The 61485-nt window shown below is 37.8% G+C and overlaps 1 protein-coding gene and 1 long non-coding RNA gene across 5 annotated transcripts; one reads left to right on the top strand and one right to left on the bottom strand.

Annotated features, from left to right (window-relative positions):
* Positions 1–4077: 4077 nt before the first annotated feature.
* LVRN (laeverin) lies at positions 4078–45661 on the bottom strand. 4 transcript variants are annotated; one of them, XR_015742233.1, is made up of 21 exons: positions 44518–45564; positions 36636–36778; positions 34513–34688; positions 31708–31834; positions 28514–28668; positions 26137–26250; positions 25159–25296; positions 24510–24575; positions 24363–24428; positions 21097–21257; positions 19417–19493; positions 18517–18656; positions 17468–17523; positions 14742–14895; positions 13730–13824; positions 11697–11804; positions 11089–11259; positions 8257–8397; positions 7591–7645; positions 4463–4662; positions 4078–4351 (listed from the first exon to the last, which is right to left on the bottom strand). XR_015742233.1 is itself a non-coding variant. In XM_026720231.2 (20 exons), the coding sequence occupies exons 1-20, from the start codon at positions 45147–45149 to the stop codon at positions 4516–4518; spliced, it is 2922 nt and encodes a 973-aa protein (XP_026576016.1). In that variant the 5' UTR covers positions 45150–45661; the 3' UTR covers positions 4078–4515. The 4 variants fall into 4 exon arrangements, 2 of the variants coding, with proteins under 2 accessions (XP_026576016.1, XP_026576023.1); XR_015742234.1 differs by having other exon boundaries at positions 19417–19490; positions 44518–45494; XM_026720231.2 differs by having other exon boundaries at positions 4078–4662; positions 44518–45661.
* Positions 16814–26866, top strand: LOC148127344 (uncharacterized). The gene is made up of 3 exons (XR_015742235.1): positions 16814–16909; positions 24384–24459; positions 26807–26866. It is a non-coding gene; the product is annotated as an uncharacterized LOC148127344 (long non-coding RNA).
* Positions 45662–61485: the final 15824 nt, after the last annotated feature.

A 61485-nucleotide genomic window follows, 5' to 3' on the forward strand; every position in this document is an offset into this window, starting at 1 on the left:
AATAACAATATCTTTTCTGATCTCTAGCTTGTGATACTTTCCCTGGATTAGGTGAGCAGTAGCTAAACTATTTGAGGCCACAATGGCAAATAAGTAAATGTGGACTGCTCATATTAACAGAGCCAGCCAGACTCTTTCAGGCCAATCCGTTTCCATTTTTATCCCTTCCATTTAGTTTTTCACTGTGAATATGAAGGATGTCCTGCCGTTAGTCCCACTAGAACAGTAACAACAAAATTTTGAGAGAGAAAAATGCTGTGGCTTATGCAATTGGAAGGTATTATTGTCTTTATTTAAACAAATAACATATATATATATATATATATACATACATACATACATACATACATACATACATACATACATACAGGTCTTGGCATGTTTGGGTCTTTTCCCATGTAAGATTGAGAGTATCTTGGTGACGTTTCGATGAGGTCCCACTCACCATCTTCAGGCTGGTGCTTTCGGCTTCATGCTTGTGCGAGCAAAGCGTGATCGGAGCTGCCGTCTCTCTATAAATACTGGTGGGGAGGTGTGGTGTGCTGGCTCTGTGGTAAGTGGGTTGGTTGGCTGTGTTGTTATTTCTTGATTGGTTGATGGAGTAGGTATTTGCAGATTGGTTGGCTTTTTCGTGAGAACATGTGTGGGTGAGGTATTGGCTATGTGTTCATGGCATGTGTCAGTTTGCTTGGTTTGGGGGTCAGGGTGTATGGCAGTTGGTGATGCAGCAGTGGTCTGGTTTCTGGATGGTGGTTGCTTTTCTTCTATGGGATGGGTTTGTGTTTGAATCTGGTGAGGGAGATTGGTGGTGGTGTGTGTTGTTTTGGGTCCAGTGTTGGTTTTCATGGCTGGGACTCGTTTGTTGATAAGGGCTCGTTTCCAGATGTCTGGTAGGCAGGAGATATTGTCCCGTTTATTCATGTTATGGGGGTGTTTCTCTATTTTGATGGTTTCCATAGCCAGACCTCAAACTCAGAGCCAAACCAAAGCCCGGAATGTTGCATCAAAACCACCTGCTCAGGATATCACCACAGAACTCAGGAGGTTACACCACAAAACCTCAGGATGTTACAACACAGCCAATGACCCAGGAGATTAAAGCACAAGATCCAGGATGTCACAACAATAGACTCAGAAGGTCATCACACTGCCCATTACCCAGGTCATTACAACACAGGAGGCTGATAGACACACAGCCAATACCTCAGCCACACATGTTCTTATGAAAAAGCCAACCAATCTGCAAACATCGATTCCATCAGCCAATCAAGAAATAACAACACAGCTAACTAGCCCGCTTACAACAGAGCCAACACACCACACCTCCCCACCAGTATTTATAGGGAGATGGCAGCTCTGAACACGCTTTGCTCGCACAAGCACGAAGCCGAAAGCACCAGCCTGAAGATGGCAAGTGGGACCTAGTCAAAACATCACCAAAATACTCTCAATCTTACACGGGAAAAAACCCGAACATGCCAAGATCTGCATACCTGTATCCATGAAAATCTACAAAAACAAACATACATACATACATACATACATACATACATACATACATACATTTGTTTTCTTAACATACATACATATATACATACATACATACATACATACATACATATATATATAAAATATTATATATATAAAATATTATATATATATATATGTTGTGATTGGAAGGATCGGTCCTGTAAGAAACTTTGAATCTGATGACTGTTAGATCGTGGATTGACGTCAGAACCAGGGAACGTTAATCTGAAGGGCAAGCCAGTTAATTAGCACGTTGCCTTAATGGGTATAAAAGGACACAGCTGAGCTGGTGCCTTTTGCCAGAAACAAAATGTCTATTTGAGTGAGGACGTTACTGCAAGGAGATCTCTGTTTGTTTGAATTTTGAAGGGGAATTCTAACCGTTTCTGCCAGTCGTTATCTTGTTATTTTCCTTCAGTTTGATTTGATTGTGAAACGGCTGCTTTGTGTTTGTTCGTTTGAATCTCCAAGAGGAGACATAACATTATTGTTTCTGGCCTAAACAAACCATCTTTCAAGCAAGATGGATTTAAATCAACTGCAGCGTTTGGTAGAGCAGCAGCAACAGCAAATAAACCAGCTCCTGCAAAGCAATGTGACGCTTCAGAATCAGGTAACACAATTGCTGAATTATGTTTCCAGCTTACCAAGCCCTGCTGCTGTTCCCTCTGCCCCTCCTGTGAGGAAAAGCCCAGTTTCCATGCCGGAGAAATTTTCTGGGCAAACAGACATGTTTCCGGCATTTCTGGGGCAGTGTCAATTATTTATGTCCTTGAGGCCTGAAAATTTTCCAAATGATCGGGCCAAGACAGGATTCATTCTTAGCCTTTTATCTGGGCAGGCTGCTAATTGGGCTACTCCTTTGTTAGATCAAGATAGCCCGTTGTTGAATGATTTCCAGGGTTTTCTTCAGCAAATGAGAGTGATGTTTGAGAACCCAATTAAGATACAAACTGTGGACAGACGTTTATGGGACATAAATCAGGGGAAACGTTCCCTGCAGGATTACGTTGCAGAATTTCGTTTGTTATGTTTGGAATCCAACTGGAACGAACCGGCTCATATGGCTGCATTCCAGGAAGGCTTGTCTGATGCCATCAAAGATGAGCTGGTCCATGCAGAGAGGGCTTTTACTTTGGATGCATTGATAGTTCAGTGCTTACAAATTGAAGCTCGTTTACAGCAACGTGGACGCAAACGGCTCGGTATGGAACCATCTTCGTTTTCTCGTGCACAACCCACGCCACCGAGAGTTTTCCAACCCATGGTTAAGACAGAGGAGCCGATGGAGTTGGGAGCACTCCGCCCTCGCTTAACAGCGCGGGAACGTTCGAGACGGTTCCAGGAAGGCTTGTGCCTTTATTGCGGGGGTCTGGGACATTTTGTTAATTCCTGCAATCGGAGAGGGAACCGCAGACCCGTACCTGAAACCACTCTTGGCTCGTCAGGAAAAAAGGGTAGACCTGACCTCAAGGAAACCCTAGGTCGGACACATTTCACATCCCCACCTCAAATTGCTGAAGTAAATCCTGGCCCTCCTCGGCATTTACTTTTGGACACTCGAATTTTTCTACAGTCACAGAAGGAGGGAATTCCTGCTGTTGCGTTGGTGGACTCAGGGGCTACAACCAGTGCTAAGCACTATGGGATCCCATTGGTTGCTGTACATCCACCCATTAAGGTGGAAACCGTGGATGGGCGTGAGCTCAAGTCTGGGCCCATTCGTTTCGCCACCCAGCCAGTGCGTATGATCATTGGGGATCATGAGGAGGCGATAAGTTTTTATATCACCTCGAACCTTCATCTCCCTTTGGTGCTCGGAATGTCCTGGTTGCGTTTGCACAATCCGTTGGTGGCTTGGTCGCAGAACGGTATTTCTTTTCCAAGTCTCCAATGTGTAGACCACCTGAGACAATTGGAACGAGCGACGCCTCCATTGGCTGTGGGAGACAGAGTGGGGTTGTCAACGAAACATCGTCAAGTTAATCATCAGACTCGGGGGAAGGGCCCTGCGGTGGGGGATAGTGTTGTGATTGGAAGGATCGGTCCTGTAAGAAACTTTGAATCTGATGACTGTTAGATCGTGGATTGACGTCAGAACCAGGGAACGTTAATCTGAAGGGCAAGCCAGTTAATTAGCACGTTGCCTTAATGGGTATAAAAGGACACAGCTGAGCTGGTGCCTTTTGCCAGAAACAAAATGTCTATTTGAGTGAGGACGTTACTGCAAGGAGATCTCTGTTTGTTTGAATTTTGAAGGGGAATTCTAACCGTTTCTGCCAGTCGTTATCTTGTTATTTTCCTTCAGTTTGATTTGATTGTGAAACGGCTGCTTTGTGTTTGTTCGTTTGAATCTCCAAGAGGAGACATAACATATATATATATATATATATATATATATATATATATATATATATATATATATATATATATATATAATATTATATATATATATATATATAATATTATATATATACATATATAATATAATATAAAACATATACCTTTTATAGCTCATGAAAGAGAAAGACATTTTCAAGTGATATATTCTTATAATGTAATTCTTACATTTTATTGTCATCATTTTCACTTAAAAAATAAAAAGCGATAGTTCTGAAAATGTTTGAGTCTCATTTCCTAAGGCACATCAGAGAACAACAGAGTCTTCTTGCTTCCAGTTCATTTCAAACATAAAAGTTTCTTTTGTTCAATTTCCTTAGTATATAATATTCCTTGAAGTTCCTTTTACATGGCATTTGGAAATGCATTCTTACAGAGGAAGAATTTCACAAAATATGCAAATGTTTTTGTAGACATTGTCCTGGGAGAAAACAATTTATTTAATACCAGTAGTTTGCTTTGCACTGAATGGTATTTTATTGATTGTGCAGAAAAACAATCTTATGGATATCCAAAATAATATCTTTCTAACTTGGGAAATTTTAATTGCTCTGAAGATATCTTTAAAAAAAAATGTCTCGGTGGTCAATTGTCCATATTTTCCTTGAACCACATGATCATTTTAGTCATTGATTTTTTTATTTTTTCATTTTGAGATTTTTCTGTCTGCATTAAGTTTGTAGCGATTATCTTTTCTTCAGGTTCAAGGGTATTATTAAGAAAAGCTTGTATCTAAAATAAAGCAGACAAAGAGTAATAAGGGCAAGTGTTAATCTAAACAGTATATTTTATGATATAATTTAACATAATATAATGTATATCAGATACACATAATCCTTTACAGTGTAGAAGGAATTATGCACAGATAAATGGAAAATCAAGTTACTGCCATTCTTGTCAATGTTTCAAAAGTCCTTCCAGGCCTGGTTACATCACCAAGCTTGGGTCCCAGGAAACCAACAACATCTTAACATAAGTCAGCTATTCATTCTCTCTATGTCTCTGGTTCGTATATCTTTTTAATCCTTTAATTTTTATATTTTATAATCATTGTTTTACATAATTGTTTTTATTTGATTATTGTATTGTTTTTCTATGCTTTGGCTGGAAAAACTCAAAGGAGTGCAAGGTTGGAAGATGTGGAGAGACCTGGCCCATAGAGTCACCAAGAGTCAGATATGACTCAATGGATAACATCATCATCATCATCATCATCATCATCATCCCACTCAAAGCCATTTTTTGTGAGACAAGTGATTATACAAATCAAATAACTTTGGGGACAAAAGTAGAGGTAAAACTTTTCACTGGGAAAAAGAATCTAACAAGTTTGCTTTCCATCTTCTCCTTCCCCAATACTGCTTCTAAATGCCACACAAAATTGCCTCTAAATGCCACACAAAATTTAAGAGAATGAGATTTCACATAGTAAGTTAGAGAGAAATTCAAATGGGGATATCTTATAAAAATAAAATTTGACCACAGAAAGTATTAGGTGGAAGTTCAGGCATCCCAGATTTATACACCACGTGTTGGGCTAGTGGTTAAGGCACCAGGCTAGAAACTGGGTCACTTCCTTAAGTGTGAAAAACCAGCTGGGTGACCTTTAAGACAGTCTTTCTCTCTCAACCCAAACCACCTCACAGGATTGTGATTGTGGGGAAAATAGGAGGTGGGGAGGGTATTATATATATTTGAATTATTTATAAAAATAATAAAGGCAGGATGAAAATCTGATATATATCAACTGTCAGTATAGTAATAGCCTGCAAGCTGAACATATGTTGAGTTTCTTGATGCTATTTAAGAATTGGGAGTAGAATCAAGATCTCAGAAAGTAATTGACCTATTTTATTCTGCCCTGGTCAATTCCATATGAAATATTGAGTCCTGTTCTGGATGCTACAGTCTAAAAAAAAACATCAGCAAATTAGAACAAATTCAGAGGAGGATTCCCAAAATAATAAGGGGGGCTGGAAACAATGATGATCAATTAATATTGTCCTAGTGGACAATCATTTAAATATGAACCAGCAGTGTGCTGCAGCAGCCAAAAAAAGCCAACAAGTTCTAGGCTGCATAAACAGAGGGATGGAATCAAGACCACATGAAGTATTAATACCACTTTATAATGCCTTGGTAAGGCCACACTTAGAATACTTCATCCAGTTTTGGTTGCCATGGTGTAAAAAAGATGTTGAGACTCTAGAAAGAGTGCAGAGAAGAGTAACAAAGATTATTAGGGGGACATATAAAGAACGGTTTCTGGAATTGGGTATGCCTAGTTTGATTTAAAGAAGGGCTGGGGGTGACATGATAGCAGTGTTCTGATATCTCAGGGGCTGTCACAAAGAAGAGGGTGTCAAGCTATTCTCCAAAGCTCCTGAGGGCAAGACAAAAAGCAATGGGTGGAAACTAATCAAGGAAAGAACCAATCTAGAACTAAGAAGAAATTTATTGATAGTTAGAACAATTAATCAGTGGAACAACTTACCTCCAAAAGTTGTAAATGCTCCAACACTGGAAGTTTTTAACAAGAGATTGGATAACCCTTTGTCTGAAGTGGTGTAGGGTTTCCCGCCTAAGCAGGGGGTTGGACTAGAAGTCCTCCAAGGTCCTTTCCAACTGTTATTCTATTTCTATTTCAAATGCTTTAACAAATCCTGAGCTTGGTGTTATATAGTTGACTTCTAAGTTGACTTCTAAGAACTCTTCAATCTCTAAGCTGTTATTGTTGTGTTTTATTTATTGATCATTAGATCTTTATCCTACTTTATATTGTGTCAACAAACATACAGTAATGGTATCTCTTATTTTCCCCACAATAACAACTCTGTAAGGTGGCTTGGGCTGATAGACAGTGTGTAATCCAAAGTCACCCAATTGGTTTTCATGTCTAAGGGAGATCTAGAATTCACTATCTCCTGATTTCTAATCCAGCAGCTTAACCCCTATATCAAATTGCCTTGTATTTTAGGGTAATATGGCCCCAGCATGCCAATCAGTTTAGTTTAGTTTAGTTTATTGTCATTGCACCTCGTACAACTAAATTAAATACCATCTTCAGTGTACATTATGGCTATGAAAATAAACACAAACACACATCCTTAACATTCTATACATTGAATTGAAAATGCCTGGTATTTGCATTAATATTGCACTATACAGTAGAATTCAATAGAGTTAGTGCTCTGGGATAGAAGCTGTTTTTCAGCCTATTTGTCCTTGTTTCTATTATTCTGTACCATCTGCCAGATGGTAATAGTTCAAAAAAAGGCTGCTCAGGATGAGATGGATCTTTGAGAATGTTTTGAACTTTCTTAAGGCAGCGGAAGCTATAAAGCTCTTCCAGAGAGGGGAGAGGGCAACCAATGATCTTCCGGGCAATGACATTAACCCTCTGAAGTGCTTTCCTATCTGCCACTGTGCAATTGGCAAACCATACAGAGGTGCAGTAAGTCTACAGTGCAACGGTAGAAGGTCACCAGCAGTTTTTCATTCAGTTGTTATTTTCTGAGAAGTCTCAGGTAGTATAATCTCTGCTGGGCCCTTTTGATCAAATGCTAAGTGCAGCTTTTGTCATAAAAATAATTGTACTCTTCCATTTCAGGGCAAATACTTTTTGTTACCTCAGTACGCTATGTTCTCTTATCCACTTACCATTTGCATGTGAATGTCAGTAGTGATAGTGATCATGAGAGACTTCATTACGGACCTATAACCAAGAGCATTGTTACTGTTTATAAAGGAAAAGTATTTTGAAAAGATGCTAAGTTTATGCTGTAATATTTTCATCTTTCAATTTTTACTCAAACTTACTCTGAAATAATAAAACTGAACTGTTAAAACAGGTTGATTTAGGGTTATATATTTAAGATGGGCAGCTATATAAATTTTCTAAATAAACATCTAAGGAAAGTTCACACTGCACTTGATCTGATTCTTTCTCAGCTACATGCTTTGGGTAAATCTAGCGAGCCTAAGCACATCTAGATTTCAGCTCATGGAATGCTAATAGGAGAAGAAGAAAATAACACTCTCAGTTTAGAAGAGATTAATAAAAATTACTTCCCAGCTTTTTGTGAGTTTACAGCTCCAGTATAAATGGATATAAGGGATATTTTTTTCTGGATTCATACCAGAGTGTTGCTGCCTAACTATAATGTAGTTCTTTAGATTTTCTAAAATGAATAAATAAATAAGGGAAAAGATTTTCTCTTGCTAAATATTGTTGACTACTTCTTTTGGTCATGCATAATGGAATAAAATATTTCAGGACAAATGTTCTCCTACAACCCCAAAGACATGGAACTTGACTGTCATTACCTAAGGGTCAGATCTGACCAATTTTCTGTTACAAAGGTCCATGCTGTCCAATATCCAATCTCATTCTGGACCACATACAGAACTGCTTGGGCTGTAAAATCTGGTGGATTCGTCTCATCGTTGTGGACATAATGCAAGTATCTGCCCAGAGGTTTATTCACAATAAACATTTGTAAGAAGAAAAATCATTTCTAAAACTCTACTAAAAATACAATTATAATTGGGATCAGTTAAAAATAATGGAAAGAATGTGGGGGGGGGAGATCCACAAATTACCATCGTTATAGGAATTACAGGTCCATTTTGCATTTTTACATTTGGAAACTTCAGAGAAAGCTTGTCTTATGTCTTGAACAACTGAGTGCAAGACCAACCAAAGCTTTGATACATTCACAAAGTCATTAAAAATGTTTTTCCTTTAAAAGCATATGAACCACAGCTACCTCCAATTATGGAATAGTGCTGTAGATAGTTTCTTCTAAAAACACAGACAACTGAGGAGATAGACAAGGATCCATATTTTAGAACTTTTAAAATTATACTTAGTGCAGGGATGTCAAACTCATGTCATTACAGTGGTGTCATATGACTTTTTTCCCCTTTGCTAAACTGGGCATGGGTGTGACCAGCACGTAATGCATCTGGCCCACGGCAGTTTGACAGCCCTGCTCTAGTGTTTCTCAACCTTGGTAATTTTAAGATGTATGGACTTCAATTCCCAGAATCCTCTAGTCAGCATCCTTAAAACTCCCAAAGTTGAAAACTACTACAATAATCATATTTCTATTTTCAGTCAGACAGTAAGATTAAGTTTTGTGTAAGAAAATCAAAGAAATGCACAGGAGTATATAGATAAGACCAGTTCTGAGATTTGTTACATGAATTTGTTCATGTTTGTTACATTTGTTACATTTATCTTGGAGACATGATTTTAAAAATGTTTTGGTTTTGCCAATTTAATCATCTGAGAATAAATTATTGAAGAATGTTCCAAAGTGAGAATTTCCAGGTACAGTTGTGCTCATAAGTTTACATACCCTGGCAGAATTTATGATTTCTTGGCCATTTTTCAGAGAATGTGAATGATAACACAAAAACTTTTCTTTCACTCGTGGTTAGTGGTTGGCTGAAGCCATTTATTATCAGTCAACTGTGTTTACTCTTTTTAATTCTTAGTGACAACAGAAACTACCCAAATGACCCTGATCAAAAGTTTACATACCCAGTTCTTAATACAGTGTATTGCTCCCTTTAACATCAATGACAACTTGAAGTCTTTTGAGGTATGTGTGGATGAGGCTCTTAATCTTCTCAGATGGTAATATAGCTGTGCATTCTTCCTGGCAAAAAGCCTCCAGTTCCTGTAAATTCTTGGGCTGTCTTTCATGAACTGCATGCTTGAGATCTCCCCAGAGTGGCTCAGTTATATTGAGGTCAGGAGACTGAGATGGCCACTCCAGAACCTTCATTTTATTCTGCTGTAGCCAATGACAGGTCGACTTGGCCTTGTGTTTAGGATCATTGTCATGTTGGAATGTCCCATGCACAGCTTCTGGGCTGATGAATGCAAATTTTCCTCCAGTATCTTTTGATAACATACTGCATTCATCTTGCCATCAATTCTGACCAAATTTCCTGTGCCTTTGTAGCTCGCAAATCCCCAAAACATCAGCGATCCACCTCCGTGTTTCACAGTAGGAATGGTGTACTTTTCAACATAGGCCTTGTTGACTCCTCTCCAAATGTAGCATTTATGGTTGTGGCCAAAAAGCTCAGTTTTGGTCTCATCACTCCAAATGACTTTGTGCCAGAAGGTTTGAGGCTTGTCTCTGTGCTGTTTGACGTATTGTAAGCAGGATAGTTTGTGGCATTTATGTAGTAATGGCATCCTAAACAATTTTCCTGGCAGTTGTGGCTGGTCTACCTAACCGTGGCCTGGTTTCAACAGAACCCCTCAATTTCCACTTCTTGATTAGTGCTTGACCACTGCTGATTGGCATTCTCAATTCCTTGGATATCTTTTTATATCCCTTTTCTGTTTTATACTGTTCAACTACCTTTTCTCACAGATCCTTTGACAATTCTTTTGCTTTTCCCATGACTCAGAAGCCAGAAACTTCAGTGCAGCACTAAATGAAAGATGCAAGGGTCTGTCAGTAGTCCAGGAACTCATTGACACTTTATACACACACACTAATTACAAGCAAACAGATCACAGGTGAGGATGGTTACCTTGAATAGCCATTCAAACCTCTTTGTGCCAACCTGTGTGCATGTTATCAGCCAAAATCACCAGGGTATGTAAACTTTTGATCAGGGTCATTTGGGTAGTTTCTGTTGTCATTATGATTTAAAAAGAATAAACACAGCTGATTGATAATAAATGGCTTCAGTCAACCACAAACCATGAGTGAAAGAAAAGTTTTTGTGTTATTCATATTCTCTGAAAAATGACCAAGAAATCATAAATTCTGCCAAGGTATGTAAATCTTTGAACACAACTGTATGTATAAAGTAACTTTATTCAGAAAAGTGATATTACTATCAAAGAAATAAACAAAGGAATTTGAAAATGGAACTCCAACCTTAACATGAAGCATTTTTTGTGGTTTTATGTTTTATCAAGAGAAAGAAATGTTAACATAGACACCATTCAAATATTAAGCAGACATTCATGTTTACAACTATCTTTTTTTATAAATAATTATACAGTCATGAACTTAAGGAATCACTAAGTCCATATCTAGTAACAAGTGAATGAACTACGTAACATTGCTATTGCCTTTGGCTTATGAAATCATGAAATCTTTGTGCAAACATTAATTAAATCACCTTTGTAGTAACCATGGAATGCGAGTGCAACTCAAGGCATATAATATATCGGCTATGTATGCATCTTTGGTATCATTCTTTTGAAAAATTTTCCATAAAAATTCCCATTCTTCCTCATTCCCCATCCAAACACCATAGCAACAAATAGCTGAGCTAAAACAAACAGGAACCCTGCAATTATAAATAAAAACCTATTAATATAAAGAGATAAAACTAATAATTGTAATTAATAGAGTCCTAAGTAGAGAGCATTCTATGTTTTCACAAATACATATTTTCAGTTATTCCAATAATAATCATCTACCATAATCAATTAGACCATTCTTGCACAAATAATGGATATGCATTATAAGTTGCATTTTCTGTCCCTCTGTGGTGAAAATGCTAAAGCATGCAGTCTTGTTTTTCAGCTTCTATCCATATGGTTTATTAGGATTTTATTTAGAATTTATTACTTCTGATCTGTCCCAATGCTTTTTTTTTTGGTTTCTTTTCTCTGTACTTTTAATGCTTATTTTTACAATAATTGTCTAGTATTTACACATCTTTAGAACATTGTGGGAAAGAGCACATTTTATACTAAGGATGAGGGGATAAATTGTATTTACTCATGTTTGGAATTGTTCATCCACTTGTTGAAGAATTCAGAAGCTAGGTCTAAACAGTCGCGAAGCCCAAGCCAGCATGCTGTTGTAACAATTCTCTCTATATCATGTCTCCAAAGAAAAACAAAAGTGAGAAACAAAGAGAAATCTATCAAATACAGTGCATTACATCAAAGAATCAATACTATTTAATGCATATTTCTAGCACCTGGGCTTATTTACAAGGTCATATTTGTAGTCTATCTCCTCTGTCTTGATTGAATAAATAAATTTGGAAAATTGATGAATTAATATTTCTGCCTTTCATCATGAAGTGGAACTTTATAGATTTTTCCTTTTCATTAACTTTTTTTTATATGACAAAAATAAGAGACATTGTCAAAGGAAAGGAAAAATACAGAGAACGTGCTTTTTTAAAAAAGGAAATAAGTGTTTTATCATAATTATCTTTGTGTTTCGTTTCTCTTTTTTTGTAATTTTAAAAACAATACAGAATAAATAAAACATTTCACTTTCTGGTATGATCAATTGTTTTGTTTTGTAGTATGCTTTTATTTCTTCTTTTATTGTAAGCCACCCAGAGTCAGTTTGGACTCAAGTAGCATGTAAATTGAATTAAACAAATGTAATGGTATACGCTATTTATTTACATGACTAATTGTATATTTACATGACTACAAACAAATACAAACAAATATCACAACCACCATAAAAGAGCACTTAATAAGGAAAGAGACTAAAAAGATTCCATCCCTGCAACATAGTAGTACACTATTACACACAGTCAACACATATATACACACAGCTGTAAGATATAAACAGTGGGTGGCCGAGGCCTATATGCTGTTTGCTCTCCCTGAACCTCTCTCCAACCACTACTGGCAAACATAATTTCCTGCCATCTTGACACAAGCAAAATATATGTTTGGTTAAAAAAAAAAGGGATATCTCTAACCCTGCAAAATTAAAAAGAAAAAAACTACACCAAAAACCTGGAAGGGGAGGGTGGGAAAATCTATAAATTACTGATTCCACCAATGTGTACAATTCTGATTTTTTTAAAAAAGTGTCAGACCCTCTGGCCATCAAAAAACTATTAACCCCATTACGCTTGGATAGACAGGTTTTGTTGGAAATGTTATATGGACAATGCTTTCTTAAAATACATGTTTTTACAATATCCTACACTTACTAAATTTGGGGAGAAAGCAATGGATTTTTTCAGAAGACAATATTTTCAGAAGACAATATTCTCTTCAGTTACATACGTATTATGTGGAATTGGACAATTGTATAACGTAAGGGGATTCTCTGTGCCTTACTATGGTCAAAAGTCTGATATTGCAGCATTTGAATGATAAATGTATGGCCCCATTTACTCAGTGGATTGAAGATCTGGTTACACTTGCCCTCTCTGAATAGATTGCCTATAGAAATAGATTTTGTATGGAGAACTTTATTTGTATAATGAAATCTGGAACTCATTTATACAAACACAATAGTTTAAACACAAATGATAGTTTATACTAAGGTTTTAGAAATAAATATACATGTACTTGAATAATGCCTACATTAGATAAAAATATATAGAATTGTAACTGTTATAATAACATGTTATATGTTGGGTTTTTCCTTTTCTTTCATTTTTTTAAAAAAGCACTTTTTACGCATTTTCTTTTTTGAAAATGTATGTATCTGCATTATAATTATTTTTGTGTCTTCCTTTTCTTTTTCTGCTATTATTTTAAAAGCACTAAAATATAAGTAAAAGAAATGTTAATCCCTGATCCAAGCAAGATTTTCCATGAACTAAAAACATTTTTGAAGACAACACTATGTGGCTATTTTCTAAAAAAAATAAGAGGGTGGAGTATAGATATTACAGAGGAAATACTTATCAGTAGAATGAAGTATATAAATTATGTTTATTTGAACATATTAATTGGAAAGGAATTTCACTGATATCAGTGAAACTCATTATTACTTTGTATTTAACAACAATATCTTGGACATTTTAATCATATTTAAGACCTTACTTGCTGAATTGGTTCATGTTCAATACTTCAGGGGTCTCACGAAGAAGATTTGCATAGTGATGAAATATTGGTGTTATTCGTGGTAAAAAATATTGCTTTAAAGAAAAGAAAAAGACACAATTACACTGATCCTTCACCACTGGCAAATCAAATCCTCAAAATATGGAAAGAACACATTTTTAAGGAATTATAGTCAGTCCTGTTAAACTTATTCTTTAGCTATAGGTTTGATATTTCCTATTCTAAAGATACTTTCCTATTCTAATTCACTCAAAGAAAAATAATTAGAATAGAATAGAACAGGACAGAACAGAACAGAACAGAATAGAACAGGTTTATCGTCACGTTGAATGTATACTAATTGGCATATGTTAAAAATGAAATTTCATTGCATACAGCTCTCAAAGGGTCACCACCTCCAATATATTCTCCAAATGTGCCTCCATTTTGCCACAGTTGAACTTAGGAGAATGTACACATGTGTTGGGGGAGTGGCCTACTAGTGAAGATGCTTGTCTCCCATTCAGAAGGTTGAGAGTTCAATCATAGGCAATGGCAGATGTTTCTCTCTTAAGGGCACAAAGAAAAAAATATCTGCTGCAATCTCCTCCTAGGCATGAGGAAGGGTATCCAACCAGTAAATGCTCAGCTCCACTCAATCACCCTGACTAAGGGACTACAGGGTCATTAAAGAAAGAAGGAAGGAAGGAAGGAAGGAAGGAAGGAAGGAAGGAAGGAAGGAAGGAAAGAAAGAAAGAAAGAAAGAAAGAAAGAAAGAAAGAAAGAAAGAAAGAAAGAAAGAAAGAAAGAAAGAAAGAAAGAAAGAAAGAAAGAAAGAGACAAACACACAGAGCTTCTGATTGTATAATTTTTATCAAAATCTGAATGTTAGTTTGTAACATTTTGCAAAATGTCCCAGAACAGAACAGATCACCACTTGTTTCTTTCTTCCCTTAGGGTGTTGAGAATATTTAGAATGGATATAGTCAATTTCAGCATCCATTTCAGTTACCTTTAAAACTGGAAATAATTCGGGATCTCTCAGAAGAAAATTCGTGTGGAAAATGCCCAGTGCATCCAAGGCCATTTCCCACACTGCTAAATCATCTTCTTTTGCAAGGTATTTAGTTAAATACAACGGAGTTTCATATCCAGTGTGATTGGACCTATTTAAAATAAGGCATATTTAACTGTGTGGTTCTCAAATAGTTTTCAATAAATCTCACTAATATTCTTTTAGATGAATCACATATTTAGAATCCTATAGACAACCCTTCTATACATGCTAATCATAAATAAGTATTACATGGACTTGTAAAGTTTGTAAAACAGAATCCATACACATATACACAAGAACATATAAAACAAGAACAAAAGCTGTTTGGTAGGAATAATATATCTGGTTCACTTTGGAAGGTATCAACATTTGTACTCCTTTCTGAAATTTTAGTAATTAGCAGAGGTTGTCAGTCCTACCATAGCTTCCTGAAAAAGAGTGTATTTATAATTAGCTTCAACGATATTATGATCAATCAAAGAAATGCCATTTGAGAAAAAAGGCTTTAAAACACACAAACACATACAAAGCTAACTTTCCATGCCATGTTAACTGAAGAAGCTGAAATGAATATTCCTTTTAGACAATATGGTTTCACTGGGGCATGACTTTAAAAGCCATCAAAACTATACCAGAGAACTGTCTTTTAAAAGGAGAAGAATTGTAAAACTAAGAGGCCTGACAACTTGTCCCATTCTATGTGTTTTTTTCAGTGCTTGCTACGTTAGAAAACTTTCAGGATGAATCAGATTATTGATCTGCAAACACTAAAATATATACAAATATTTTGATAAAGAGCTGGGGGGGTAAAGCGGCAGCACTGGGAACAAAGAAAAAAAGTACAAATGAAAAATATAGAGATTGCAGAAATAAAACAACTGCTTAAAGTTTTTAACCTTACTACTGACACAATAACTTTGGGTGAATAAAATCATGTAAGACATTCTGCAAAGCACCTTCCCAATTTACTTGACTGCAGTCAACTTCAGGATGCTATACAGAGCACCACTTCATTTATGTGTTGCATCTGAAATGGTTTAAATTGCCTTCAAAACCATAGTGACACTAGAGGTCTTTGCAGAGGAAAAATGTGTTAGGCAGTTTCCTGGTCCCATTCACAGAATTTAGAGATGTCCAGGTATCATTATCTATCACAATCTTTTCCAAGTTGGGACATTCAGCATAAAAACCATTAGAGGGAAAAAGATGGGAAAAGAACACAATATATTTTATTAGTTCAGGAGTTGTCCACCTGGAAATACGTCTTAACTTCATCTTTAATTTGCTTCTGAGTCAGTAGCCAGATAGAAGAAAACACTGGCAGAATTCAAGATATACTCACAGTTCAAAAGCTTATGAATGGCGAGGACTTGAGTTGGATCAGGAAGCAGGCTGACCAGAGAAGGCAGGTGGTCTGGGGTCAGAGCTGGAGCAGAAAAAGGGCAGGAGCAAGAAACAGGATAGAGGCAGGATAGAACGTACATATTTGGAATGCAGATTCAAAAATGCTGGTAAGAATGATTGGCAGGAGAGGCATGTGCATGGCCAAGGCTGCAGATTTAAATACTTTTAGTAGGAAGTCCTAAATGAGATTTATATCTGAGTATAAATATTTAGAACTGCATTACACAGCATCAACTTCACACAGGCTGAAGAGTAAAGTGACTGAATTATGAGGGATCTATTCCTACAATAAATAACTTAAAATGTATTGTGAACATGTATATTGGGTGTGATCAGTCAAGAGGCCATTCAATGTAAAGATGAAGTTACCCATTGCTCTTTGTCACTCTTTCTGCTGCCCAAGGAACTGTAGCAGTTCTATCCTTTCCCCAAGTGCTTTGTGACCTATTTTCAGCTATAGCTACCCATTTATAGCGAAAAAACTATATAATGTAGCAGAAAGATGGGTAAAGGGATAATAATAAACTTTCCTTGTTCCCAGCAACATTTTAAAGATTTCTTTTTCCTTTCTCCTATGCATTCATAATATTTGTACAAAACTATTTTTTTCTGAATTAGTCCTGTATACATCATCTCGAACTTGTGTTGTTTTCAAACATGTCTGTAGGGCCAGTGTTGTTGCCCAGTCTCCAAAGAATGTCCATCTTTCCTGTGCCCAGGTACAATCTTAATCTTCTATGTATTTATTTATTCATTCATTCATTATTTTTATTGAATTCATATTGCTGCCTATTCGCCCATGGTGACCCAAGGCAGCTTACAGAAGCTCTAAGTAAAGTGGAAAGGAAGAAATTGCATATAATTACAGAAGTCGGCTCACGTTACCACGCACCCCTTCTGTTTGTGGATTCACACTGGTTCAGGGACTAAGTTAAGGGAAAGGGAATGGATTAAGAGATCCTTTCATAGTGCTGAGTTCTCTAGTCACCAAGGCTAGGAAAGGTATTTCAAGAGTGTTATGGATGCTGCAATATGTATTAGAGATCCATTAGTTTAAATCTATGCCTATTTCTTTCTTCAACTCTTGTTGATTAATCCAGTTGATCAAAGGATCCATGGAATATAGTACATTGTGCTACTTGCACTTGAAACTCAAAGATGGTGCAAGAAGAAACTGTAGAGAAAAAAATTATCAGATTTTTTTAAAAGAATGAATTCAGAATGAATTCAGTACTCAATTATAGATGTGAAGAAAACAACAATAGTACATAACTTACCATTTCAAATGAAAGCTATCTGCCATTAAATGTAATCTGTTGACAGAAGGAATAGCCTAAAAAGATACCCATGTATTATAGTTTATTTAAAACAGTTATCTTCAGGTCTTTATACAGTAGTAGTTCAAAGTATCTGTGATACTTCTTTAGATTCCTAAAAATATTTATTATATTGATCAATGTGAATTTTTAAAAAATATGACAAGTTCCAATTTGAAATTGTAATATTGCTAATCATAAATATCTCCTAAACCTTATCAATGGATGGATTTTCTAAATTACATACATGCACAAAGAACATAAAGGCTACCCATTTCCTCATTCCTGTAAGATAAATATGGCAGACTACTGAAACCTTGACATGCTTGCTAGAATAATATAATTAAAATGGGTGTATTAAACCCCGTATATTTGTATGTTTTTTCCTGATTCATTTCTGTTTCTTTCCTCCCATAGACATGTAGGAAACCAAATCCATGGTTATATAAAACAATATAATAGTTTCATTCATGTCCTCAACCCCTAAATTATATTCAGTGATCTTTATCAGGACTACATTCTTCTGAACTTTCCTTTCACTTAAGACATTTTGGAAGAGATTATATTCTTTGTTGCCTTTTAGAATATGGATTTAATACATACCAAAAGTTGACATTTTTGTATACGAATGGAGACTAAGGGTAAAAATAGGAATGGAGGCTAAGGGTAAACCTTACAAATGCTTGCGTTCTTTGACTCTTAAAATTCCCAGACATTCCAAGTATTATCCCTAGGCTCATATACTTTAGGAATATGGTTCTCTCTATGACCAGAATAACAGAATTGGAAAGGACTTTGCAGGTTGTCTAGTCCAAACTCCTGCTCAAGCAGGAGACCCTATTCCATTTTAGACAAGTGGTTATCCAATCTCTTCTTTAAAACCTCCAGTGATGGGACACTATGAAGGAAAATCATGATCCAATGTGCCTTTAAAAAAATGCTGTACTGCAGAGTAACATAATCATTCTTATAATAATCATCTACATAAACATGATTAAAAACTATCATACCTTTGGATCATCTTCAAGCACTTTGGCCAATCTTCTCCAATCGTTTTGATCATAGATGATTCTACAATAAGCAGTCATATTCACATTTAAAATAATCCAATCTTGTTCTGAATCTGATATTTTCATTTCAGGAAATATTTCTGTAAGCACATGAAAGGAAGAAAACTTAGCACATTTTTTTAAAATGTTACCCTTCTGAAAACCTACATATGCTCATGATGTCATGTTGTATAATTTCCAATGTAAGAAAAAGAAGCAAATAGACCAAGTGCAGCTTGTCACATTGCCCACACATATACTGTATAGTTCTCAAAACCATAACACTGAAGAAAGTCATTGATACATTTTTTTTCATGATCATATCACACTAAAATATCTGTTTACTAAAATTCTTTTTCCATCTTTTGAAGGATATAAAAGGGTAATAAATAAATTGCTGATTGCAGCTTCTATTTTCACTTTTTCCTTTTCCTAGCCAAAGATAGTAGAATTGGCTTTTGGTAAGAAAAGGACAGAACTGCCACTGTTCCTTGGTTGTACCAACATCATAGGATAAAGATTGATTATATCTGTTCTAAACTAAGCTTTACTCTCTTAAAATGCCTTTCTAATCACCAATTTAATCCTCTTCTCAGCTGCTTTCCAGTTTCTTTTCTACCAGGAGTCAAATGATTTTTAATCAAACTCTTGTTGCCATTCTCTAACATGCCCATGTCGTTCATTATTCCTGCTCCTTCCCCCCACCTCCCTGATTCTTCTGTTAAAGAACCTATATGGAAAACAGCAGAAATTACAATAACTCATCATTCATATTTGGGCTGTAATTTGTTTCTTTCAAAAGTTCAGAATCATATATTCCAGACAGTAAAGACTTTCTTAAATTCAGGAAAACATACTTACTACTATGTTTATCAAGCCATACTAAAGGTTGTAATGTTCCATTTCTTATCCAAGAAATAGGAATAATCCATGTTCTACTTAATAAAAATAACAATTGATAATTAATCCATAAACCAAAGTAAAATACCATTCAAATGCTATTACATAAATTAAGAAAAAAGTTCTGAGACAAAAACTCTCTTGGGGGGCGGGATTTTATAGTTCAAATGTGCAATGCAACTTCTGTTTATACCTGAAAGCTGCACAACTCACATTCCTGTGTGCAATTGTGAACTGGAACTTTTGTGTGTACTTGAATTCAGTGGAATTCATCTACATTTAAGCCTAATGTAATGCAAATATGCATGCGGCTTTCTTACCTCTAGTAAGGTAAATATCGGTAAGTGTATAAGAAACCTTCACTTCCTATACCTGACAGTGGAATGCACAATTATGCTCATGGATTTCTCTTTTCAAAAGTTTCTTTTCTACTCCTTGTCTGGAAATAAATAGTACTGATTCAACAGGCCATGTTCTCATGGAACAGGCACATTGCAAAGATAAGAAAGTTCTACTATGTAATTTTAACTCTTGTTCAGTTGAGTACATGCTGCATTCCAATGACACAGCTGAGACAAATCTATTAATGCCAGCTTTTTCCAGGTTTCAACCCAACACATAAGCTGCTTTATATTTCTGTAGTGTGTTTGTTTAAAAATGCTATATTTTCAGCTAGAATATTAGAAAACCTCTTCTGTAACTTCCTTAAGGCCATCTAGCATATTTGATTACATTTTCATATAAATATTTACACATTCAATGCAAACTGCTGAAAATAAGGACTATGATAGTAATAAACAATCCAGAACATGACCTGACAGCTGAGGGATATTTATGTTTAAATTTTCTAAAAAAGAAAAAATGGTACTATACACACTATCAGCCTCAGATTAAGTCCTGGCTCTTAGCTCCATTGTTTATTTCTAATTCACATTCCCTCTAATAACTTAATACAGATTAAAGCATAATGAATCAACACAGTTTGGGTGATTCTCCAATTTATGGTTTGTACGGTTTAAAAAATCAGCTGAATAGCCAAGTATTCCTGCTCAGATATAATATAAGATTCATTTTGGCATTTATAAGTAATGTCTGAGAAACAGATTTCCAACTTTGTTTCAGAGGGTAAGCACAAATCTTAGTTTGCAGATTTGGGAGCTGTAGAAAATAACAAATAGTGTTCAAAGAAATTATAGTTTGTACTGGGAAAGTATGCCAACTGAACTTCTTTCTAGTTGAAAGAAAACGTGTTGAAAACCTGCAGATCATATATTTTAAAAATTCACACAAAACTTACTAACATCATCTGTATTTACATGGTTTACCACACAGTTCTGACTGATTTAGTAATTTTGACTATTGGATCTGTTCTAAGGATCTAGGAAAGTGTGTGTGTGTGTGTGTGTGTGTGTGTGTGTGTGTGTGTGTAAACCCATGCACACTGTTACAAGTAATGCAACCTTTGTAATTGATGAGAACTGAGATTCTATCCATTCCTATTGTGTTTAAATACTTTTCCAATTTTTTTGAAATGGCACCAAATACATCAACTAGTATTTGCGCCCTATTTTTACACATTCACTCAATCTCTATTTAAAGTTTTTATATTGTTTTTATTGTTACTTTTAAAAAAACACGTACTTTGAGTTGGATTCTCCTTTTTCAGAAAAAATTGGTTCCTGGCTAATATTGCCAGTTGAGAAATCTACTGTCAGGAGTGGAAAGCCCTTCTGGAAGGTCCAAGAATCCATTATTATTTTTACTGATGTTGGCAACTGGAAGTCATTTTGCTCATCTATTACCTTCCAAAAAATGTTCAAGATTAAAATACAGGTTTTATGTCAAATACATACATAGACACTTTCAAGTAACATGAATCATCAAATTCCAGTTTTGAGATCAAGTTGCAGATCAATTTTCATCAACCATGTCTCTTGCAATATGAAAGCAGTGAAAGTGCTGAATTAGATGTTGAATCAACAGCTGTCCATTGGAATTTGGTCAAAGAAAGCATGTTTATGCAAGAATCTTCTTAGGTACTGGCAGAGATTCAGGGTTTCTGCAGAACTGCAACATCACATAAGATACTGATGGAAAATTGATAAAAGACTAATTTCCAAAGCAGAAGATCAACACTTTGATCTTTAAAAAAGGAACATAACCTTGATTCAGTAATCTAAATCAGCTCAATATATTATCAGAGGATAGTTTATTATTGGAACTATCCAAGGTTCTGAAATTCCATTATAATTCAGACTTCTATCTTTCTTTAAAAAGAGCCAAGCTCTGAGTTAATTGTTATGCATAGTTACAAGGGCATATTCTTCATTTGGTACCAAACAAATGAACTGGTATCAATTTATTAGTGGCACAAAAAAGTATATTTAAGGGCCAATGTGATCCATGCAAATATATGCTTCAGTATGACTGTATTGCTTTAGTATGAGATTAAGTTCTGTAATTAGTTGCAGAAACTCATTGGGTGATGTGGCACCCTCTCTCTACTCGGGCTACAACATAAGATTGCTGTTGTGAGGGCAGATATTTGGAGAAGGATTCTGACATTTCGAAAAGCAGGATACAAATCAGCTAAATATGAATAAACTAATGGAATATTTCTGCAAGTCAGTTTAAAATTATTATGTTTAACCTATGTTTCAGATTAAAGTTGTTCTGCCTTGTAGTCACTATACAAAAATACTACTATGGTTACTAACCACTAATCAGAAACAAGAATTAATCTGATGACAAGCCACTCTCAAACACTATACAAGCTCTATAATTTTTCAATCATTGTTGTGCAGGTCAAAGGTATATTTATGCTCTATTAAGTATTTTAACTCTTCCAAATACAACATTACATATCTTATCAAAACTGTGCACATTTCCCTATCTGTTAGACTCACAAAATGAGTGGTCCTTGGTGCTCTCTCAGCTTGATTGTTTTCTTGTGATGATGTACAGATAATGTTACCTAGTTTGAGTAATGAAATGTCTGCAAGAAAACAACCAAGGTCAGAAAGTACCAAGCAATCTCTAATTTTAACCCCGAGCTACAAATATTCTCCTTTATTGGTACACCCACAGAAAAATAATTGAGGATCTTTGTGAGTCTCAAAGTTTAAAAACAGGCTTCCATATTATTGTTCACATCCAATACAATATAAACATTCCAAGTACTAATATGCATGCAATATTCATGCTGAGAGAATAAAACATGGGTAAAGTCAGTATAGTTTGCTCCAGTCCCCACACTAACACAACAATGAATACATGGCACTGCCCATATAAGGAGAGATTATCAGAGGAACATAAAATTTTCTGCCACATGACAAACATGTGTTCCTTATTCTTACAAAAGGGACAATTTTAACAAGAGGCTAAGTGGAAACTAGAATTAATACAATCAGAGAGGCAGTATATAAAATCCAGAGAAAAATAAGCTTGAAGTAACATTTTTCTAAAATTCAGCTGGGACTTAGAAGATGAAGAAATGGCTAAGAAGAAACATTTGCTTTCTACAAAGCCCTACTAAAATCAGTCATAACTTTCCCCTTCCCTCATTTAAAAAAAAAAATCTGGATAATGGGATTGTCAATAATGAGCCAATGTTGTTGGCTTTTAGATTCATAGGTTTCCTCTATGGGACTAAACTCCTCATTATATCCTGACAGAATCAATTTCCCCAGATATTATTAAGATGGTTTTAATTTTCTCTAATACCATTTTTCCCTATCCATGTTAGGTAATAAAAGTTATCTACCTATTTTCAGTCACATGGGCATAGTATAGCAACTAATATCTGGTGTAAATGAGCATTTTTCTTCCTATAAATATTTTATCTCCTATATCTTAAGTTTTATCTTCAGAAATCTGCTACAAGATTGATACGTACTTCCTACATTTTTTTATAATATACTTTTGCTTTCTGGATGGAGAAAGTGGGGTTGCCTGGAGAAGGTGGGGATTATTCTGAAGAGAAATAAATGTGTGGACATATACAAATAGTGACAAACTTGTTTTAAGTTATCTATACCTTAATTGCCACATTAAAAAGACCACAAACAACAACCAGATATCAGGCAGATCTGAAAACCAAGGGATTTGTCATGCCCCTGTTGGAATCTGATTCTGAGGGGAGGCCAAGCAGCTGACAGAGAGTGGGAGTGTGGCTCCATTGGCTGTGGAAGAAACTGGGGAAGGGCAAAGTCCATCTGGGCATAGCAGGGGAGAGGTAGAGCAAGACAGAGGGAATTCAGAGGAAGATCCAGGCCCACCCCCCTCTTCATCCTAGGGCATGCAGGGAAGAACAGAGAAGGGAGCAACGTAAGTTGCATGGCTTACAGGGGAAGAAAGGGCCCTGATTCCCTTCATTAGTGGCAGCTGGGAATAGAGTGTTTAAAAAGGGAGATTGCGCACAGCAACTTGTTGGAGGCAAATCTTGAGTTATCTTTTATTGTTGAGGTTTATCTGGGTTCCTGGCATCTTTCCAACTGTATGTGTTTTGTTGGTCTTTGAAGTCTACAATTCCTTATCCTGTCCTGTCCAGTTAATTGCTGCAGTGTGGTTTGTGTGGATTTTTATATACAGTTTATATGTACTTTGTTTTTGGACTGAATTTCCTCCACTTTAAGACTGTTTTTGGGAGAGTTTTTTCCTCCAGCTGAAGGTAACTGGACATTGGGGGCGAAGTTGGAGGTATTAAAGGGACTTTTCTTATTTATGTGACTGTGTTGCCTTTGTGCCATGCCCCGGGTCATCACAGGATTCAAGGAGAATTGTCAGCAACGATTAGTGATGCTGACTTCAGAGAATAAGCACCCAATGGTCATGACTTTTACTTACAGCCAACAATTCCCAATTTATTAAAATCAAAAGTCTAGCAAATGCATTGTAAATTTAACCACCTTTTGAATGTGATTCCACAGATCATCTTGGACAGCATTGGAAAAGGAAAATGCACTCAGATATGACTGCAGTAAAACAAGAACAGGGTTATTGTTAGTTTGTAAAATTTCAATATAATGTAATGTAGAAATATTTTCTAAACTTACATTCAGTGCTTTCATAAATAATCCTTCAGTCATAAAGTTGGAAAGCATCCAGATGATAACAGCCCCCTAAAATAGACACAGAGAGAGAAAAGATTAATAAACTTAGGAAGATGTTTACTTACATTACATTCAAAATATTTTCAATACATATAATGAATGAAAATAGTAGGAAGATTCAAAATTGTTTCACTTTCATACAGATTATAAGATCTGATAACAGGGACCCCCAACCTGTGGACTGCGGCTCACTACCAGGCTGTGGGTTAATTGCCACCAGGCCATGTGAGTGGCTGGCCGATGCATACACCTCTGTGTGCATGCATAGCCCCACTAATGCAAGCATCGTCATGGATGCCCGTGGCCCCACTCGCACGAGCCTCATTGCGGGAATCTCATCTCGAGCGCTCACGACCCCTCTCATTCAAGCATTGCCATGAACATTATGGATGCTCTCATGTGCATGCGCACATGTGCTTGCCCCTCCCATAAAATCATCCCCTTTTCCCCACCCACCCAGAAAGGTTGGGGAACTCTGTCTTATAACATTGAGAGAATAATTTACTTTTCTCATGCACTGTAAAAATATTCTTCCATTACATCTATTTATGAATCATACAGTATATGAAATTTACAATAATATATTGTTTACCTTATGGTAAGTGACTGTATTGAACAGTTTTATTATTGAATCTGTTTGATGCATTTCTGTGTTTGATATAGACTGATTTAATCCTTTATTATCTATAAACAACATAGGTAGTGTAAGCTGCCTGCTAAAGAGTTTATCCTGCAAATAATCATAAAATGTTAATTTTACTCGTGCAAACCGAGATTTAGAATTCTACAGTAACATTCATAAATGTATTTAGTTCTCTCTGCATTCCTTTCTAACATCATTAGTCTTGTTCATATCAAATTCAAAAAAACTTCCTTAACCTCAAAATCTATACAGAAAATCTATCTATCTACAGAAAATCTATACAGAAAATGTATCTATCTCAATCAGTCCACTTATTCACTGATTATTCACCTATTATACCACCTAGTAAAGCCTTCATGTTTACCTCTAATAGACAAGAAGCATAAATTAATTCTAATCTATTAAGCATTTAATAAATAGCAATGTATACAGATAGAATATGTGTGATTTAAGACAAGGAGTACACCATGATTATAAATTACTTGATAAGCAATCAGTTATGATATTTGATGCAAAAATGCATGTGCAAATTGGTAAAGTTTAGAAAACTAGGTTAGGCATAGTAACCCTGTGTCTACTCACATAATACTAGCAACTCAGCAATGACAGAAGCAGGGAGAAAGTTGTGACAATGCTCACATTTATATTATAAAGAATTATAAAGTTGGAAGGAAGCTAATTCAATTCCCTGCTCAACTTAGATTCAAATACAATATTGCTAACCATAACAGATGACCATTCAGCTGCTGTTTGAAATCTCTCATGAGGAAGAATTCATCATTTTATATCATAGTAAATAAAGTAGTCTGAATACTACCAAGCTTAGAGCCTATTACATAGTTTTCATTAACTTAAAAGTAAACTTAAAAGTAAAGGCAGAGTTTGAATGAAAGATACACAGGAAAGGTTGATTTAATTCACACCTACCAGCGGCATGATATGTTCAATGTGGTATAGACCTAGCTGTTCAAAGTAAGTTGCAAATCCCTCATTAAGCCATATGTCGTTCCACCAGTCCATGGTAACTAGGTTTCCAAACCACTTAAAATAAGAAGCGGGGTAAGAGTATTTAAATGCATTGTTTCAACTGCTGTTCTCATTTATCTGGCCAGAGAACAGTTCACAATTTTACTTAATGGGCACAATTTGTCACAAAGGAGTGATGCAATATTAGTTGATAGGAGTGATTGATAGGAGTTTTAGAAAATACATTAAAGATGCCATAAAGATTAAAATAAGGAATTAAAGAAAAAGAAATCTAGGCTTCATTATATAATCCAATGCAACTATTTTAAAGGGCCCCATAAATGCAAAACTAGGGTGTCAATGAATGTGCTCATTTTCTATAATGTTATTATCAGTTCTGGCAGCTTCTAAACCATGACTGACAAGATAAATATAATTACAATCAGGGCAAAAATTACTTCCCCCTCTTTCCCAAGCTGCTATTCCAAGTCTCCCTTTTTAGGGCCCTGTAATCTGTTAATTTAGGGTACAGCCAGGGTGACCAGATGAAGCTGAACATTTACTGATTGGATGCCCTTCCTTACACCACATGAAGTTCCCAGCACATTTTTTTTTCTTTGCATCCTAGGAGAAAAACATCTGCCGCTACCTAGGATTGAACTGTCAACCTTCTGAGTAGAAGGCAAGTATCTTCAGCACTAGGGCACCACACCACTCAAATTGCTGTTTCTGTATTCCTAAATGAATCTCTTTAAATGCTACTCCAGATGAGATTTATACACACACACACACACACACAGGCAAGTTAACAGCACCCAATGAATTAATCCTGTATCTAATTTTATCCAGGATCTTCTTTGCTTAATCTGAAAGAACTGAAAATCATTTTGGTTTTGGTTTTTTTATCTAATAGTACTGATTAGAATTTATATATTAATGATTTTAGTGTCTTGAAGAAAGACACTAATTTCTTAAGATTTAAGACTTAATTTCCATATGGTAATGTTTGATTCTTTTGGACCTACAAAAACAGTTCTGATCTATTTCATATTTCATTCATTCTTGCAATTATATAGTTTTTTAAAAATCAGATTCATTTTATTACCCTGTACTTGCTACAGCTTCTTAATGAGTTTGGGATGGAGAAGTCACAAAAGAAATAAAGGCTCCCTCTCTTAACGTAAACAGTCCTTCCACTTTTCCAATGATTGTTGCCTACATGCTACACTTTCTGTGCTTCAGAGAGCAAAATGTTGTTCATTGTAATCTACCACATATCAATGATCCTTTTCTAGGGAACAATAAAGAATGTCAAAATTATCTCATTGAAAATACCATAGTATTTCATTTGGTGTATCTGTATCAGACAATACATTGTTAGTAGTTTCATTAATTCCATATGATAATAATCCTATAAAGGTATTTTTCAATTATTTACTAACAACCAGGGTTTTTATTGCTTTTATTTTAGTTTTATATTATTATTTTCAATGTTAATATTATATTTCTTCCTGTTTTGGCCTCTCATTTAATATACTTTGAAACTTAGTTGTATGTTAGGATACATAATACATAATAGAATTTATTCTGAGGCTGTTAATACAAGCAAATATTTTTAAAACTAGCTTTGAAATGGCTTCTCTCATTCTTGGAGAATCCTTCTCTCCTTCAAGCCTACTGTTTTTCCTGATTAATGTTGAAGGCAGTGTTTCTTAATGTCAGCAACTTTAAGACACGTGGAGTTCAACTCCCAGGATTCCCCAGCATGCTAGAAAATCAGGGCATGCACACATCAAAAAACTAAAGCTGAGAAACACTAGTTTACAGGGCTTGATCAACTTCTTATCCTCCATATTTCTTATTCTCAATTTCCCAATTTCTTATTCTCCAGATCTGTTGAGCCCAAAATTTCCATTGCTAAGGAACGCAGTTGTTAATTGAGTTTCAGTTCATTTTATGATTTTTCCCCCCACAGTTGTGAAGCAAATCCCTTAACAGTTAAGTGAATCAGTTGGTCATTAAGCTTCTCCCATGGACTTTTCTTGTCAGAAGCCCTCTGGAAAGGTTACATATAGTGACCACATGACTCTGGGACAATGTAATTGTCACAAATACATATCAGTTGCCAAGCACCCAAGTTTTGATCACATGAGCATGGGGATGTTGCAATGATGATAAATATGAAAGAACTGGTCATAAGTCACTTTTTTCAGTGCTGTTGTAACTTCAAACTATCATTAAATAAATAATTGTAAATCAAGGCCTGTCTGTAATTAGGAAGTAATATTTGGATTGTAATGATCAATGAAAATACTGTACAGGATCTTTTATTGCATACCTGGTGTGCTACCTCATGAGCAACAACTCGGCAAATCTGTGTTTTATATGATATAGATTCATCTTCTGGATCATTCAATAAGGATGTTTCATAGAAAGTCATTAGTCCCCAGTTTTCCATTGCACCATTATCCATAAGAGGTACTGCAACCAAATCTAATGGAATTTGAATTTTAAAAGAGTCACTTTAACAATTTAATTCTTAACATGATTACATACTGTAAATCCTTTTTAATAGCACAAGATACTCAGGACTAATATCATTCATTTAAACCTACAAATGCTACTTTCATGTAATTTAGCAAATTTCTATTTCAAATATATTTTATAATCTCTAGCAAGATTCACATATTATGCTAAGTGAGTATGAGTGAGTTGTTCAACAATGGCTTGGGGGCTCATCACACATAGTGGTAAACCACAAAACAAGATTTATATAAACCACAAGGCTAGGCCCACACATAGTTCTAAGTCAAAATCAAACTAAATTAAGAACTTAGGAGAATGTCTTACATGCATTCATTCACACAAGAGAGCCTGAAATTACTGATTCTCTCAGTGGTGTTTCAACCCAAAACCTGCCTAGGCCTTTTCAGGAATGCCAAATATCCAATCTGGGACTGAAACTTACATACCCACAAAGTATATACAGTACTCTACATCTGATAATACAGCATTATTCATTTATAACAGTCTAAAATAACCCCTGTTGAATGAATACAGGGAATACCAAATTTAGAAACTTCTTCAAAATTTATATCTATATGTTGCCTTACCATTTTTGCTAACCTTGACACAATCTTGAATATCTGTTTGAGTACTAGCAGAGTACAATACTGAACCTAAATCATATATTCCAGTTTTTTAAACTGAGGAATAAATTTCAGAAAAGGAATTCAGTATTGCTCTGTGAATGTTCCTATTAATTCCATTCTTAATCTAACTTCTTAGATGATTTTGTACTATTATCTTTTTTTTGTACTATATATATCTGCATAAGGCTGTAAAAAGCTTCAGTACATTTTTAAGCTGCATTCTAAAAAGGTTAGGTGATCAAACATGGCTTTCCCTGGCTTCTCTTTCTCTGCTATAGAGAGAGCATTCCATTCTAGGAAAGATTTTTGTGCCACTACTGGCACAAAATAACAAACTACCTTGGTTTGTTAATAGTATTTCCATTTTAAGTGTTACTTTTTCAATTAATGAATTGTAATTATGAAAATATCAGCCATTCTTTTATATACACAGTGCGACGTTTTTTCCTAGACTGTCATTTTCAAATCAACTTTCAGTTCCATCTCAGTCTTGTCTGGTGAAAATTGTTCCTCTTCCATAACACCTTTTAAACACGAACTAGCTATAGTGTCAGAGACTCTTAAAAGTAACTGGATATTACTGATCTCTGTTCCTCACCAGCTTTCTTTGCTTTCCACTGCCTTCACCACTCAACTTACAACAACAATTGAGCCCAAACCACTACACTGTTGAATTTGCAGCATATTACCAAGGTGAAAAGGCAAATGAGTTTGGTTGCTTTCTTCAGCAAGAAAACAAAAGGAGAACCAAAAGAGTCACAACCACAACCATTGGAGTCTGAGGATAGCGGTATATCTTTTTTTAATACTTAGTCATTAGGGCAAAGAAGTGTTGAGTTGGCCTTGCGCAATTCTCTGAAGCCCTCCTTGTAGCTCCCTGTAGCTCCCCAGGCCTCGCCCAGCCCTCCACGTAGCTGCCCGAGCCTCACATTGCTCTCCTCATAGCTGCCTGGGCCTCGCCTTGCCCTCCCCGTAGCTCCTTGTACCTGCCTGGGCCTTGCCTTGCCCTCCCTGTAACTCTTTGTAGCTGCCTCGGGCTCACCTTGTCCTCCTCGTAGCTGCCCAAGCCTCGCCTTGCCCTCCCCATAGCTCCACGTAGCTACCCAAGCCTCACATTGCCCTCCTCATAGCTGCCCGAGCCTTGCCTTGCCCTCCTCGTAGCTGCCCGGGCCTCACCTTGCCATCCTCGTAGCTGCCCTGGCCTCACCTTGCCCTCCCCGTAGCTCCTCATAGCTCCCCAAGCCTTGCCTTGCCCTCCCTGTAGCTTCTCGTAGCTGCCTGGGCCTCACCCAGTCCTCCTTGTAGCTGCCTGGGCCTTGCCCTGCCCTCTCCAGTGCTCCTCAGGCCTTGGAAACTGGCAAAAAACAGAAAACCTCAGTCACCTGACCACCAAGCCACACCCACAAATTAGGCTACGTTCACAGAACTTGTTGTTAGGAAATTTGAGTCCCATCCCTGCATAAAATGGAGACAATTACAGGAAGGTCTGATATTTCATCCCCATCTTTCAGCAGGGCCTTTCTTGATGAGCAGAACTGCAGTTGCTGCCCCATCTGGCCCTCTTTTAAACATTCTGGAAATATCAAAGTCCCACATATTTTGTGATACCCTATAGGTCCAACCTTTCTGGTTCAGTGGACTGTTAAGGAAGAGAGGGGAGAAGGAACAGTTTCATGCATACATTGCTTTCACAAATGCAGCTTAATGTGTGTGCACTAGCTCATAATTTCCACAACCCAGTTCCCCAGAGACTGCAGCCTGGAACTGAGCCACAGATCACGGTTTGGGGATCTCTTTCATAGGCAATTTTGTATTGTCTGTTTAAAAACCTTTTGTATGATCTATTGCAGGGGTGTCAAACTCAGGGCCCACAGGCTGGATCTTGGGGGGCCTCCACATGGCCCATTTTTGACTGGCAGATGGTGCTGGAGTCCAGAAAAGCCAAAATGGGCCACATGGAGGCCTCCATGCGGCCTGCTTTTGGCCAGCAGAGTGCTGCTGGAGGCCATGGAGGGTGAAAACAAGAGCAGGGTACTGCCGGAGGCATTTGTCCCATCTCCCCCCTGCTCCCTCCCTCCTGCCGGCCCACGGAGAACTACAATGGTGATCTGGCCTTCGAAGAAATCCAGTTTGACACCCTGATCTATTGTAAGTCATTCTAGCCATTTTTTAAACAGAAAAGCAAGGCAATAAATATTCCAAATACAATATAATTAATGATATGCATCAAAAAATTAATAGTCAAAGAACCAATGACTTTCTGAACAATAGTAATTCAGACTTTTAACATTATAAATTACTAAATTAAGGCCAGAAATAAGATAAAACAGTATTTTTGATTGTCTTTTAAACATTTTTAAAAGTTAACAAGCTAGCATACCTGTTTTTGAAAGAGGATAACTGATGTTTAGTAAGTCTTCCATAAATGAAAATATTGGCCCTGTGATATTTAAAGCATAATTAGCAAATCCTTTTTTAATTGCATCCTTCCGAGCCCAAATACGTATCTATTAGAAAGAAGTATTATTTCAGATAATAAGAATCAAGCCCATAATTAGCTTATCTTTTCCTTTAGTGTATCTGTTTTATAGAATACACATATCTTCTAAAACCTTTTAGTTTTGTCATAGTCAGCCAGATGTTTAGACTAGATTTGGCTTTTTTATCCACCTATTATTATTATTTGGTTACCGTTGCAGTTTCCTTAACTATTGTGAGCTACCCAGAATTGTTGGGAGTCAGAATGCATGCAAATTTGATAAATATATAAATATAAATGAATAAAGACAAACGTTGATTGGTTTCACTAACATAGTAAGTTACATATTAAGGTTTGCAAACCACAATGGCTGACCTCATGCAGTATTTAAAATCGGGATACTCACATTTTAACTTAGAACAACACATGACAACACATGTCTACTGTAATTCTATGCTGCTCAATTGCAAAAAAATTCTGAGTGGCTCAAAATAATACAAAAAGAATAACAAGGACATTTTTTAAAAAAGTCCCCAAATCAGTAACAACTATTGCTGCCTTCTACAGAGAGAAGACTTACTACACTATCAAACCCCAAAGCTTATTGGAACTATCAGGCCATAGTGGTTTTCCTGAATGCTAATTGGGTTGGAGCTTACCTTCACTGTTCCAAAGAAGAGAACAGCAATAGAAAAGGTATGACCTCATGGTCCTTAGTGATGGCAACCCCATGTGGATGGGGTTCAAAAGTGCTTTTTCCACTAGACTTTATTGCATAGAAAGAAACCCCTAGGAGACAGCAGTCTTGCAATTATATAGGTCTCAAACAATGCAAGGTTTTTAAGATAAGCTCTGATACTGCTTGAATTGCACTGGAAACCAAACAACAATCAATGTGATGATGGTCTCATTCAATGAAATCAAGAGGCATTTCTAATTAACTACTCAGGCTGTTCCATTTGGACCAACTTCTAGCAGATTCTTCAAGCACAATCTCAAGCATAGCAAATTGCAGTAGCCCAACTGAATTGTAAGGCATAAGTAATTTTATTTACTGAATGAACTATAAGAAGGTGGATTCAGCCAACTCTCTGAACCATAAAGACCTTTTACAAAGGGTTGAGATACAATAACAGATCTTCATGGGGTAAGGCCTGAAGGACTGTTTACGCCAACAGTTTTTCCCATCTGGTACAATCAAGTGGGATAGGTAAACTGCAAGTCCCACTGATTAAACTGAGGCATCTTACAGAACCCAGCAAGTGTGCTTTTTCTCTTGAAGTGCCAGCTCTCCAGAACACTATCCTCCCCAGAGATTTGTATGTCTTAACCCTTACGATATTTAAAAAAACTGTAAAAACATGATTGTATCAAACTAAATGTTAGTTTAACACAAAGCATGATTCCAGTTTAAGCATGGGTAAAAATCAGGTTTGCATCCAATCATATTTAATCTGGCAAGACAACTCTGGATTTAATCATTAAGAAAAATAAGCACTTGCTCAGAGACCAAAGGAAGGAGAGGCATTACAGTTTTTCCTCTGGCTATGATACTTTTAACTCTTTCACGGCCACACTCTAGTTCAGGAAAAAAATATAATTATCCTTATTTGCTGTGTTCAACTTTAATCTGCATTGTTAAAAAATGTTTTACACAGGGTCTAAAAAAGGTTTAAACATTTGTTTTGAAAGTGTTGTCTGACAACATGTTTGTTTCCGTCTCTTGGCTTGAAAGTGGGGCAACATTGGTGAGCCAGGCTTAGGGCATCATCATCATAGCTCTTGAAGTTGCCATAGTTGCCAACCCCTGTTTTAGAGGCTGGTACTTTGCTTTACCTATTCATTTATTACTTCATTTAGTCATTTATTCCATTTCTTAAAACTGTAGAAATGATAGTAGATTTTAGAAGAAGCCCTCCTACACTACCACTACAATATTAGATAACACAGTATCAACAATAGAGACCTTCATGTTTCTGGCTTCTATAATATCTCAAGACTTAAAATGGACAACTATCATAAAAAACATCATCAAAAAAGCACAACAAAGAATGTTCTTCCTGTGCCAACTCAGAAAGCTCAGGCTGCTGATACAGTTCTACAGAGGAATTATTGAGTCTTGTCATCTGCATTTCTACAGTATAACTGTCTGGTTTGGCATTGCAACCACCAAGGCAAACTCAGACTTCTCTCATGTAGGACATGAACTGTTTCAACTTCTACTCTCAAAAACATGCTATGGGGCACTGCATGTCAGAACAACTAGACACAAGGACAATTTTTCCCCCATGCCATCATTCTGCTAAACAACTAATTCCCACAACACTGTCAAACTATGTAAAAAGGCAGTATTACCATCATTATTCTCATCTTCCCTATTATCTATATCCTTAGCTTCTTATGACTATAATTTTGTTGCTTATCACTATTGTTTCATTTACATTGAGAGTTTATGCACCGGAAACAAATTCCTTGTATATCTAATCACATTTGGCCAATAAAGAATTATGTTCTGTTCTGTTCTATTCTAATGTTTTGTATAAAGGGGAAAATTCAAGAATACTTTTGTGCACACAGTTGCATTATACTTTTCACTGATCTAAGTTACTGAATCAATTAAATTTTGGAATGTCCAGTGTAACACAAAACAATCACAAAATGCAAACACATACTCATAGTATAATGTAATCTCAAGAGCTTTATTACCTGATTGCCTCTTTCAGTTGTGGTAACATAATCAAACTTACAGACCACAAAAGCAGTGATATACGTAGACATTTTCAGGGTTGTTTCAAATGTTGTGATAGTCCAGTTAATTGGTATGGTTTCGTTCATCAGTGCACTCAGTGCACTGTCATTCACATCTTTATACTCAGATATATCTATTTAAAAAATAAAAAGCAATCCAAATATATGTTAGGGTTTTTTTTTATATACCTTCAAGTCACTTTTTGGCTCCCGGTGACTCCCTGGATATGTCCCCAACTGCTGCATTTTGCAAGGTTTTTCAGAAGTGGTTTACCATGGTCTTCTTCCCAGGGCTGAGAAAAAGTAACTTTCCCAAAGTCACCCATCTGGTTTTACATCTAGAATTTGTCTTTTAGTTTCTAACCTGATGCCTTATCTCTACGCCAAAGTGATTCTTATGTTAGCTACATATAATACATAAAATACTTCCTAAATAAATGGTGTAGTTTATTACTTTCCATATATTTCATTTTGCATTGCATAATTAAGGAATCCATAGCCCTTGTCAGGGCTCCACTTCCAACAATCCCAAAATCATGGTTATCAACTTCAGCAACAGAGATTTTCAGCAGTTATGGAAGCGGGGAGGTAAAACATATTTTTAAAATAAAGTCAAGTTAAAAGTAATGGGCCGAAATCAATGGTGGTATGCTACTGGTTCGGCCTGGTTCACCCAAACCGGTAGCAAAAATTCCTACCAGTTCAGCTGAACGGGTAGTAAAAAAAGCCTTCAACGATCAGCTGAGAGGAGAAAGAAGAGAAAAGTGCAGGATCAGTCCTCCCATCTGCCTCTGTGCTGTTCTCTTCTTTATCCTCTCAGCTGATTGGTGCTGCAGGCCTCAGCTGGTGTGTGGAAAGCTGCGTGGCACGTTAGGTGCATGTGTGTGCACACTCGTGGTCACCGAATGGTAGTGGACCAGGTAGGATCCCACTGCTGGCTGAAATACCTTAAAATTTCAAAAGCCCAGTAATACAACTACAAAAAAGTGGCCTGCTTCTATCATACTGCATACTGATGGGAAAGATAGGCACAATATATCTGCTTGTGCCAATAATACACCAATACTCTTTTTTTTTCAGAGCAGAGAAGATTTAAAATTGAAATCCACTCCTTAGGATAATTCATAGTCTCTTCAAACTCTGCAATGCAATTCATAACCTCCTTCATAAACACATTTCTCCAAGACAGTCACACAGGGGTGGGATCTGACAGGGTTAACTACCAGTTCGGTCATTTATGAGGTTCAGTGATTTACGATGTGTTTCTCTGCACGCTGCCAGTGCTCGCCTATAAATCGTCATCAGCATGCTGCATTCAGAGAAGCAGCCTTTCAAAAAGCCCCTTTTTCCTGCTTTTTTAACTGCAGCTGTGCCTCACACGGCAGCTGGAGTTGAAAAAAATCAGGAAATAAAGATCAGGTAAGAGCAAAAACATCAGCAGTCATAGAACTGGTTCGATGTCTGCTGCTCTTCAGAGCTACTGGTTCTACAAAGGTGGACAGAACCAGTAGAAACCCACCCCTGCAGTCACATTGATATAAAGGTTACATAGGTAAGTTGTAACATATGTAGGTAAGGTTACATTCCAATCTGCCATCAGCTATGGAACTTCACTAGGTGATTCTGCGATCAATCACTCTCTCTCACCCAACCTCATAGTTGATGTGGTAAGAATATAAAAGCAGACTTCCCTATCTCCATCTCTCATGAAAGCAACCTTCATCTTCTTAGGGGGAAAAAGCAAAGTTTTCTGGAATATACAGCCAACTTGGAGCATCTGCAAAAGATGCTAGTGAATTCAGAATCATATATGAAAGTGCTTCCTGTGTTGTAGATAGTGTGTAAAGCGTGTGTGAAGCTAAACAGATGGGCTTGATTAGTACTTGGATGGGAGATGATCAGGATTTTCCATAACTATAGTCCAAACTTGGAAGTAGAAAAAACATTACAGAAGAATTACTGTACAATGTTAACACTTCCCTATTGATACTAAGAAAGTTACAAAATTGTGTATTCATGAAACAAGCAGGCGTTGTACTCAGTTTCAAATAAGACAGTGCTTATATTAAATATTTTCTTACCTAAAGCTGGCATATTGGAAAGTGCAACATAGCTGGGATGGTGAACAATGCTGATATTAAAGGTCGCTTTCATTGCAGGTTCATCAAAACACGGATAAACAGATCTTGCAGCTGTTGGTTGTAGCTGTGAAACAACCATCCACCTAATTAGAGTACAAATAGAAATAAGTTGAATCATTTTAAAACAGTCGTGCAAGCAAAACCAGATATTTTCATAGATACCTTCAAGGTGATACTGCTCTAATCCAATCCAGTAGCCAATGAAGTTATACACACATAGCCTTAAATCCTTGATGTCATGATAAAATGATACATGGGACATTAACATCACAATATACAAGAAACTTACAGATTGCCATCCATACCTACTTTGGTTTCACCTTCCATTCAGTACAAATCACCTAATCTACCATCTATAATCAGACTTTACACTACAACCACATTTGTTCTCACTCACTTAACTGAGATGATCAATGATGAAATTAAACCAAGCATTCAGTAGACTGAGTTACCCACCATTAAGTCCAATAGACAAAACAGTCAAGCCAGATAATTCCCAGGGAGGAGATAGCAATAGCAATAGCACTTAGACATATACCACTTCATAGTGCTTTACACTCCTCTTTAAGAGGTTTTTACAAAGCCATATTGCCCCCAACAATCTGGGTCCTCATTTTACCAACCTTGGAAGGATGGAAGGCTGAGTCAACCTTAATATTAAAAGACAGATCACAAAAACAGAACAGCAAAACACCACTGATGATCACCTATCACAACTCAAGGCATTCAAATTCATGATTACACTACAGGCAATACTGAAAGCTTTCTCAGTCAATGGGTGGTAGAACCATGCTTGAAGCAGATCCTCATAAGCAACAAGGAACAACAGGAGAATGATGCATGGATTGGAATCAAAGACTGCAAGAAACCCAGATATCTACTATGCCCTTACATCTACACCAACAGCATGATCACAGGCCCCAGCAACCATATATCTGTTAGAGGTGCCTTCACATGCTCTTCCTCCAAGTTGATACATGCTATCATCTGCCAGCAATGGGCCTTAGGATTCAACGTAAGACAGACCAGATTTTGCACTAAAGATCTAATGAACACAAGCTTGACAACAAGATTCAGAGCAAGGGTAAAGCAAAACTTGTTGTAATGATGAGGCAGCCGAGTTGTTTTATCATGAACAACTGAATTATGATGGTGATCTTTATTGGAGTATAGTCTTGCATTTATATACATTTTTAGTTATCCTCCATCATTGGTTAACTTTGGTTACTGTTTAGTACAGTAATCCATACAATTAATTATCTAGTTAAAGTCTAACATATGTCTACTTCCCCTCTCTAATCCTCCTTTATCCATAGATTAGTGACTTTGTTTGCTTGAGTTGTATTCACTTGGAAACATTCTTTATCTGAGGTTTGCCATCCGAGATTGGAATATTCCTGCAATTACAACTCTACAAAAACTGGAGTATTTCAACATTCCAGGATACTCCATATTAGATCTCAAAGTCTAGAAAAGTGAGGCTTTTACAATATTGTTAACCAAGAAACTGAAAAGGCATAGAACACAATGGATGTTTTTCATACAATTATTAATTGATAAGGTATCTGTAATCTGTCTCACATTTACTCTGCATAAACAACCTATTTTCCTTTCTGTTCCCCCAATTCCCCACTTTGCCTCAAATGAATCCTATATCAGTCTAGCAGTTCTGTGCATCTGATGAAGTAAACAGCAGGTCACAAAACCTTATGCCTTTTTAATAGAAAGCGTAGTCAGAAATGTCATTTCAGGTTTATGTTTTGCTTTGTTTATTTTTTCTTATTTCACTGTTATAAAGTTTTGTTTTATGTTCTTAAGTTTACCTTGGCTGTTTTAAATTTAAATCTGCTGTGTAAGCCTCTGAGAGAAGCATTGTTTGTGGCAGTGAACAAATGCATTCCATAATTATTAGAATAATCTAATATGCTTTTCTTTTATACCTCAGAAGATATTAAGTATGTGTATATCTTATTTGGGGGGACTGTAGGAGAAGAGCTATATTAGTCTATGGTGGCAAAAATTTGGAAATCCGGTCAGAAATTTCATTGTAGATTTTATACCAGCCAAAGGCTTTTATCTGTTGTATCAGAAACCATGAATCTAGAAGGACCCTCAACTTATAAGCCTATTCCTTCAAAGTGGTGCCTTCCTGCTTCCTTTCCTGCCTATCTAGAGGAAGGAACTCTCATAGGACTTAGTGGAGAACATTGGTGGAGAAACTGCATCTAGCTTGGCACTGTTCAGGTTCAGCCTGTTCTGTCCCACATTGAAGATGGGAACACACCTGTCCCCCCCAATTTGCCACTTCAAGTCTAATTTACCACCCAAAGAAATGAACATATTCCAAATAAAGGCTTCATGTTCCACAATTTTGAAGACTCTACAGGTAGATGGCATGAAACATTATACAAATAAAATATATGGGGAGTTACCAGTCAGCCTGCTGAAACACTGTATTGCACAATGCACATGCCAATGTATTTGGCATTATGAATGCTATTTTTCAGAGCACATTTGTTAACCTTTAGCGTAACTAAAAATTCTTCTAAAGAAATGAAGCGTCCTTCTTGGTTTCAGAAATGCTACTTCTTTTGGGGTGAATGGAAAGCTGAGGTGCTTCGAAGCTTATGGACTCAGGCTAAATATACCTACTTGTTTTGTTTAGGTCAAAATCCTCACTTTTCAATCTTAATTACAATACAAAAAGTAGGAAAATGTAACCAAGGGCAAAGATTTAAAAACAACAACAACATGCAGAGTCTTTTAAACAGGCCCAAGTTTTTCATTCTTATTTTTACTTTCTCTTTAGTCATAAATGACATACATACATGTTATGACTCCCCTTCAAAATTCAAACGAACAAAACAGAAAGCAGCTGTTTCTCAATTAAATCAAACGGAAAGAAGTCTTACAAGATAACGGCTGGCAGAAACCACAGCATAAATCTTTACTCTGTCCGGCAAACCAGTCCTGGCAATAAATCCTCAGCCTCAGAGCTCTTTGCTGTAACGTCCTCACTCAAATAGTTATTTTGTTCCTGGCGAAATGTACCAGCCCAGCTGTGTCCTTTTATACTCATTAAGGCAACGTGCTAATTTACTGACTTGCTCTTCTCATTCGCTCCAGCTGATTTTGCCTTTTCAACCGTCTTCTATTTTTTACATTTAACCACAAATTTTCCAAGTTCTCATCTCCACTAGAAGACTCTCTCAAAACTTCCCTGTCAGCCATTCCCAGCTGTTGATCAGATAAGGAACCAGAGGAGGTCAAAGGTCCTGACAATTCTAATACATCAGGTCTGTCGTCCTTTGTCACGTCCCCCTCCTCATCCTGGTTATCAGTCCAATCAGTAAGCCAGGCCGGTTCATATTGTTCTGCCATAAACTCTTCACTTGAACTCATATCAATCACAGGAGCTGAATCCAAGCCCAGAGCCACAACACATACATATATACACACACACCCAGATTTATGGATAAAGATGTTGTGGAAATTTGCCAAAGAAAGGAGTACACCAATTGCAACTTTATTCTTTCCAAAAAAGAGGGACATCCCCCTCCCCCAACCAAAAGAAGAGATTCTTTGGGATTGAGAGGTGGGAAATCTAGATCTGATTCATAAACAAGATTTAGGGAAGCTTTGTGTTAAACAAAGGTTGTTGTTTTTTTTAAAGTTATTTTGCTATTGTAAAACCAAAGCCAACAAGACAGACCAGCTGAGAGTTCCATTGTTAAGGAGGAGGATGGAACGATGTAACATGGAGATAAGCAGGCAACTGGTGTACTGGATGAATGAATGCCTGGGGTTTCTCAACTTATTAGCAAAGTTTCCTCATTGAGGCTGCCCCCCTACATCCTCACCCCCACAAATCTGCATGTGAAGAGATTAGGACTTCCTCATGGTTTTTGCTGCAACAGCATTAAAAAGGCTTTGAGGGCAGCAGAAACTTCACTGTTCATGCAGCACTCAAGCTGATCTTATTTTATCTGTGCAAGTGGGAGAGCAAGGGGAAGGGAAGGTGGAGAGAATTTCTAGCTTTCATTTCATTATTTTTCCACTAGAATATATTCCATATGCCTTATGGTTCGTGTTATAGTTTAAGTTTGCCCAGTTTTAAATGTACCTTAATGGGCGGCGTGACAAATTCGTATATATAAAAACTCTAGAAAAAGTACAGAGAAGAGCAACCAGGATGATTAGGGGACTGGAGACTAAAACATACAAAGAACGGTTACAGGAACTGGGCTTGGCTAGTCTAGTAAAGAGAAGGACCAGGGGAGACATGATAGCAGTCTTCCAATATTTGAGGGGCTGCCACAGAGAGGAAAGGGTCAAGCTATTTTCTAAAGCGCCTGTAGGCCAGTCAAGGAAGAATGGATGGAAACTGAACAAGGAGAGATTTAACCTGGAAATAAGGAGAAACTTTCTGACAGTGAGAACAATCAACCAATGTAACAGCTTGGCCTCAGAAGTTGTGGGAGCGCCATCACTTGAGACTTTCGAGAAGAGATTGGACTGCCATTTGTCAGAAATGGTGTAGGGTCTCCTGCTTGGGTGGGTGGGTTGGACTAAATGACCTACAAGGTCCCTTCCAACTCTGATACCAAACTCTGTTATATGGGAAGTTACTTGTATTCATCTGGAGTTCTGAAGCTTTGCATCATAACGCATGGAGGTTTTACTGATTAAATTACAGTAGGAATGGCAGGTTGGTAAACTATAATTAATATTTTACATGCCACACACCATGGCAATTATGTTTTACATGATTAAGCTCTTTTCAGAGCAATTTTAAATATATAAGTATTATGCTATAAATATTATGCTTAATGTCCCTGGGTAGGAATCTCCCAGACTGTGTTTGATTTTGGTATAAAATTGTAATACACCCAGAAAGTGTAGTTTGTAAACCATGATTTATTAGAGGAGCCCTGGAAACCCCCATCTTGATGTGGAAAACATTATCAAACTATGATGTAGATAGTCTCTCTCTCTCTCTCTCTCTCTCCTTCTCTCCTTCTCTCTCTCCTTTTCTCTCTTTCCCTCTTCCTTCTTTCTCTCTCTTTAAGGAATTCCCAAAAGCTCCTTCAAAACACCAACTCCCTTCCACATACTGTATGCAATTTGATTTTATCTACATTGTGGTTCTCAGTTTGTGGGGGGTAGTTAGTACAGGTAGGTAGTCCTCTCTTAACTCCCACATTTGAGACCAGCAAGTAGGTTGCTTGATGACATGGTCATTAAGTGAAACAACACATGAACATAATTTTCATATTTTACTGCCAGCTTCTTCATTGATTCCGCTTCTGAGAAGCTGTGAAGGTCGCAAGTGGCAATCGTATGACTGCAAGATGCTGCAATGGTGCTAAATGCCTGCCAGTTAGGAAGCATTCAAAGCTCAATCATATGAACTTAGGGATGCTGCAACAATTGTACCTTTATCAGCACCGTTACAAACATGTCAAACAGGGTAGTTGTTAAATAGGGAGTACCTGCATTACTTCTGGATGCAAAAAAAAAAGTTATCCATTTTTATTTTATGTATTAGCACCACATAGGAATCCAGACAATTGCACATTAGTCAACACAGCATGCTCAATCCATCAATACTTAGCAGAAATATATGAGCCCCACCTATAATACTTCACAATTTCTATTTGTTCAAGGAAATAAAAAGTGAGCCTGGTCCAACCTAGTGTTTTCCAGATGTGTTAGATGACAATTCCAGGAAAGAATAACCACACAAGTCAGAGAGAGTGCCAGGATAGGAAAGAGTGCATTAGTTATTAGCATGTTTCAAAACACACTGCTATTTGAACAGTAAACATACTGCCAAATGAGGAGAGGAGCCGACCTTATGTCTCACTTGCTCAGAAGATAAAACAACATGGATTGTCAAGGGCATTATACAAAAAGAAAGGTGCTTTGTTTTAATTTCAACAAGTTTTCAAATAAAAGAATGCTCGCCTTGTGAAAATAAATAACAAACATCTTGACTTCAGCTTTGATGCATCTTGCAAAATGTTACTGCTCATTTTGGCCTCCTTTCCTACTAACAGATCCATCCCAGATTGTAATTTGCTACAACCTCTCTTGTCTTTTTTTATCATTCTATCGAAAATTATTCCGAAGCGTTATCTGTGATGTTTCCAGCTTTACAAGTTTGTTTCCTCCAGCCCTGTTTTTGCATGCAATTCTTACAAGTTATTTTAACATTCCTTCTTCTTTTTAAACAAAGTAGTGATTAAGGTGCTGGCCTAGAAACCAAGAGATGAGTTCTAGTCACATTTTAGGCTTGAAAAAATGACTGATGACCACTCACTTTCTCTCAGCTCAACCCACTTCTCAGGTTCTTGTTGTGGGGGAACTAAGAGGAGGAAGGAATATTAGATAAGTTCTTCACCTTGAATTCCTTATAAAGTAATAAAGACAGGATAAAAATCTAACAAAATAAATAAATAATTTGTGAGAATGACATTCCTTCTAAAGGAGAAGGGGTGCTGACTGCCTTGTCACATGCATTACACTACTGAATTTATTTCATTTTCTTTACTTTGTGGTTTATTCCTCAATGATGACGTAGCCTGTGAAATTCTTACCTGTCTCACATGCCAGGGTTATGTGGGAAAACATCAGGTAAAGGCATCCATATGGCTGACAGGCAATGACAGCAGAAATCACTAAGCAGTTACATTAGGACCGAAAGATGGAGGCATCATTGTGCAAAAAACCAGAGGATCTCAGGGAGAAGAGAGCTGAGACATCCACCTTTCAATCCTACTGGCACAATCTAGTCAACTACAGAAAGGTAAGAAAGTCATCCATGCCTCTTTTATGCGCTCTTTCCATTGGAAATTTTGAGATTGTTCAAACTGACAGTACAAAAATTGCCCCAGTTCTACAATGCTGATGATCTTTTTGACAATCTTTTACTTTTTATCTAGACAAGTGCTAACAGGATTTAAAAAGCGAATTCAGGCGTGCCCATTTTTCCATTTAAACAGTTTTGCCAAACATTTCCCCAACTCACAATAAAATAGCACAATAAAATACTTGAGGGGGCTCATACAAAAATGGGGGGGGGGTTAATCTATTTTCCAAATCACCAAAAGGCACGACGCGAAACAATGGATGGAAACTAACCAAAGAGAGAAGCAACCTAGGACTAAAGAGACATTTCCTAAGTGAGAGCAATCAACCAATGGAATATTCATAAGTTGTGGTGCTCCATCACTAAAGGCTTTCGAAAAGAGACCATCTGAAATGATATAGGATCTTCTGTTTGAGCAGGGAGTTAGACTAGAAGACCTCTGAGGTCCCATTCCAACTCTATTATTCTATGTTCTCTATGTTCTAAACTGGGTGCTTCACAGCAGAAGCAATAAAGCTGGCTGGACCACACAGGCATTAAATTCGGGGCCTGTATGATTAAGCTGCACCATTGTTCCATCCTGTATCTTTCCCCCCAGGAAGAAACAATAAGTAGCTAACACAGCAGCCGCTATAAAAAGGTCTTGGGCAACTCCAGGGAGTATCAGCTGATCACAAACGTGTCACTTAATATCCTTTATAATTTAAAAACAGGTAATAATCTGGGTCAACCAGCTGGATACATTGTCACCAAACTTCATTTTATTCTATTTTGGAAGGAGAGCATCCTTTTTCTAAAAGGAATTGCTATTTATCTGCATGATACGGTGGCCTTAGAATAACTCCCTAGACGTGCCTTCTGTCTTTCTTTCCCGGACAGGATTCAAGGTCGTGACTTCTCCCCAGTCCTTATTCTACGCCTCCAAGCGGCATCCTTGGGAACAGGACCTACCTCTCCTCGCCTTCGTCCTCGTAAGTGTTCAGAAAGAGCCCGAGGCCGTGTGGCTGCGGCTGAATCTTCCCCTGAAACGCGAGCCGCAGCTCGTAGAGGCTGCCCGCTGTCAGGTTCTCCAACAGTTCGAGCACCAGGTACTGGTTCCAAGGGGCCGTCCAGACCTCCCCCAGCGGGATGCTGCGGGTGGAGTTGTCGGGCGTCTCCTCCAGCGGGCCCCACACTGAAGCGTCCCGGTAAGTCAGTTCGGCGCTGTGCAGGAGCACCGCGGAGGTGGCTTCGCGGCATCGCACCGTGATGTTCACTTGTCCCGAGTGCGTGCTGGGCTTGGGGAGGCCGGGCGCCAGGTGAGGCCAGAGCAGGAGCGAGTAGTGGATCGGCGTGACGTGCCGGGGCAAGCGCTGCTGGTCCCAGGGTCCCGGGGGCCGCGCCGCGGGCTCCGCGCTGGCGTTGACCCAGGGCGTCGTCGGAACGCCTGGGCTCAGAAGGCCCGGTTCCTCCGCTCTCCGCGCGCAACGCCCGAAGAGGATCGCCAGCACCAGGAGCGCCAAGAGCAAAGCGGCCAGGAGCAGCGCCAGCAGCAGCGCGGATTTCTTGCCCAGGTAGAAGCCCGAGCGCAGTTTGGCGCTCATGTTGACGCCCGGCTTCCTCTCCGCGGGCGGGGGGAAGAAAACAAACAACCAAAAGGGGAAGAGCTGCGCCTGAAGACGCGGGGAGCGAAATAAAAGCGGGAGGGGGAGGGAGGGAGGGAGGGAGGAGGGGTCGAGGTGGGGCGCCTCTTTCGGGAAACAGCCGAGAAAAGGGGAGGGGGGGGGAAGCGGGCGCCTCGGGGCCTCTTTAGAAACCCAGGACCGACGGCATCCTCGCCAATCACTTGGCCAATCCAAAGGACTCGGTGCGGTGCTGCTCAAGGCAAAAGCGGGCTCTCCAACTGCAGCCGAAAGGCTACATCCCGCTTCCAGACCGACATGGGCGAAGTGCTCGACAGCGCAAGTCCTGCCGCACCCATAGTCCCATCCCAACCTCTCGGTAGTACCAACCCCCGCCCGCCCCTCCTCCCGTCCCGGGTCCCCGGTTCTCCTATTTCTCCGGAAGACCGAAGCAGCTTTGGGGTTGCTGCTTTCCTTGGCTTGGAACCCAGCAGACTCCGGGGGAGGTTTCTCATCCGCCTCATCCTTCCTTTTCTTTGGAAAGGCCGGCAGCAGCAGGCCCCTTAAACCGGAGGGCAAGTGGCCGGACGGGAAAGAGAGAATGTACTTAACGGGTCACCTTGGGACTCTTCACGGAAGAGAAAGGGATGCTGGAGAAGTTTTGGTCCATGAAGGTCTAAACCAAGCTCTTATAAGACATATAAGACAGCTGCTACCAAACTCTAATCCGAACATTTGAGAACTTCTGCTTTATTATCAGAATTATGGAGACAGCAGGGATTAAAAAAACAACAACTCAGAACTTTGGGTAAAGAAAGTTTATCAAGAAGAGGTGAGGTATTATAGATTCCCCCCAAAAGAATATGTCCCTGCTAGGGAAATTGAAGGTGTAATATGACAAAGAATGTGACAACCAGGGTCTCTATAATTACTTTCTCCAACTGAATGCCTGATGGACTACTATTTGTATATTATGCAGCAGGCAGGGCCTCTGAACCTTGGCCAGAGCAATATAGAATAACAGTTGGAACAGTTGGAACAGTTGGCAGTTGAAATGCAGGTCGTTCAGTCCAACCCCCTGCTGAGCAGGAGAGTCTATTGTTCCAATATTAGCCTCTACCTAGGATTGAACTCACAGCCTCCTGATTGTGATACCTTCCTGAAAAGCAAACAAACATTACTTGGCTCTTCCTTTTTTCAAACTTTCTTCAGACCAGTGTCCTTCTTTCACTTCATTATGCTATACATGCTCCACCTACATTCAGCTGTTTACACATTCCACATCTTAAAGATTTTTAATTTAAACCTTCAGAACTCTACCATATCTCATAGCTTCCTTGGGTGTGATTTCGGCTATCAGTATGAGAAATAAAAGGGAAAGGGATATGGGATTTCCAAGGAATTTTTAATTGGAGGCTTTCCCCTCTAAATTAGTTACATCTGATTTTATTTGCATTATATTTAATAAATAAAATGAAGGGAAACTTATGCTAGCTAAAAGACTATCACTATTTTTTTGTACTCAGACATAATCAAACTGTAATCATTTAGAAGGGAAATGCCTTATGTTTAGCAAACCATTCTATCAGTGAAGTGGTGTTATACAACTACATCATTTCCCTAGTGTCTTATTCTAGTTGAACTCCCTCTCCATATAATACATACGTACATACATACATACATACATACATACATACATACAATTGGATGCAAAATACCCAATTGGATGATATATATTGCATCCAACTGGACACTGTGCTAAAAAAATAATCTCTTTTCACTTTTACCACAAGGTCTAGCAGGTATCATGTCTGGTGAATTTTTGAAGACGTTTCTTGGAAGAAAAGAGTTAAAAATGCATTAATGTCCAAATATTTTGTGCTTCACCCCAAAGTATGGCTATTTGTCAAACTGGCAATTAATCTATTAAATAGTCTGCATTCCAGGGCCACTTTCTGGCAGAACATCCAACCTTAGTCATTCCTGATTGCTTGATATTAAAGGGCCCTGCCTCTCCAGGCTAAAGACAGTTTAGTCCAGCATTTAATGTTGCACAGGGCCATTCATATGTATCAGGAAGGTCATCAGTTTATATCGAAGGGGTGATGATTCAAAGTGTTTTAGTTCTCTAAAGCTGACTTTTACTGGTCTGTGGTGTAATGACTTGAACTGTACACTGTGTACCAGTCATCATAGAATTATTCTAATCCAGATTATTCAACTTCTTGTTTGTAACAGCAGCAGCAACATCCATCACACTTCTGAAATCCTTTCCCGATCAGTCCCGTCCACTAAACATGCATATGTAATTTGAATTTCTTGTTATGTCCCTTTAATTTCAACATTTCCATTTGCTTATATTGAGCAGCATTCCCTATTTTAAGATTAATTCAACCAATGTGGAGAAATTATAGTAGAGCTTTCACTTTATCCAGCTTTTCTACCCCCATCATTTATAAACAGTTTAAAAATACCGGTCCCAACATGAATACTGAGGACTTCATTCTAGACATCCTTTCATTAAAAATCATTCAAACCTATTCTCCAACTCTTATTCTGTTCCCACTTGTAGTCCATGAAAGCTCTGACTGGGTCAGGAATCTTCGTTGAAGGATTTGGAAACTATAACTACAATGCCTAATATTGTTTTTAGTTGTATATTTAAACATTATGAGAAATCCAGATCATATTAGGATTCTTTTAATGTTTTCAAAGAAGTCTTCACATTCCAGCTGGGATGATTTAAAGACACTAAGAGAGATCCAAGACTAAAGTCAATACATCAATCCAAAAGGATTTAAATAGCCAGTAAAAATCTCAATTTATGGAGTGGTATCGAGACCCAAATACAACGCAATGGGTGAGTCCAATCCTTGCCACAGTTCCTGCCTACCTGGGATTATGTACTTAATGACAAAAGTAAATGAAAAATAGAACAGCAGGTTATTCTTCCTCTCAAAAACAATTTGGTGGACATGAATAATGAATTCAACCATTCTGGGAAAACAAAGCCCCCCTCCTCCCTTTTCTCCAGGGACTGTGTGGTATTCCCTGAGTTATTTTATCAGGAGAGTACTGGATAATTAATAAATCATGTGCTTCTACTCCATTGGGTAAGAGGTAAGAAGTAGACATGGCTGGGCTACAGAATCAAGAAGTGTTTAGGGGGTATATTTTTGTGCTATCGGACATGGATCGTGATTTATGTAATAATTTTTGGATTATTCACCTTCTTTTTCTTGGAGGCTTAGACAGGAAATGCAGGGCAACTGGTAGACTCTATTGAAAATGAAACTCAAGGTGCAGAAGACCAATTGGAAGACTTTGGTAACAAATGAGAAAAAGATGGGTTTTGGCATCTTGTTGCCAACTCAGCTCCATAAAGTTATTCTGGGCAAGAGGACACTTGGTCTCATCCAAGAATGGTATAAACATGCCATTTACAGATTATTAAGCATCGTCTCGTGATACAGAACCTATCCATAACTGGCCTCATATTATTTATTATTCATGGCACAACTGAAAAGAACTTGAAAGGACATTTTGACATGAATCAATCTAACCATTGCTCTTTGCATCTGTTAAAGAAGTTGCTTGTACTATTTTGCTAAGGATGAAAGTCATTTGTTAGGAATTCATTCTGTAAGAGAATTGTATACTTTTCTATCTGGTTTGTTGCCTCTGCAATTTGCTTCAGCTAGACACATCCTTGGAGTCAATTCCCATGAACATCCTGCTCAGTGGTGGGATTCAAATTTTTTTTTACTACCGGTACTGTGGGCACGGCTTGGTGGGCGTGGCAGGGGAAGGATACTGTAAAATCTCCAGTCAGAGGTGGTATTTGACGGTTCTCCAAACTACACAAAATTTCTGCTATCGGTTCGCCAGAACTGGTCAGAACCTGCTGAATACCAACTCTGATCCTGCTCCATAGATAAGGGGGGGCTGCCTAGGAGCATGAACAAACAAGGACAAGGGATACTGTGTAAAATAACGAAGTATGGACAGAGCACAGACAAAGAATGCTTCACGGATAACGAAGGGGAGGGCATGGGCAAGACATTGCCCACATTAATAATGAACCCTGTGTCTCTGATTGGATAAACTTTGTTTCCATCAGAGTAAAATGTACATAATACTCTGAGCCACTCTCGCAGGGTGTGGCTATTCCTTACATGCATTTTGTCTGTATGTTTAGGATATAGTATTCACCCAGACTTTTTGCTTTGGCCAAAGAATAAAAAGCTGTTATTTTTGCAAGCCTTGTCTCGAGTCTCACTCTTTGGCATCTCCATAGCTTGGGGAAACTGCTAGGACCTTACATTTTCTGGCGCCCGAACGTGGGGCTCAAAGGCTTCATTCCTTCGAGGTAGCTGCATTCAGCTCCTCACAAGCTGGACTCATTGAAGTTCAGTGGCCTTCACTATGGCAAACAAAAGAAACCAGCTGGGACCAGAGGCAAAGTCAAGAGCACTCCTTGAAAAATTTTATCCAGTGATTTTGACCTGGTCATTTGCTGGCAGGCTCCGATTCTGCCTACCCTGAATGCCCTAACCAAAGAGGTTTGCACCAAGAGTTGTAGAATTGTGCCCTCTAGGTGAGTAGATAATTTTATTAGAGGAGAGGTGGGGAGTGTTGCATGAATGGAAGAATGAGATAGAGGCATTCCTGATAAATGTTTGCTCCAGATAAAGTGTGTTTGTTGAATATTCTGGGGAAGGGTGGGGGGGTCCCAGCCCAACATACAAGGAGGGGTATTAGCTAGCCTCAATTCTGAAGGAAAGGAACCGGGAAATTCCTTAAGGACTGAGAAATAGGTAAGATTGGTGTTATATTTGGAAACAGGCATAGGAGTGCCTATCTGGAACTGGTAAGATTAGTGCCGTGTTCTCCATGGAATCCATTGGAACACGTTAAACAGTAAAAGTTATATTTAAAGAGAAAAGTGGAGTTCAAACTTGCTCATGAGAACCCTAGCCAGGTGCCAACGATGTGTGAATGAAGGTCTCTATAGATCTTGAACTTTAAAACTAAGCCAGTGCCTGCCGGGAGATCTAAGATAGATAGATAACCGTTTGGATCTTTAAAAATAAGCCAGCGATTGCTGGGAGATCCAAACTAGAAAGACAAGTGTTTAGATTTTTAAAAATATGCCAATGCCTGCTGGGAGATTCAAACTAAAAAGAGAAGAGACAGAACACCCAGAGACAGATAGTAAAAATCTAGTGCTTAACAATGAGTGTAACTTCAAGTAAAAGTATGAAGTTCACTAAAACAATTAGGAAGAATCCCAAATTGAAAATAGACCTGAGTAGTCCTTTAGGGAAAAATACTTAGAAGTTGGGAAGCCCCTTCATACAATAAGATGATTAGACATTGGGCTGACCAAAGAAGATATGGTTAATTTATGCTGTTAAGTGTGGTAGAAAGAAGAAAGAGTAAAGAAAAAATGGTTTGTTGTCCTTCCCACTTGGGGTTTAGCAGGTAATAAAAAGGCTTTGCTTGTCTAAATGGGAAGACTCAGATAATTTGACTTGATCAATTTGATGTGATTTCTATTAAAAATTCTTAGATGTGCATCTGTAATAATTGCATGCAGAATTGAATTGGATTGAATTGAAGAAAAATATCTTTTACCTGTGTATAGCCCCCATTTGGGGCTGCTGCAGCTCAAAACAAAACATAATTGTGACATGTCTGGCCAGCCAGAGAATTAAGTTGGCTTTTTGGATTGGACTTAGAGCTGTGGGAAGCAGGTAGGTGAGTGGTTAGGGCCCACAATCACATTTGTGATTGGAATAGCTCCTTGAGTTATCTCACTGCTCTGAGAACAAACTACAGTTTGCTAAAGAAAGAAAAAAATAGAGATTTAAAGGAACAATACCTCCCCAGGTCTGGAAATGTGTGTGTGTGAATGTATCAGTGTGTAATCATTTCCAAACCTGGAAGATGAAACCCTCTAATAACAGTACACAAAATTATTTAGAAAATGGAGCTCATTGGTTTGTGAAAAAGCTCTCAGAAAAGAATTGTAAGTAATGATTGATTTGCTGGGACCTTACAAACTAAAGCAGTTGGCAATCTAGTTCCAGTGGATTCAATAATTCAATAATAAGATTCAATAGAGTGGTAGATTCCTGTTCTAACTTTTTTATTTAATCTTATCAGTCAGTCTTTACTGATACATAAAGACAAGGGTAATCAACAGGAGCTCCAATTTTTGAAAAAGGGGGATTAACTCCACCAGTTACCTGTAAACTAGAATTTCTAAATAAGACTTAATGTTTGATTAACAACAAGAGTACCAGAAATACTGTTTATGGACCTATGTTTAGAAAAATAAGCATTTCTGACATAGAGCAAAATAAATTAAAATGAGTTGGGAAAATGAGAACTAAGCAAACATCTGCACTCAGTAAAGGGAGATACAGATTTTTTTGAGGAAAAATCCATCTGCAATATTAAAACAGTTGTATTTATCAAATATTCCTTGTAAATATGATTCAACTAAAAGACTGTTTTAGAATGTGTGCAGTAAGGATATTTTAGCAAGATGTGCATAAATTGTAAAATGTACCATGTCTCCTAATCATCCATTTTATGAACATAATTTAAAGGTAACATTTGGATTTAGATTGAGAACATACTTATTTTTAATTAAACATTCATTTTGTGAATTTGTGTCCAATTATAAAAGCCTTATATCTCCAGCTCTAATAACAAACAGCAAGATGAACTGTGATTTTGAGGAAATGTACTCTATATTTTTACCTCATTTGTTTTGTTAATTTCAGTCCCACTGTAAACATCAACTGTTCTAATGAAATCGATCAGGCAGACATGGATAGGGTGAATTCAAAGCTCTTTCATGCTATCCTTATTCAACATCAGTAGCTTAAATAAACCATTTTTAAATGTAAAGTTGGTCTAAGCTCTTGCATATCTCTATCAAAGTCACCTTCTTTACTTTCTACAATTACCTATAATGCCCCCTTATGGCTTGGGTTCTCATTAGTTGTGGAATCTGCCTAGCCAGTATATGCCATGTAGGCTAGAGCACAATAGATACCAATCAGCCAAGCAACCAAGTTGGAAGGAGATAGACTAGAAGCCAGCTTGCTTTCTGAAGTTGGAATGTCTTTATAATATTAACATTTTAAAAGGCTGTAAAAGCATTGCTCTGCTGCAGGATTTTAGATCAACAAAACCCCAGTTAGGTGGAATGCAGTTCTGAGAGTTTAATTGTGGTTTAACTTACTACGTTTTATAATTGTAAACAAGCTAGAAATTTGACACCAGATATAGAAATGATTATGTAAATAAATACACACTGCTAATATACACATTTCCAAAACAACTAATTTGCACCAGTGTGCCCAGCTGTGATTGCTGCTTCTTGAAAATACACTGAAGAATTGGAAAAGATACAAAAAAGAGCATCGAGAAGGTTACACTGACTTCCTTGGTCATAGCAATCAGTGTTCAGGATTTTAGTGAGTTGAGGAATATAGAAACTTGTTAAGTATTATGCAGGTTAGTGCCAAGAAAAATATCTCCTTTTATTATCCTAGGAGCACTGGAGGGTGCTGGGCCCAATCAAAACATACCAGAGATGGAAACATTTTTAAAGCTTTATTTACGTGCAAAAAAGGGTGCAGGGATTAATCACCATGCCATTAGCTTGGGTGAGCTAATGTAGCTACTCCACTACATTAGGCAAACAAAGACAAGTTTCTAAATATCTAATCACAGCCCAGCTAAATGTCATGCTACACTGGGATATTCAGGAAGCAGGAACGTTTGCACTTAACTAAATATACTTCAACAGCAAAACAAACCCATAAATTCTGAAATCACCAGCTAATTGTTAAATTCCCATAATGCTTTTATGTTGTTTCAGCATCTGGAGGTATATCTAAGACTTATCCAGTCTTATCTATGAGCTTTTGAAATGTTCCATTGTTACACTCACTGTCACAGCGTCGTCACATGACATATTGGGACTTTTTTCCTCTTCGCTAAACCGGGCGGGGGCACATGACCCATTCGGCCTGCCACCCGTGAGTTTGACACCCCTGCTCTAAAGCACTTGCAGTTAAGGTTTCTGCTAGTCTTCTAATTATGGATCAGATATGCTTATCACCTACTGTTCTCAGCTTAGCAACAGGCAGGGTCATCCAGGGAACAAACATGGAGAAGGTTGGTTCAGCTGGTCCATCATTTTTTCCAAGGGAGAGCCAATACTGATTTGCAGGTAATTTTGAACACACAAAGGAAGGCAAATATATGTGTCCCAGGATGTTGCAGGATCCAATCTAGGTTGGTCATCAGGACCAGAGGTTTAGTCTTCTAAGCTTTTGGACTCATGCTGGAGCCCATCCTCCGGGAATGTCTCTCTACCAGAATGTGTGATAGAGGATAGCAATTGCAATATATATATACCAATATATACCATTTTAGTGCTTTGCAGCCTTTTCTAAGTGGTTTACAAAGTCAGCATATTGCCTCTGACAATCTGGGTCCTTATTTTACCGACCTCAGAAGGATGGAAGGTTGAGGTGACTTTGAGACAGTGAGAATCGAATTGCTGACAGTCAGCAGAATTAGCCTGCAATGCTGCATTCTAACCATGTGCCATCACAGCTCTTCCCAAAATTGGATCCTGCAATTTTGAACTATTGTTTGCAAATATTTACTATGTTAAAATATTAAGCTGTAGAAAACCAGTACTTTCTTGAAAAGGATGCTAGTTAGCTGACAATATAAGATTGTTCTATTTTTGAAGTGGAAACATATGTTTTCCCCCACAAGCTAGAAGTCCTGGAACATAACTCTGACACCAAAAAGTAGTCTGTAATGGAAGGTCAGGAAATCCTACATGCTTAACATTATTAAATGAAATTGCCACCTGCAAATATATATTTGGACTGCATGTAAAAGTACTTCTACATTAAGACACACTGAAATGATTAAACATACATAATATTTGAATTAGGTCAAAGATGAACTAGAAAAATAACAGTATTTAAGAGTCTCAGAGCATCTATAAATCCAGGCATCTCCTACATTCCAGGTCTGGTAGTTGGCTCTAATCCAATAAACATAAGCTATCGTAACTTCTTAGCTTGCATTTAAAAAAGAAAATAAACACTTTTAATAATTAAAAAGTATTAAAATAAGCAGTTTAAATATGCTTGTAGAATGTGTGTGTGTGTATTTCTCTTTGCTAAATATGGGCAGCAGGGACATGCTCAAAAGTTTAGTTTTAAAAAGAAAAACAATTGTAATCATTCTGTAAATAGGAAAAGGAAAGTGAGTGTTGTGTTTCTGCTTGACAAATGAAGTTGTTTAGATCATGTTTGTATTTTTTGACCACCCACCAAGTGATAGAATTCATGAAAAAAACTAAGAGTAAAAATGTGGGATGGATGAAGAAGTATTTCACTGAAATATAATTTAACTTCAGAAAATGGCTGGCTGTATTTTAGAACAGGGGCTCAAATGGGACAAAAATAAGAGAAATTAGAAAAACATCTTGACTGGGTTTGTACATGTGTAGCCCTGATGCAATTTGTTTGCTTTAGGGTATTTGCCAGGACCCAGACACTGTGATTTATTTAATAAACTTTAGTTAAACCAAAATGTGATGTAGTCTGATATGCAAACTTCATCTATATGCACTGCAGCTTAGGCTTATCTAGAAAGAGCCAATTATCTGGAGCAATTGCAAACATTCAGAAACTTTGGTATTTGTTACAACTTTGACTTCTTCCAAAGTTATTCAGATTCAAAAACAAGATCTTCATTTGTTAATTGAGATGAGCATTGTGTAATTAGTAACCAAATAGAAATGTTTTCCTCAAAATTTCATTTTTAAAAATATTATTACCCCGTATTTCATAAAACAAAATAATCCAAGTAAAATGACAATAGGATTGACAAAAGAAAAGGTGACTGATGTTAGGGGAACTAAATAAAAACACAAAATTTATCTAGATCATCCAGGGACAAAGACCAAAGGCAAATAAAGGTTTTACCCTGTATGTGGGTGTCTGCTAGAGAGGGTATTTGCCTTCTGGATGCCAAAATTCATAGCTGTCATGACTATAACTCAAGGTGTGAAAATATCCAGTGCACATCCGGTTTGACTTTAAGGGATGAGTTACAATTATTGAAGTCACCAGTAATATATTGTCAGAAATTACAGCTGCTTTTTTTTTACTGCTTATATCTACAGTAGACAAAGAACAGCTGAATTTTGCAGATTTTGTCATTTTATGAACACTTCTAGCTTTTTTAAATGAAGTGGGTCTAGGATCATAGGAAAGCATCTTTGAATTAAAGTGATTGTACAAACTATCAACAAATTAATATTTCATGCTTATCTGCAGAGGTAAAAAGAATGCTGCCTATGCTACTCCAGGCGTTTTTAGGGAAGATGGATTCTGCAGACAAATTTCATTCTGCTTTGCACACTAATATAACCAATTCTTACTTCATTCAAATCCAGTGATTTTTCTTTTTATGGACATCTTTCAGTTGGAGTTTCCTTAGACATAGTTGGCCACATAAATCTCACATATAAACTATCTTTGGCAGAAGAGTTCTTGTTCCAGACTGGCAGAAGTTTCATCCTAAATGGTTAATTCTGGTACAGAATCTCCTTCCATAACAGTTTCTATGTCTATTCTCTTTTCTTCACTTATCATGGCTGGAACTGTATACACTTTATCTTTATATTGTTTAAATGAAAAAATGTAAAAATATTTTCAATTATTAAATTCTACCATTAGTACCTAGATATCGTTGGCTGATCTTGAAAAAGTTATGCAGTGTCAAAACTAGTCAACTATACAGATGGGGGACCACTAGGAAAGTTCTACCTAGACAGGGAAGAAACAAACACATCTGGAAAAAAGGCAACAGCAAAATGCTTCCATACTGTTGCCAAACAAATGATATGGGTACAGCCACGTAGTCATCAGAATTTAAACTCAACTGGAAGGAACCTTTAGCTTTTATCTTGTTCCCAAAGCCATCAGTGTAACTATCTTAAGTTTGGAAGGGCCTGTGCAGGTAATATGACACTGTGATTTGATTAAAATACAGGATCGAAGAATCCTAATGGCTACTGGGGATTGCTAAAAGGCTCAAGCCACTCCCCAAAAAACAGAGATATACCTTGGAAATCACCAAACTTTACCCATTTGTATAACTAAGTTGTTAAACCATTCAAGCCTTCACTTGCACTATAAACATGGATTTTAAAAAAGAAATGGATGGCTGAAGCTACATTACTTACTTCCTAAACATAAGCCCATAACAATAATCAGTGCAGAGTCCACATAGTATTTTCTTCAAAGCAATCTATTCCGTCTCACTGGGATTAATACAACCCCAAATTTTAAAATTTAACAGATTAATATTAGCTGCAGGTTTTTGTTTGGTGATGGAACTGCTCCTTTCAATTTTTGCTCCATACTCCTTTCCAAGAGATGCCTTTTTTATCTTCCAGGTCCTGCAACATTTGCTGTCAATCTTTTTGGCAAAAACATGTATTTGAAAACAAGTTTGCTGCCAGAAGATTACAGACGAAAGCCTGAATGTTGAGCATTGGACTATTGCAGGGCAACAGTTAACACTAACTAGCCTTTTTGAAGGTTATGCACAACTGTCATTACCAAAAGCTCAAGAAGGTTGTTACTAAAAGTGATTTGCTTAGTTTAGTGTTTTCTAGATAAACCACATTTTGACTTAGTTTAGTATGTTAGTTTAGTATGTTAGTAAAATAGAACAAGATTTTTTAAACTTGTTCAGGCCATGGAAACAAGATAGCTCAAAAATAAAATAAAAATTTCTGCCTCTCCCTCAAGAGACAAAGCTCTGGTGACTGAAAATGGCCAATAAACAAAACTTGAGCTAATTGCCATTAATTGGACAAAAAGACAATTAGGAGATCAGGAATTACTGCCAGAACATCTGCCTTGCCCACAGAAACCTTCAGTTGACCTTCCCCAGAGGAAGAGGAAAGGGAGGGGCAGGATGGCTTTGCAAAAGACAGGTCAGGCATGGATAAGTAATGGCTGTGTTTTTGTTTTTTTGCAAGATTAACTCCCAGAGCCAATGTTCTCCTAGATCAGCTGATCTCAAAATATGGTCTGGGGATCCTTGAGGTTAGATTTAGGGAGAACCCTTCAGAAGCTCCATGAAGACAAAAATATTTTTAAATTGCTCAGTTTAAATTTCTAATTGACAAATTAGATTTCTAATTGATATTGACAATGACCTACACAGACAGTGACCTATTGACACATAACCCACATAAAACAAACATCTTTGGGGATCCTTGATCAGTTTTAAAGAATATAAAGATGACTTAAAGAAAAATGTTTGAGAACTATTGCCTTAAATAAAGGCTGTTGCCATCATTTTTTGCCCTTTCTGCTATACCTTAAGAAAAGTACTTCAAGTGCCCCGGCTGCATTTGGTTGAACTTTTTAAAAATTACTTTTCTTATTTGCCTCAAATCTCTCATGGAGGCAGGAGGAAGAGCTGCAGCTTAGACAACCATCATGCAAACGGTAACTAAACTCACAGAAGAGGCTTGGGAAGTCTTGGAATCCTCTCGTTTTCTGGGAAATAAAAGTAAAGGAGAGGAAAAACGCTTTCAGAATCGCAAGACTGATGGCAGCCTTTTGATGGTCCAAAGAAGCAGAAGCCACAAATACTAAAATTACATTTCTTGTAAGGATATAGTGAAAGAAACTTACAAGTCTCACCTATTGATTGCCATGTCTCCTTCCCCAGCCTCTACCTCACAAGCATCCAAGTCGCTCCTTCAGCCTTGCTCCTTCAACCTCACCTTTAAAGAGATCAAATTTCACCCTTCTGTTCCAATGCAGTCAATTGTTGCTCAATTGTTGTCAAGCAGTGTTGTCAGCTGATTCGGTGCACAGCCAAAGGGAGGCAGGAAAGAAGTAAGGGATGCAACCCTATTTTCTCTTGTGTCCTGCAACCCTCAGGTTTCTGCAACTGTAGACCTGCAACTTTCCCAAATTTCATTCCCATGTGAGATGTGTCCCAGCATTCTGTAGGTTAGCCTTTTTAAATAATTTTTGCTTCAGTAATTGTTCCCCTGTATCTGTTGCCCAATTGAAAATCACAACACACACGGATTCTGAACTGGCCAACTCCTTCCCCTCTGCTGCTATAGGCCCACATTCCCTCACACTAAACAATGCTTATTTGAGATCATTTTATTAAAGTAAAGCTGGATTCAAAGCTCTAAACAATCTCCAGGAAAGTATGTAGTGCTCCAATTTCATCTCTATACTCCTCCCCTGAAAAATTGATTGGAAGAAGCAGAGGCCCAAATCCACGTTAGTCAGCTTCTGTAATTGATTCTGGATTGGAATCTCAGATTCCCAGGACTGACTTAATATTGGAACATTAGACAATGCTGGTTCCACAGAAACAAAAATAATTTCTAAATATACACCGTTCAAAAAAATAAAGGGAACACAAAAATAAGACATCCTAGATCTGAATGAATGAAATATTCTTATTAAATACTTTGTTCATTACATAGTTGAATGTGCTGACAACAAAATCACATAAAAATTATCAATGGAAATCAAATTTAGCAACCCATGGAGGTCTGGATTTGGAGTTACACTCAAAATTAAAGTGGAAAAAACACTGCAGGCTGATCCAACTTTGATGTAATATCCTTAAAACAAGTCAAAATGAGGCTCAGTAGTGTGTGTGGCCTCCACGTGCCTGTATGACCTCCCTACAACGCCTGGGCATGCTTCTGATGAGGTGGCAGATGGTCTCCTGAGGGATCTCCTCCCACACCTGGACTAAAGCATCCCCCAACTCCTGGACAGTCTGTGGTGCAACATGGCGTTGGTGGATGGAGCAAGACATGTCCCAGATGTGCTCAATTGGATTTAGGTCTGGGGAACAGATGGGCCAGTCCATAGCATCAATGCCTTTGTCTTGCAGGAACTGCTGACACACTCCAGCCATATGAGGTCTAGCATTGTCTTGCATTAGGAGGAACCCAGGGACAACTGCACCAGCATATGGCTTCACAAGGGGTCTCAGGATCTCAACTTGATACCTAATGGCAGTCAGGCTACCTCTGGCGAGCACATGGAGGGGCTGTGCGGCCCCCTAAAGAAATGCCACCTCACACCATTACTGATCCACTGCCAAACTGGTCATGCTGGAGGATGTTGCAGGAAGCAGAACGTTCTCCGTGGCATCTCCAGACCCTGTCACATCTGTCACATGTGCTCAGTGTAAACCTGCTTTCATCTGTGAAGAGCACAGGGCGCCAGTGGCGAATCTGCCAATATTGGTGTTCTCTGGCAAATGCCAAATGTCTTGCACGGTGTTGGGCTGTAAGCAAAACCCCCACCTGTGGACGTCGGGCCTTCAGACCACCCTCATGGAGTCTGTTTCTGAGCATTTGAGCAGCCACATGCACATTTGTGGCCTGCTGGAGGTCATTTTGCAGGGCTCTGGCAGTGCTCCTCCTGTCCTCCTTGCACAAAAGCGGAGGTAGCGGTCCTGATACTGGGTTGCTGCCCTCCTACGGCCTCCTCCATGTCTCCTGATGTACTGGCCTATCTCCTGGTAGCGCCTCCATGCTCTGGACACTATGCTGACAGACACAGCAAACCTTCTTGCCACAGCTCGTATTGATGTGCCATCCTGGATGAGCTGCACTACCTGAGCCACTTGTGTGGGTTGTAGACTCTGTCCCATGCTACCACTAGAGTGAAAGCACCGCCAGCATTCAAAAGTGACCAAACCATCAGCCAGAAAGCATAGGAACTGAGAAGTGATCTGTGGTTACCACCTGCAGAACCACTCCTTTATTGGGGATGTCTTGCTAACTGCCTATGCTTTCCACCTGTTGTCTATTCCATTTGCACAACAGCATGTGTTGCTACCTAAGTGGACAGTTTGATTTCACAGAAGTGTGATTGACTTGGAGTTACACTGTGCTGCTTAAGTGTTCCCTTTATTTTTTTGAGCAGTGTATAAACTAAATGCATTCAGAGATACTCGTTATTTAAAACCTAGTCCACGCTCATTCCTCATTGATGCTTATTCCTAATATAATGATGCAAGAGTAAAAATAAAAGTACGCCATCCTATTCCAAAGTTTAGCCTTGGGATGGAAACTCCAATGGAAAATGATGCCTCATATTTATCCATGCCAACAGTTTAATACATATTGCTCAATAACACTGAACTAGACCATTTTCTGGTACTGAGAAGAATGCCTATATTTCATAAAGGCATGAAAAGGAAACGGAAAATAGAAGTTATTCTGAGGCTGTATTATGCAGAAAATTTCAGCAAGTAATCTTTATTTAAAACAGATTCTGGCTATGAAATTTAAGATGTATTTCCTGTTCACTACATAGAAAGTTCCAGCTGCTAGAAAATCTTTTCAGTACTTTATATAATTTTTTTTCATTCAATTTTATGATATAGTTTCAAAAAAAGCCAGAATATTTTCCAGCCCTTAAAAGTTAAGGCAGTTGAAAATGTTATATGAACCTATTAATTTGCAACTGAGATTGTGTATTATCAGTGTTTCACAGGAAAATCAATCACTGAATAGATTTAGAACTATTTTAAAACAATTATGGCTGAAAAGTAGCATGTGCCAAATCCAGTGTCATCTTCTATACAGTAATGCAGAAGTAATGCAGAATAGTAATGCAGAAGGAATTTGTATATTACAAAATATGCATTATTAAGGATATTTTTTTTCTTTTTGCCTCATGAGTTTTACAAAAACTAGTCAGGAATCTCTTGGAGGAGGCATGATTAAATCCTTCCAGATGGTTTGAACTCCACCCTTTTACATGGATATGTTTCTTTATCTTTTAGTAACCAGTAGAAAGTTGCAGTCCAAGTATTGTAGTGCAGCATCCCTGACCCTATCAGATTACAATGGTACTTCAGTATGTCACTGCTTCAAATCCCATCAAATTTGGTATTCAGTGCATTTTGATGCAAAAAATGTTGTCCAGAATTCATTGTTTGTTTGATGCTCAATGCACTGCAATAGGAAAAGGGGGACAGCTGCAAAGAATGGACAGGAAGTCAACCATACTGGGAAGATTATTGACAAAGTCCAGCTGCGCCTTTTCAAAAAGCATCTCTGGGACAACCATGACCCAGATAATTGAGAATCTCTACAATCAGAGAACCAAGGTACAGCCCAGAATGAGGGCAGATTGCAAAATGATTTGAGGATTTGTCACCTGTGGTAAGTATTGATGGCTGGATA

This window comes from Pseudonaja textilis, chromosome 2 (genome assembly GCF_049901715.1).
Source record: "Pseudonaja textilis isolate UNSWEBS1 chromosome 2, rPseTex1.2, whole genome shotgun sequence".
In the NCBI taxonomy this organism is placed as follows: Eukaryota; Metazoa; Chordata; class Lepidosauria; order Squamata; family Elapidae; genus Pseudonaja; species Pseudonaja textilis.

What these genes read in the sequence shown, in the direction of transcription:
- LVRN (XM_026720231.2), bottom strand. Translation starts at nt 45,149, where the DNA reads ATGAGCGCCAAACTGCGCTCGGGCTTCTACCTGGGCAAGAAATCCGCG. An exon ending in AAAGGAGAATCCAACTCAAA is followed by an intron (nt 19,494 to 21,096) that starts GTACGTGTTTTT and finishes ATTTTTATTAAG; the next exon opens with TAGAACATGGATTATTCCTA. An exon ending in TGCTTGAAGATGATCCAAAG is followed by an intron (nt 17,524 to 18,516) that starts GTATGATAGTTT and finishes GTATCTTTTTAG; the next exon opens with GCTATTCCTTCTGTCAACAG.